Source organism: Pongo pygmaeus, chromosome 9 (genome assembly GCF_028885625.2).
Source record: "Pongo pygmaeus isolate AG05252 chromosome 9, NHGRI_mPonPyg2-v2.0_pri, whole genome shotgun sequence".
Lineage (NCBI taxonomy): Eukaryota > Metazoa > Chordata > Mammalia > Primates > Hominidae > Pongo > Pongo pygmaeus.
The window spans coordinates 9,881,998-9,944,528 of record NC_072382.2 but is presented as its reverse complement, the minus strand read 5'-3'; the positions used below and the strand labels follow the sequence as shown (position 1 = coordinate 9,944,528).

The following is a 62,531-nucleotide window of genomic DNA, read 5'->3' as shown; positions in this document are numbered from 1 at the left end:
CACAGCCCAATCGTGGCAGCCTGCTTTGGCCACACACACCTTCTTTGCATTGACCCCTATTTCCTGCAAGACTTTACTTTCCTGCCGCTGAAGGCCGGATTCCAATAGACCATCCACATCTCATAGGCAGGGCAGGCCAAGTTCATTCCATCCTTTCCCAGCTACTCTCCCCTCCTGCACCCAGCGCGCTTGCTCTCAGGAACATTTTTACTGGGAAATTTTTAACTTTCTCCAACTCCCTTTTCTGTGGCTTCTTTCAATCTTTGTCATGCCGTCACTCCCCACTGTTTCCAGGCTTTGTCCAGGGGTGACACGGCATGCCCCAGCCCAGCATGATCACATCTGGGCAGCACCATCTCATCTGTTTCCCTGCTTCCTCCGCCCCTCCTTAGTGTTGTGTGTGCAGGTTTAATGAGTCCTGAAGCACTTTTACAACCTGAACTCACTCAAGGTTGTTTATGTCTAAGTTTCTAACTAGAAACCCGGCCTCCTTCCTTGGACCAATCCTGGGTTTCTCCAGAGCCCTTGGCTGAACCTCAGTAACAGAGCCCTGAGGCTGACCTTTCCCCACTGGCATTCCTCTTGCCAGGCCTTGAGGGACAGGGGCAGTGCTGCTACAGCAGCAGAAATGAATGCGGTGAGGGGCGGTGGGGCAAGCACAGCCCTGTCACAATGTGATGGAGTAAAGGGCTTGCTTTCCCACCCCGTGTCTTAAGACAGGTGGGCAGGCCTTTCTCTCTCCGATTCTGCCACAGAGGCAAGTGCTTGCCACGGTTCAGAGGGCCAAGCCTTCCTGCTGTCTCTTCCATTTCAGGGCCTCTAGCACCTTGGAGACTGATGCCTTAGTCAGCCACTTCCTCTCCAAAACCTTAACAAAAGCTGACAGCAGGGAGCAGAGAGGGAGGGAGCACAGGAACGGAGCTGGCCTCGGGGGAGAGAAGCGGAGGAGATAGCTGAGCTGTGGTTAAGTCATTTATCGATTTTATTTCTAAAACCCACATAGCGCCACTTTGCCGCTTCCAGAGCTTCAAAGAGCTAATTAACCACCCAATGAGCCCACCAGGGAAACCAAGCTTGTGGGAGAAGCAATGAGGTGAAGCTAAGGTCAAAGAGGGTAGCCAGGCCCCAGGCCCTGCCCCCATTCTGTCACTTAAGGACAAAGGCAAAAAAGATGTCCTCCTTTTGGTGAGCCGAAGTTTAGGGCTTGGCTGGGGAAACGCACTGAGCCTGCCTTGCTTCTGATGGCTCCTCAAGCCTGGCAGACCCATAGCAAAGCACAAGCCTCCTGGATGGGGACCAGACACCCCAGTAAACAGCAGCAGCCAGCCCCAGCTCACAGCTGGAAAGCAACCCAGGCCAGTTGCTGGCCCCAGCAGCCAGGCGCTGGGGGAGCCTACTGTCTCTCAGCTGCCCTGAAGGAAGGAGAGGCAGGTGGAACCAGGGCAGCTCTAAGGCACCTCTCCCCCAGGAGAGGACCTCACCACCTGGTGGAGACTCCACATGGATTTTTCTGGAACCCTAACAGTAACTACCCACTCACCACCCAAGACATGAAAAAAAAGCAGAAGACCCTTCGAAAAGTGCTTACAAAGCACAAGATGGGGCACTTTATCCTGTCCCCCACACCCCCACCAAAGCCTACAGCGCTGGCAGGCTGCAAGTCGCCAGCAGAGAAGGAAAAAAGCCACTTGGCGGTTTTAATTTTAGCTGCTCTGTGCCTGACAGGCAGGATTAGCTGGCTTGACCTTTAGTGTTGATGCCTCCCCAGGCCCAGGGCCTTAGGTGGCAGCTTCCAGGCACAAATCACCACTGGAGCTCATCAAACGTGGAGGTCTGAGCCCCAGGAAAAGGCCTTCAAAGGACAGAGACTAGAAAGATGAGCGGTGAACAAGGAGGGGCAAAATTGGTTCTCAGCGATGTTAACTAGTCACCAATGGGGAGACTGTGGAGCCACCCACACACTGAGCTCCCACCACCAAAGCCACACACAGGAGGCATGTGGTGGGCTTCCTTAATTAACCACCCACAGTCTCACCCCCGGACCAGGTGCTGAACGAAAGTTAAGGCAACTTTGGTGCTGCTGCTGCTGCTGGTAGAAGTTTATGTGAAAAGAAAAACCGGGCAGGGCAGGCATTAAAAAGAAAATAAAGAAGCAGACCCAGAAAACCACACTGCTCTTTTATTCAATGGAACATCCCCGCTTTAGCGCAGTGTTGAATCTAACACCGAAAAAAGCCCAGAGAAATTTCTGCAGATAAACCAGTGAAGAGAACGCGCAGTATACATTATTGTCAACATAATCACTCCATGGAGAGGGAAGCGGGAGGAAAAAGGAAGAATGAACAAGGGGCTCAAACCCCTACACACTGCAAAACATTCAGACATTTGGGATTAAAATAAAACATAAAAGGAAGCCTTCCAGGAAGGAGAGGACCAAATGGAATCTGAGGCAGCTCAGGTCATCAAGGAGCACAGGAAGAACTCCAGGCTGGCAGGCGAGCCTGAGGGAGCTCAGGCTGCCCACCCACTGCTGGCAGGAGTGCCAGGACGGATGGGAATTCCGGAACCTGGAGATGAACCTACCCTCGGCAACTTTACAAGACTCCCTTGACAAGGGTGGCAGAGATTAAAAAACCCCACGCTTTAAACAAACATCTTTGGGGGTGGCTATGGCACCTTGAAAAACCCACAACCAGCTTGACACGAATGGCCAAAGCCCTTGCCCAAAACCATTTGCTCCCCTCTCCGTGGTAAGGGAAGGAAAACTGGAGAGAAGGGAAAGGAATCTAATTGCAGCAGAAGACCGGGGAGAGCATCTCCTTGGACGGAGTCTGAAGAAAGGAAGAGATAAGGAAATAACAAAGGAAAAAGAAAAAAATTAATACAAATTTCACGATATGGAGCCAGCGTGTTCCGATTCCGTCCACAAAAATAACTCAGGCTGCTTTGCCGAACCATCCTGTCCACCAGGGGCGTTGCTGAGGCTGTCTGCCTGGAAGGGTCACCAATGGGCGCGGAAAGTCCTCACTCTCATGGCTCGGGCCATCGCCGCCGCGGGGAGGGATCCTGGCGGCCCGGTTTGGGGAGAGGCAAAGGGAGTTGGGTGAGGAGAGAAAGAAGACAAAGAAGACACTCGATGCTACGGGGCGCCAGGAGAGCCCAAGCTGGCGCCCCTACTACCACCTGCCCGTTCCCAAGCGAATCCTCAGTCGCTTGGCCCAGCCCAGTGCGTGCACACACACACATGCGTGCACACACAATCACATGCGTGCGTCCCAATGTCTGGCTCCATATGGTGAGGTTCGGCGTGTTTAAACGAGACCAATTCTCTCTCTATATAATATATATTTTCTTAAAAAACAAGTCTAGTTCTGTGGTGGAGGCGGTGGGGGAGCTGGAGGCATCCCGAAGGGCGGCATGCCCGCCACCCCCATGCCCATCATGGTGACAAAGTTAGAAGGGTCCATGGGAGGCGGAGGAGGAGGGGGCGGGGCATACATCATGCCGGCGGAACCAGGCGGTGGAGGCGGCGGAGGGGGAGGGGCCCCAGGCGGCAGAGGCGGCTGGACCCCGGGGGGCAGGGGCACCATAGTGGGGTTGCCTTGCATCTGAGGGGCTCCTGGAGAAGCTGCGGCAGCCGCCTGCTGCTGTTGCCATGGCGGGATGGACCCTGTGCCAGCGCTCGTGGTGGTAGTCGTCGTATCTGGGGTGGTAAAGAAGCCCAAGGTCACACGCGCGGGGGCACACCGCGGCTGTCTGCGGCTGCTGCCTTGGGATGGGGGCGAGGGGCGCCTGCTCCTTGCTTGGCATGCGGTACGGTGGTGGGGGGCGGGCGGGCGGGGCTGGTGATGGGGAGTGGAGTGGTGGGCAGGACTACCCTGGGGTCAGCCTCGAGGTCTCTGGGCTTAACAGAGTAAGCCCTTTGTCACCAAAGCCCCTGGAAGGGCTGAGGGGAAGGTACCAGACACAAGAACAGCTCTGATGTCCCTCCGCCCAGCCGCCGCCACCACCGAACGGCACATTCAACCTCAAGGCCACAGCTGCTGTCTCCCCACTGCCCAGTCCCACTTCTGCAGTCTCTCACCCCAATCGCAGCCCTTGCCAGAGCAAGCATGCACCATCCCACTCGACCCATATGCACCAGGCTCAGTCCAGCCAGCCGCTCACTCAGCCTGCAAGGGTCTGGACTTCTGGCCCCCTACCTACAATAGCAAGCTCCTCTCCAGGCCCCCACGAACCTCTCCCCAGACACAACCACACCAAACATCAGCTCTCCTCTTCAAGATGCCCCTCCACCCCCTGGACCAGGAGGCCCTTTCTGTTTACAACCCCAGCAGAGCCCAAGGGCTCATCCCAAGACACCTGCCTGCTTGTGTGAGGCTCTATGGTTTCTGTCAGCCCCATCCCCATCCCACCCACCCCCACAAGCCCAAAATATTCTACTCACTTTGCTGCCATGGCAAGGGGGTACTGGAAGCCATACTGCTGCTGGGCGGAGGGGGCGGCGGAGGCTGCTGCTGCTGCTGTTGCCATGGGGGAAGAGGACCAGAGGGAGGGGGTGGGGGCTGCCCACTGGGAGGCGGCGGCGGCGGTGGCATCATGCCCATAGGTGGTGGCGGCATCATACCTGCGGATAGGTGGAGGCAAAGATGAGGCCTCAGGGAAAGGGGGGGGGACTTGAGCCAGAGCCCCCACTCACCCAAGCCTAGGTGAAGACCCACAGCCAGCAGACAGCCATTACCTTTTCCTTGATGCAGGCGATAGACCCCAGAGCCCACAGGCGTACTTCCCAGGTACTGATCTTGATGGAAGGAAAGAGCAGGGACTTAGCAGGACATTGGAACTGGCCAGGGAAGCCACCCCTGTGATAACCTGAGTTGCTATCCTTACACGAGTTCTGAAAACTATGCCTGTAAAAGGCAGGTCTGTGCTTACCCAACACCGAATCACTCCCTGAACCAGAATGGAGTGAGTCTTGCTCCTTCCAGAGCCATAACCCTGGTAAGTCAAGGCAGACCCAGCACATTGCCCAGCCACTTGAGAGCTGCTTCTAGCAAACAGCGACCTGACGTAACCCCTTGCTTATCCCAAAGCCCCAAGGTTTCTGGTCTGACACTTACTTACCCATTGGAGGAGGGCCATGGTGCCCAGGAGGGTGGGGGCCCTGGTTCATCGGTGGTGGTGGTGGCTGCATCCAAGGGGGTGGGGGTCCATTGGGGTTGTGCTGCATGGGATGTCCACCATGCCCACCTGTCAGGCTGGGTAATGGGTGTGGGAAGCTGTGGGGGCCACCTCCGGGCCCACCAGGACCACCTCCGTGCATGCCGTGGTAGGGCCGACTCTCTGAAGGGCCAGAATTCATCCAGGGTGGGCGGCTCTGGGTGGTAGACATGAGAGACTACGTGAGAGCATTTCCTGCCAACGTCCCTACCTGCGCCCCCTAGTGGCAACATTGTTCTTCCAGTTATGCCACAGGACCAGAACACAAGAACAAGGTTTTCCCAAAGTGAGAAGTCCCCAGACTGGCCTGAGATCCCGGAAGAACAATGTTGCCATCCACATCCATTATCTGCTCTACCCAAACTACGCGGCCATAGCTCCCAGTCTCTGCAGTAGAGAATGGGGAAGCCAGACCAAGAGAGCCAGGCCCCAGGCTCACCGGTGGAGGTGGGTTGTTGGCGGGAGCAGCAGGACGAGGTGCGCTGGCCAGGGGTGTGGTGGCAGGCCCAGAGGTGGAGCCCACAGATGCTGGGACAGGTGCTTCACCCAGTTCAGCCATGAGGGACAAATATTCTTTATCCATCCGAGCTTTATCCTGAGCTGACTGAGGATCACCAGGCCTGAAGTGGGGTGGGGGACACAAACAGAGAAAGGGGAAAAACTTGTTAAGAAGGAAGCTTTTATCCTGAGGAACCAACATACGGAAAGTTTTGAAGAATTCAATCACCAGATCATCACACATCTTTCTAACCCCTTACTGGGCATGGCTCTCAACAGTCTCATCAGATCTTCAGTTTCATGCCCAGTTCTGCATCTGGGATCACCAGAGCAGAGGGACCCTGGGCGAAGAGCACAGGAGACCCTGAGCACCGATGGAGCACAGGAGACCCTGAGCACCGATGAAGCACAGTTTCTCTCAAGTTAATTTCATCAAACTTCATTCCCAGTTTGAGAAAAGGAAAATCTATGCAAGACTGGCACAACTGCCAGAACGAACTTCCTAAACAAAACCTTGCACGTTCGCCAGCCAGTCAAAAAGTGTTGATATCGAGTGCTGACTTGCAACTGGTCAGAAATCTGTACAGAGATTGCTTAGTCTTCTTGAACCAATTCTGAACAGCAAAAGCAGTGAATTTCCTATTGAGCCCCAGTGAAAACATACCCAAAATGGAAACTTCCAGTTTTTTTGGGCTCAAGACAAACAAACAGGGGTATCTGTACACCCTATTTCTCATCATCCTGGGCTTTAAATCACACCATTACAGACCACGCTAACAGAAAGGATGTTTCTCTTGGTAAGATTAACAGCAACCAATTAATGTGCCAGAAGAGTTGTCCTGCACATCACAGGCTACCAGGAAACCACCAAGAGCCAGCCCCTCACCTTTGGAATTTACAGTCTGAAGCAATGTGGCCAGCCCCTCCACACTTGGTACACACTGTGGTGTTGGTAATGCTGCGGGTCTCTGAGCTCTGCCAGGGTCTTAAGATCCTATTAAAGGAAAAAGAGGTCAATGCAAGGGAACAATCTCTACTTCCATAGGTTCTTCAGGTCTCTATACTCTCTCCTTTAAACTGATCACATACCTGTTGTCGTCTTCCCGAAGGGTCCCATTCAAGCGAGCCAACTCCCGAAGCTGCATCTTCCGTAGATCATTCTGGTCCTCTGGGGTCTCGATACCCTGCTTCAGGATGTTTCTTATCTAGTGAAGATGCAGTGGACAGTTAAGTGCTTAGGGCCTCCACCTAGGTTTCTACCAAGAGGCTTCCTTTCTGGGCTCACTGCTCACCTGTTCCACTGCCTTTTTGACGTTCTCCATTGTATTGGCAGTGACCAGGGCATGAAGTGGCTCATCTTCTCCTGGCAACATCTGGCCATCTTTGCGCCCAACCTTCCCTTCTTTCACAGACCCTTTCCCCCGGATCATAATCTTGGCATTGCACTCCTTCTCTATGTTTTTCAGGGTGTTCCCTCTAGAGAGAGACAGAAATGACTGAGTTGATACCTGACAAGTTCACACTCAAGAGGGAACAGAGGCTGGACCAATTTGGCATTGGTGGGAAACCACAGGCGCAGAGAATTGGATTTTCCCACCAAGAGCTCCATGAACTCTACATTATGGTCAGCCACAGTAAACCTGAGGATTTGACTTCTCCGCACTAGTGGGGAAGTTAAGACACCTTCTCACAGAAAGGCATTAATTCAGCCAAAATGAAATGTCCTACCAAAAACGGGAAAAGTAAGCCAACAGTACCCAATTAGGCACAAAACGCACACATCTCACAGGCTCTAAAGGAATTCTATATCCTATAGACCAGCAGTTACTCACCTGGGCCCGATGAGCAGCCCCACAAAGTTGATTTCTGGGTACTCATCTTGTGGAATCATGACTTTATCACTCACACGTGTTGCTGGAGGTCTAAGAAAGAAAAGCCTGTGTCACTGCACATTTCTGGAGGATGATACAGCCAGCAGCTTTTCTAAAACTAAATATTGGTACCAAGTGCTAATTATGGGTGACTTGAGGCAAGAGGTGAGTAGTACCAATATTGTCCCATCCCAGGTCACCCATGATCTGCATGTGTCCTCATCCCAGATGACCAAACCCCTCTGCTTACTTGTAATCTGCAGGTGGCTTGAAATCCGGATTGAGCGCAACCATCTCTGTGATGAGGTTGTGCCGCTCCTCTTCCAGCTTTTTGCGGGTGCGGAACTCTCGGGTGTTAAGCCGCTTCCCCTCGCTATTGTAGATGGGCTCAGGGGAAGGGGACCTGTGGGAAACAGACTCCCGTTTACTATTCTGCCCCGACTTCTCTCATTCCCACACGGACTATAACAAGTCTTTCCCAGCCCCTCTGCCTCTCAGACCCTAATACAACACTCTTCGGAGGAACCGACCATAACGTGTGCTACTCAAGATCGTGTGGAATGGGGAGATGGAAGCTGGCTTAACGTTAGGGGTCTGGGGTGTGTGTGAGAAAGGAAAAAAATAAAAGATTTTGCATCTAGAAGTGATGAGAGGAAAAAATGTCTATCCTTTGGGGAAAATCTCTGGACTATAAGTGGCAAGGACCGTATCATCCCCTGGAGTCTTCTTGCCAAATACGGATTTTCTTCCATTTGAAAAAAAATTACATATCCCAACTTTATGAACCACAGAAACCCCAAGTTTAGGCAAAAGGTTAACTCTTGGAGAGCTCATGCCCTATGAGGAAAAGCTTCTGTACCCCTAACACATAGTATGTATGAGCTCTTTAACCCAATGCAACTGGGACTGAAGGCTACTGCAGCTACTTGGCCCCCACAATGGAGAGAGATGGTTCAAGGCTTCGTCTTTGCTTTTCCTTCAATGGCCTGGCTGGCTGTGTCCAAGGCCCAGGAGACAACCTGTTTTCTGGCTGTTCGAGGTTGGGGAGTCTGGGTAGAGAAAAATGTTAAAGTGCTAAAGCAGCTTCTGCGAGAGGCTGCAAATGCAGATTTGGTCATACTTGTCTAGGGTCTGAACCTGCAAACAGCAAGGGGAAAACCTATGATTCTCCACCAGAGTTTACAAGTCCAGAAAGCAGATTTTCTCTCTCTCATTTTTTTTAAGGAGTAAAATGCTGTTGCTACAAGTAAAAAAATATAATGATAAAATGGTCAGTTTACCACAGCTGGATTTTGCGGTAATAAAAAAGAGAGGTTACACTCCTAGAATTTTGAGTTAAGATTACAAAAAGGACCATAGCTTGATATTCTGAATGAAAATTTAGTAGCAGCTGCAAGAAGGGAAGAGACCATGTGGATCAGGTTATTAAAAAAACATACTGAAAGTAGTCAAGACTCCTATACCCTTGGTTTAGTTGAGAGAACCTTGCCTAGTTGGAGAGCAAGGACTGAACTCGGCTGCTCCCACTGTCTTCAGCCTAAAGGGAACCATGTCACACCACGTTACACACACGATGGAATAAAAGGTCAGGTTTGTTCATGGCTAATGACGGCTAAATGACACCTCCGTTTCTAGCATTTGTATAAACTGTTAGCACAATCCATTAAGAGTGAACAAAAGCAAACATACCCCAGCTCATTAGACTACCATCTTATACATTTAAGTCTACAAGAAAAGTTTTAAACATGTTTTTACTGTGCAAGTTAAGCAGCATCGAAATAACAATAAAGTGGCTTAATTGATATAACACCTTTTTAAGAAATTATCTTAATTAAGAAAACCCATGCATTTCCCTCCAACCTGGGCTCAAAAGCAAAACCAATCAGGCATTAGGGCCTCTTTCAAAACTGAATACAAGGGAGGAAAAACCCTGCTCTGGTTTTATTTCTAACATGCTTGACATTTCTAATTCCCACCCCACAGCTGTCTAGAATTAAGCATTCTTAGGCTAGTTACAAAAACAACTCTTACCAGCACCCAATTGGCCATGTGAAGGCCTCACAACAGTTTAACCTCCTCCCAAATTGCAGAAGTGAAAGGCAAAAGCTAGTATTCTAGAGGTTAGACTGGCCCGACTTCTTCACCTCCAATAGGCATCGGCTAGATCGACTAAATTCTAATCCCAGTTATCCAGGAAGCAAAGAAGGTTTGTTAAAAATTCAACCTTTGGAGGAATTGACTGGTGACCTGTAGACATATTATCCAAGGGAAAAAGGCCAAAAAGGCACTAAACAGTTGTGGTCTATGACCTACAATGTAAATTAAAAAAAAAAAAAAAAAATCTTCAAAAAGAAACGAAACACAACCCTACAACCAAAATCTATCTATAGGTAAAATATAGCAAATGTAGTAAGTCAAATTAAAGAGTCAATATGGAGAAACAAGGAAGTTAATGTTTCCTGGCAAAGCATGGAAGAAAGATGCATGAGTGAGTGACTTCTAAAGCCATTACATCATCTTCCTGATTTAATAAGCTATTAACTAGGTAACAAAAACCAAAAACACTACTTTTTAAAGCAAAGTCTTTTCAACTATGCTGTATGTGCTAAGAGAAAATTCAGTGAGAGGGAGAGACTTACTGCCCTTCTAATTAAATGACCAATTTTAGCTGTTCAATCAGCTAATAAAATTCCAGTTTAAAAAAGTTCATCTCCCCCACACAATTTATTTTTCTGAGGTGAGAGAAACTGCAAACTGAAATGACATGACCACAGCTGTTTGAGGCCCACGCTCCCTTTAAGGAAAAAAAAAAAAGTAATTTAGGGTTGGTTGCATGCCTTCCCAAAATAGGTGAGAATATTCTGGCCCCTCCCAACACCCCCAAGGCAATGGCCAAGGCTGAAAGTTAACTGGCAGTGAAGGAAGTTGGTTAGAAATCTCATCTGATTTTGAAACCATCTCAAAACCATGAGCAGGAAGACTGCAGCAATGAGCTGACCAGAGCTCCTGGCTTGCTCAAGTTCAGGGATGCTCAAAAATATTTTTAGTCCCTGCACCGTGTACCTGTGAGAAAAATTCTATGCCCTGGGCTTTCGGCCAAAGCAGGTACTGAAAAGGCAGGTTAACGGGCCACCTCACTGTCCCTAAGGGTGGGTAAATCAGGTGAAGATCTACATGCTTACCAATTGGAAACCAGTTGTCCATTTTCCTGTAACTTTTTATTCTCCCAACATTTTTAAGTTTTATTCCAATTTTCTAACTGTTGACTGACCATACATATTTCTAATTAAACCTTAATCCCCAGAGTGGACAGGGTACAGTCGTCATACTAGGATTTTATTGAACTGACACAATATGTTGCCACCAGTAAAACGTATTGAGAAAAAGGTAAAAGCGTTACTGTCAGCTGGTTAAAACTGTTTCCCAACCTGTCCTCAGGGTTAGGGGGGATGCCCAGGTCTCCTGTGCGCAGTTTACGAGTCAGGTCTTCTATCTGCAGTTGCACTGGAAGAAACCAGGTTAGGAAAGAAAAAAAAAGGATGGAAAAAAGACAATGTTACCAATAAACATCTCAAATCTCAACAACAAGCATGAAGAACTCGGAGACTTTGAAAGGGACGACTGATCAGTGAACACATTGAAGCAAAAACCCCCAACCACCTATCGGCAGGAGTCCTTTTACATCTATAGGTTTTTTTCACTTCAAAATGGTTATCACTTAAGGAAACAAACAGTTTGTTGGAAGAGGGGTTAGCAATAAAGACTGTTCACTAAGGCTAACATCCAAGCAATTATTAGGAGGTGTTTCACCTCTTCCTCCCCACCAAGGCTTGCTCACAATTGGTACCCAGAACCATAAACCATGTTACGTCACCAATACCCGATTCCCATCAAATTACTTGAGGGCAAGAATTGAGTTTTTTCTTCATTAAACGTAGCCCAAAATGAGACCCAATTAACATGGGACAAGGAAAAATACCAACTGACCAAAGATCATTTTCATTAATACCACATTTAAAATTCCTTAAATAAGACATTTAATAACAAAATTCAACACCTTATAGAAATTTGTACATACTCTTTCTGTACAACCAGACCTGTACTAGTAAGGGCCTCCCAATACCTGCAGCTTTTATTCAATTATATGAAATATTTATTCAAATATTAAATGACAAACCACATATCTTAATAAACCAGTAACCATAAAGTGCTAAGAATTTGTGTTCAGGCTCACTATTCCTATGGGGAGCAGGCGTGTAGAAGAATGGAATGTGTGTTCAAAGACAATGTACTTGGCCCTCGGGCCTTGACCAATGAGCCTGTGCATGAAAAAGAGAGATGAGGGTTTCACAGAAGTTGCCAGTGACTCCAGGGAAATGTTACACAGCTGATTTTCCAAGATAATGGGAACTGCAGAGCCAAAGCAGCTTTCTTCAACATGCGGAATAACCACCTGTTCCTTACCTTCGCAGCATCTGAGAATTTTGAGCAGGCATCTCCAATAAGGGCAAATGTTACTAGGTTGGGTAAAAACTGAGCTGGCTCCAAGATAGGATTAATGCGTGTCTAACCAAAGATTCCTTCTAACTTTAAATACATCCACAGGGCTATACCAAACCCACACACTGAAACCCTGAAGAAATGAAAACCCATTATTATCGAAAGAAGATACTGGCTGGGCGCAGTGGCTCACACCTGTAATCCCAGTACTTTGGGAGGCCAAGGCAGGTAGATCATGAGGACAAGAGATCAAGACCATCCTGGCCAACATGGTGAAACCCCGTCTCTACTAAAAATACAAAAAAAATTAGCTGGGCATGGTGGCGTGCGCCTGTAGTCCCAGCTACTTGGAAGGCTGAGGCGGGATAATCACTTGAACTCGGGAGACGCAGGTTGCAGTGAGCCGAGATTGCACCACTACACTCCAGCCTGGTGACACAGCAAGACTCCGTCTCTCAAAAAAAAAAAAAAAAAAAAAAGATATTGAGGGCATCCTGGACAAAGCAGTATGTACCGTGGGAGATAGAAAATTAGTAAGACACATGGTTCCCCAAACTCCTTTATGCCTAAAAACTTCTGACTTTGCAGTTGAGTATTAAGCTCAACAACTCGAGGTGAAAGTCACCTTCACTGAGGGGAGAAGGTGAGTCTTCCTAACTGACTATGGAGATATGGGGACTGATCTAAATAAAAAGGGTCATTCTCTTCTGTGGAGAACTACACCTCTCCTTTGATTCTATCTATTTTGATTATAGCTATAAATAGCCCTTAGGGCCCAGTGAACTAACTAGCCCTCCACAGAAAGACAAATGGAGAGATGTAAAGAATTTGTGCTCTTCCCATCTTCTAAGTATGCTTGTGTTCTTGGGATATCACTCCACTACGGGCATTTCACAAGGTTGTAAAGACCCAGACTGGTCTAATATGAGACACAAGGGAATGGGTGGGAGTAGACAGGAACAGTAGGGGAAAGAACAAGTATTAGTAGTACTGTGAAAGGAGACAGACAATTCCAACGTCTCAAAATTCTCAGCAGTCTAAAAAACAGGAAATTAAGACCCTCAAGAGTAGTAACATGCTGGCCTTGAAGCTTTTTGGTTGTGAAGGCCACAGCCTCGTAGGCTTAGGAGGTCTTTGCCCGAATTTCCTCCAAAGGGGATGTTTATTTGGTTAGTAGAAAATGTTTATCAAGTGAACTTTTTTGAGACAGCTGCACAGGTATATAAAGATAAAACTTGCAATTAAAAACTTTTTTTTCAAAAAAGCAATTTTAAGGTTAATTTCAATTCCACTGTGGATAGTCATTCTTAATTCTCAAAACCTTCCAGCAGATAAAACCTTTTTATCCTAGCACTTCATTCCATATCCATGCAATATCCCTTTCCCAGCAGAGTTCTTTAACAGTAAATACAAGAGCCTTTATTTTAAGACAGCTCTCCATAGACCAAACCAGAAAAGATGTTGAAGGGAAGGTTAAATTCTTAAATTCAAGAAAATAAAAAGGGGTAAATTGTAAACACACTCTCAGAACCACTTTTTGTCAGTTTTTTTTTTCTTTCAGAAAGTACCTATAAAAAGTAAAAGACCACATTTTAGGGGGAGAAATATGAAATTACGGTGAAAGGCCATGCTGTGAAAAGTACTTGGTTTACAGTACCTGCGGTGTTCTCCACTGGGGCCTGTCCAGAGAGGCAGATGACACTCACCTCATCAACTGGCAATGAACAGCAGCTGAAAAGGGTGGCTGCTGGACTGGGGACTGTTCTTACTCCTAAGTGAAACCCTACCTTCCTGATACTCATGGAGAACACTGCAGTTATGAACAGACCAAAACAAGGAGTTGCAAATGCAGAACTCACTGGGCAAAAACTGACAGATGATACCAGTCGTGAAAGTATCTCATCTCAAAAAAAAAAAACTACAATCTCAAACTTTCAAGAAATGCAGATCTTGCTCAGAATAAATCGTAACAATCTCAAAATGCATTTGGATGCAGAACGTATATTTACCTATATAAGCTCTTTCTTGTTCTCGAGTAAGTCCAGGGGGAATAACTGTAGGCATTCCTGGAATCACCGTCTTCTGTTCCATTGTGTCTTGGTTCCAGCGGCTCCTCTTCCGCTTCTTACTTGGGAAGTCTAAAGGCAGAGACAAAGTCCATCAGATGTAAATATAAATAGTTATCAACAAACCGCTAAGGTTATTTAAGGTACTACACAGAAACTCAGCAGACTGTGAAACTGAGAGCTTAACCTAAAACTTAAACAGTGAAAAAACAGAAAACAAACCTCAGAGATCAGAGATTTAAAGCTTATGGCCACTATAAGGGTATGTGGTCCTTGGTCAGGCAAGTTAACATTTCACCTTCTTTTGTCTAGAGAAACTGTCAAATATATAAACATAATAATCTTAATGCATACGGCTGCAGAGAGTGTTAAATACATACTACATCAACCATGAGTGCTCTGAAATCCCCAGGGGAGACACGAATACACTGAAGAATCACAAGTTTGCAAAGCAGTCCTGATGGGACTGGAGGCTCCACCCACCTCCACTCCCCTCACCAGTCACTTTTGTAAGAGAGGCCGGACCACAGCTAAACCTAGTTACACCCTACCAAGTGAGAAAAGCCCAATTCCTCAACAAGATCACTTTTGTCTTCATAAGTTTAGCCAAGATCAGCATTCAATTTTCCTGGCCAGTTGGACACTGAGGGTCTGAACTCTTAAAAGGATCTATCAAAAATTCAACAAACAACAACCTGTACAATAGCAGCCAAGTTCTCCTTTCCCCATACATAGGCAGAAACTCCCTACATTTGCCACAAAAGAGTCCTCCTATTTCCCAAGGGGTACAGGATCAGAGGTAAAAACTTTTTAAAACAAAGTGACAGGGCAGCCAATCAGACTGAGATCTAAACATACTGAACGGAGATTTAAAAAAACAAAGTAGAGTTCTCTCCCCAAAAGAGACCAAGAAAGATCAGACCCAACCATCATCTGAAGCATGCCAACCTCTCCCGGATGAAAACCCTGCCTTGCTGTAGAAGCAGAGGAGCTATCCTTGGTACGGTTCCCATTCTGGTTCCTCAAGACCAGAAGGGAGTCGGGAGTCGCCGCATGTCATCAGGTGAGGCTTTCACGCCCTGCTGGCATTCACAGCCAGCACCCCGTCCAGCGCTGAACACCCGCCACCCCTCTTCCCGACACCAGCAGACTGGAGGGCAATAGGGGGCCCCCAGTCTATAGAGTTGCGCCGCACAGCCCGGCCACCTCACTGCGTCTGCGCACAGAGCGCCTCCCACCCGCCCAGCCCTCCCCCAACAGCGCGCGTGCGCACTCCAGGCCCTAGAACCAGGCCGCGCGCACCCTGGGGCGCCTCCGCCCGGGCCTGCCCGTGCGCGCGCGCGCGCGCCCCTGCCGCGTGCAGCCGCCGTTGCCGCCGCCGCGCGCCCCTCAGGCGGCCGGGCCCGTCCGCGCGACGCCTCTCGCGCTCTCTCGGCCCGACTCACCTCCTCCGCCGCCGGCCGGGCCCGGCTGCTGGTCCTTACGCGGCGGCTGGGGTGGCGGCGGCTGCGGCGGCGACACGCGCTGGTAGAGCGGCGGCGGAGGGGGCGGCTGCGGCGGCGGCGGGTACGAGGCGCCGGGGGACGGTGGCGGTGGAGGCGGCGGCGGCTGCTGGGGAGGCGGAGGGGGCGGCGGCGGAGGCGGCGGAGGCAGCGCCGCGAAGGGGAAGGCCGCGGTCAGGGCCCCCATCGAGCCCACGGGCGGGGGCGGCGGCGGCCCGGGAGCCAGCAGCCCCGCCCCAGGCCCGGGTGCAGGCGGAGGGCCCGGCTCGAAGCCTCCTTTGGGCCCGGGAAGCGGGGGCAGCCCGGGGGGGCCCAGCTTACCCAACGGTGTGGCGTTCGCTCCGGTCGCCATGGCGCCCCCGGGGACAGGCACCGGCACCTGCTTTTCCTCTGCAGCGGCTTCTCCTTCGCAAGCCTCCCGGGGGGAGGGGACCCGACTGCGCTGCCGGAGCGCGCGGAGCCCGTCCTCTCACGCGGCGGGCGGCGGCGGCGCGAGACGCACAAAGAGGGAGGAGAGAGGGCGCCGTGGGGGCGGGCCGGGGGCGGCGGGGCCGGGGCCTGGATTGGGCCGGGCCGAGGCGAAGGGTCGAAATCGGCGGCCTCCGATTGGCGGAGCCTCAGTCCTTCTTGATGCGCGCTGGGATTGGCCGAACCGTTAAGCCAGGCGAGGAAATGGCGGCGGAGTCCGGTGGGCTGGGAGGTGTCGCAGCGCGCACTTCATTTGTTACTGCGTGAACTGAGCTCCGAGTCCAGAAAGGAGGGGATGGGGTGGGGCGAACTCTGTGACGGAGCGGCGACGAGCTCTCTCATTGGCTGCGGTGGTGGACTCAATCAATCTCGCCTGCCTTGTAGTGTCGCGGGATTGGCTGTCGCTGGTTCCAGCCTTTTTCTACTCCCCTCCCCCAGGGGGCAATTTCTCCGGGATTAAGCGAGAAGTCGCGGCGGAAAAGGCCCAGCCGGAACGAGATTTATGGCGGGGGAATCCTGGAGCAGGAAGTGCGCATGCGTAGATGGAGCAAAACCGCTTCTCCACCCGTCTCCCTTCACCATCGACCCTCGGGTGCAGCAAGGAAGCCCTGAGTGACGTCAACCTTTGTTCCCATGGTAACGCGGAACCTTGGGGCGGGAGCAGGGGAGGGGCTGGCGCGCGCCGGAAAACCGGCTCAGTTGGCGCCGCAGGTAAAAAGGGACTTCCTGTTTTTTTGGAAAAAAAAAAAAAAAAAAGTGACCCAAAAAGCTACGAATAGAGAAGACTTATAGAAGGATTTAAAACAGTATTTGAACTGATGCAACAGCATATTAGATGAAAGGTAACATAAGCTTGTCAATTCAAAAATTACAAATACTTCTATTGGAATCTCAACGGAGTTCAGAGGATTTAATTAAATGATCTTAAAATCGTATAAAACAATAACTACGGCCGGGCGCGGTGGCTCACGCCTGTAATCCCAGCACTTTGACAGGCCGAGGCGGGCGGATCACAAGGTCATAAGGTCGAGACCAGCCTGACCAACATGGTGAAACCCCCGTCTCTACGAAAAATACAAAAATTAGCTGGGCGTAGTGGTGCGCTCCTGCAATCCCAGCTTCCCGGGAGGATGAGGCAAGAGAATCGCTTGAACCCGGGAGGCGGAGGTTGCAGTGAGCCGAGATTGGGCCACTGCACTTCAGCCTGGGTGACAGAGCGAGACTGTCAAAAATAAAATAACTACTACAGTAGTGGAAAAACTACAAGACGGAGCAGGAGCTTGCCTTTCCAGATGACAAACATAGTATATAAAACACAATAGGCCAGTGCCAAGGCACTGGGAGGCCAAGGCGGGGGGATCACCTGAGGTCAGGAGTTCGAGACCAACCTGACCAACACGGTGAAACCCTCGTCTCTACTAAAAGTACAAAAATTAGCCGAGCGTGGTGGCAGACGCCTATAATCCCAGCTTCTCAGGAGGCTGAGGCAGGAGAATTGTTTGAACCCAGGAGGCGGAGGTGCAGTGAGCTGAGATCGCACCACTGTGCTCCAGCCTGGGCAACAGAATGAGACTCCGTCTCAAAAACAAAAAACCACAATAATAAAACAATATGATATTGTTGGTAGGAAAGACACATTAGTGCAACAGAATCCGGAAATACCACAAAGGTGGTATTTTATTTCAATCAGGAAAAGATGATTTAGTTGATAAATGGCGTAGAGTCTAAATTTAAACAATAAAACATTTAGAATATAATTTAGGAGACTATAAGGGTATTCTAGGGGTTGAGAGACTGCAAAGACAGGAACCTCAAACTGTAAAAAAAATACTTGATTACCCCGAAAATTAACACTGATAAAAGTCAGACAATGATAGATGAGGAAAAATATTTGCCGTACGTGATAAAGAGCCAATACCTGTGATATACAAATACATCTTAAAAACGAATTAGAAAAAAGGCAAAAACAATAGAAAGTGAGCAAAAAATAGGAATGTACATGTCTCAGAAGAACAAATCCAAATAGCCAAGAAACATGAAAGCGTGCACAACACGTCTGCTGTGGTTTTTAAAAATAAATAGAAAAGATGTTGGAACCCCCACAACACTTGAAACCTGGAGAGAGAGGTGACTGTGATCTCAGCCACGTATGGTTATAATTTTTTCTGAGATAATAAATTAGACCTGGTTGTTTTTCTTGTTCTGTACAATTATTGGAGAGAATTAAACAAGGGACAAAAACCTGCTATCTTCTTAATGACCCTCCTTATAGATTAACTTCCCTTTTGTTGTCCTGCTTTACTTAGACCAGATGACAGCAAACCCATGACTATTACACCCTCTGTAAAAAATGTTAAATGTATGCCTCCCTAAAAGAAACACTGCTTACAACCAAATTATTATTATTATTATTATTTCAATTTGAGACAGAGTCTGGCTCTGTCGCCCAGGCTGGAGTGCAATGGCACAATCTCAGCTCACCGCAACCTCTGCCTTCCAGGTTCAAGCGATTCTCCCACCTCAGCCTCCTGAGTAGCTGGGATTACAGCCACCTGCCATCATGCCCAGCTAATTGTTACATTTTTGTAGAGATGGAATTTCACCATGTTGGCCAGGCTGGTCTTGAACTCCTGACCTCAGGTGATCTACCCACCTCGGCCTCCCAAAGTGCTGGGATTACAGGCGTGGGCCACTGCACTCGGCCTATAACCAAATTACTGTAAGTATGCACTGGCCATATATGAAGAATGTAATCCTAAAACTCCTCTGCCTCTGCATGTGTAAATGAAATCTTAACTTCTCTACTTCGAAACACTGACCCCATTCATTTGGAGTCGGTGTTTCCAGGTAGTCCACTCTCATGTTTTGTGCTTGAATAAACTATTAAAATTAGATTCTGACCCTTTTGATTACTTTAGGTGGACAGGTTTGAATGTGTCCCCCAAAGCTCATGTGTTAGAAACTTAATCTCCAGCCAGGCGTGGTGGCTCCAACATTTTGGGAGGCCGAGGTGGGTGGATCACCTGAGGTCAGGAGTTTGAGACCAGCCTGGCCAACATGATTCTCCTGCCTCAGCCTCCCAAGTATTTGGGATTACAGGTGCCACTACTATGCCTGGCTAATTTTTTGTATTTTTAAGAGACAGGGTTTCACCATGTTGGCCAGGCTGGTCTCAAACTCCTAACCTCAGGTGATCCACCCACCTTGGCCTCCCAGACTGCTGGGATTACAGGTGTGAGCCACCATGCCCAGCCAGAAATCTCTATTCTTTATAAATTACCCAGACTGGGTGTGGTGGCTAATGCCTGTAATCCCAGCACTTTGAGAGTCTGAGGTGGGAGGCATTTCTCAATGCCTTGATCTCAGAAGTTTGTGACCAGCCTGGGCAACATCTACTAAAAAAATAAAAAATAAAAAAAAATACTGGTCATGGTGGTCCATGTCTATAGTCCCAGCTACACGAGAGGCTGAAGCAGGAGGATTACTTGAGCCCAGGAGATCAAGGCTGCAATGAGCTATGATCACACCACTGCAATCCAGCCTGAGCAACAGAGCAAGACCCTGTCTCAAATAAATAAATTACCCAGTCTCAGGGATTCTGTTATAGCAGTACCACCTTAGACTGTGCTGAGTTTGTGCGACTGTTACAGAATCCTTGAGACTAGCTAATTTATTTACCACTATTTAGACACTGCCATAAGGGAAATACAAATTAAGGTGATAATGAGGAATCTCAAAATAAATGAAAATAGCAGAACATAAATGTGCTAACACCTACTATCGTTAATCTTTTAGAAAGCATTCTGTTGTCTATTAAAATTGTTCCCCCTTTCAAAAAAATAAAAAAAATGCATCTGTACTCACAGCTACTTGTGAAGCTGAGGTGGGAGGATCCCTTGAGCCCAGGAGGTAGAGGCAGAAGTGAGCTGTGATTGGGCGACAGAGTGAGACTCTGTCTCAAAAGAAAGAAAACAAACCCTTCCGATCCAATATCCCACTCCTGGGAATCTGCCCACAAACAAGCCATGTGATTATATAATGTTTTCAAAGTCTTCTGCATTTACTGCAGCATTGTTTGTAGTGGTAAAAATGGGCAAACAAAGTGAATTTCCATCAATATTATGAATGATTGAATTGGAAAACCCATAACCTAGAATATTAGGCAGCTTTGAAAAGCTGTTAATTCATACCAACCGACCTAAAGTAACTTCTGTTCTGTGTTAACAAAGAAATATATATGACATGGCCTTGTTTTTGTAACACAAACCCATACAGATGTGTGCATGTTTGCATATGATTATCTGAGCGTAACAAAGGCTACAGAAGGATACACAGCACATGCCCTCCTATTGCAGAGTGAAATGGGCGACTGGAAGTTGCCCAATACATCTTAAACATCCAACTTTTTTTTTTTTCTTATGAGATGGAGTCTTGCTCTGTCACTCAGACCAGAGTGCAGTGGCATGATCTTGGCTCACTGCAGCCTCCTCCTCCTGGGTTCAAGTGATTCTCATGACTCAGCCTCCAGAGTAGCTGGGATTACAGGCATGCGCCACCATGCCTGGCTAATTTTTGTATTTTTAGTAGAGACGGGGTTTCACCATGTTGGCCAGGCTGGCCTCAAACTCCTGATCTCAAGTGATTCGCCCGCCTCAGCCTCCCAAAGTGCTGGGATTACAGGCGTGAGCCACCACACCCAGCCTAAAAATGCTAACATTAAAAAAAAAATGCTTCATATGTTTAAAAAATGTATTCCGTGATTCCATTTATGCAACATTATATAACTGTATAGGCATTGAGAAATGCACCAAGGGCTGGGTGCGGTGGCTCACACTTGTAATCTCAGCACTTTGGGAAGGCAAGGCAGGAGGATTGCTTGAGGCGAGGACTTTGAAACCAGCCTGGGCAACATAGGGAGACTGTCTCTACAGAAACAAAAATAATAATAATCAGCTGAGCGTGATATGTGCCTGTAGTTCCAGCTACTTGGGAGGCTGAGGCAGGAGGATTGTTTGACCCCAAAGAGTTTGAGGCTGCAATAAGCTGTCATCACACCACTGCACTGAAGCCTGAGTGACAGAGGGAGACCATCTCAAAAAAAAAAAGAAAGGCTGGGTGCAGTGGCTCATGCCTGTAATCCCAGCACTTTGGGAGGCCGAGGCAGGCAGATCATGAGGTCAGGAGATTGAGACCATCCTGGCTAACACGGTGAAACCCCAAAACCCCATCTCTACTAAAAATACAAAAAAAAATTAGTTGGGTGTGGTGGCAGGCGCCTGTAGTCCCAGCTACTCGGGAGGCTGAGGCAGGAGAATGGCATGAACCCGGGAGGCGGAGCTTGCAGTGAGCTGAGATCGCACCACTGCACTCCAGCCTGGGTGACAGAGCGAGACTCCGTCTCAAAAATAAAAAATAAAAAATGCGTTGAGGTGGTTCACATCTGTAATCCCAACTGCTTAGAAGGGTGAAGTGGGATCACTCAAGGCCAGGAATTCAAGACCAGCCTGGGCAACATGGGTAGACCCCTGTCTCTACAAAAGATAAAAAATTAGTTGGGTGTGGTAGTGTGAGCCTGTAGTCTCAGCTACTCATGAGGACTGAGGTGGGAGGATGGCTTGAGCCCCAGAGGCAGGGGTGGCAGTGAGTGGAGGTGACACCACTGCACTCCAGCCTGGGTGACAGAATGAGACCCCATCTCAAAAAACAAAAGAAGGCTGGGTACGGTAGCTCACACCTGTAATCGCAACACTTTTGGTGGCCAAGGCAGGCAGATCACTTGAGACCAGGAGTTCAAAACCAGCCTGTCCAACGTGGAGAAACCCCATCTCTACTAAAAAGACAAAAATTAGCCGGGTGTACCGGTGCACACCTGAAGTCCTAGGTACTCAGGAGGCTGAGGCAGGAGAATCACCTGAACCCGGGAGGCAGAGGTTGCAGTGAGCCGAGATCACATCACTGCATTCCAGTCAGGGCAACAGAGCAAGACTCCCATCTCAAAAAAAAAAACAGAAAAAGATGCGGCCGGGCACAGTGGCTTACACCTGTAATCCCAGCACTTTGGGAGGCCGAGGCAGGCAGATCACCTGAGGTCAGGAGTTCAAGACCAGTCTGCCCAGCGTGGCGAAACTCCATCTCTACTCAAAATACAAAAATTAGCCAGGCATGCCTGTAATCCCAGCTACTCAGGCGGCTGAGGCAGGAGAATCACTTGAACCCAGGAGGCGGAGGTTGTAGTGAGCCAAGATCAGGCCACTGCACTCCAGCCTAGGTGACAGAGTGAGACTCCGCCTCAAAAAAAAAAAACAAAAAACACTTATCTATGACTCAGCCCTTCCACTCCAAAGTGTTTACCCACAAGAAATGATAGAATATATTCCACAAAGACAGGTACATGAATGTTCATAGCAGCTTTATTTGTAATAGTTCAAAACTAAACATGGTCCAAATGTCCATCAACAGGTGAACAGCGAAACAAACTGGTGCATCCAAACAATGGAATACTACTTGGCAATAAAAAGGAATAAACTAGTAATGCATGCAACAGGGATGACTCGCAAATCCTCGTGCTCAGCTAAGCAAGAAGCCAGACAAAACACAAGTACATACTGTGTGATTCTATTTACATACATTCTAGAAAGTGTAGATTAACCTGTATGACAGAAAGCGCAGATTAACCTGTATGACAGAAAGCAGCACAGTTGTTACTTGGGGATGGGAGGCAAGGAGAAGCAGGAGGGTGGGTTTACCAAGAGCATGGGAAACTTCCCAGAGTGAAGGGGATGGTGGTTATCTTGATTGTGGAAATGGCTTCACGGGTGTACACGTATGTCAAAAGTCATCACGTACACATTTTTATATGCAGCTTATTGTATGCCAATTATGCCTCAATAAAACTGTCTTTCAACAATACACACTAAAAGGCAGCAACTGCAAGGCGGCAATTCCAGAGTTCTGTGCAGGACACTGCAGTGATTCCTCTCCACTTGCTTTCATCATCTAGGGAAACGTCCTCTTTGTTTTTGGTCTTGTCTTTCAAGCGAGTTCTATTTTTTCAGTGATTACTTTTAAATATTTTTTTTAATTTTTTTTCCTTTTTTTTTTTTTTTTTTCTTTTTGAGACAGGGTCTCACTCTGTCACCCAGGCTGGAGTGCAGTGGCAAGTTCATAGCTCACTGCAGCCTTGAACTCCTAGGCTCAAGCAATCCTCCCACCTTAGCCTCCAGAGTAGCTGGGACTGCAGGCGAGTGCCACCATGTCCAGCTAATTTTTGTATTTTTTGTAGAGACAGGGTTTCATCATGTTGCCTAGGCTGGTCTAGAACTCCTGGGCTCAAGTGATCTGCCTGCCTCAGTTTCCCAAAGTGCTGGGATTACAGACATGAACCACCATGCCCAAACTAAAATTTTATGACATAATATTTGATACATATAAAAGGATGTGTGGCACCTTATGTGAGTTAGGAACTGAGTTATAACTTAAATACCCATGAACCTACCACCAAACCTGAGAGCTAAGATACTACCAATACCTTTAAAAATTCCTGGGCTCCTTCCTTATCCCATCCCACACTCCTCTCAGGGAACACCATCTCAGATTTTGTGCTTTTCCTTCCCTTGATTTTTTAATAGGGTTGTATCTTGGGCATGTATTGCTAAACAATAGATGGTTTCAGTTTGTTTCTGAGCTTTATAATATGCTATCGTATTGTGCATAAAGTGCTGTTTTAATTTACCTCTAAGATTCATCTGTGTTATTGCATTATGTCTGTTACAGTATTTCTGATCCTCCTGACAGCCCTGCAGTTGGCTTTGGATATGGTAAACCTAAGGAAAGTAAAGCTCAGCGAGGTGGGGTCGCTCACCCAGTCCAAGGGCAGATTGCAGGGACTCCTCTTCACCACATCTTGTCCATTCCCTTACTCATGAGGGTCTCCTGAGCACTGGCAGTGAGCAGGTGCTGGACATGCCACAGGGAACACGGCAGATCCTCCGCCGTCCTGAAGCACACATCATGGCACTCCCCTTGACTTTCACCAGGATGACTCCGGGTACGGGCCAGTTACCTGAACATCCTGGGGGGCCCACGTCCCTTCTACTTGTCCTGAAGAATGACTTAAAGAGTCATTCTTTAAGTTTCTGCCCATGGAGGGGCAACTGGACAGCAGCTATCACCACGACAAACGCAGCCCCCCCTGACTCATTAATGCTGCTTCCAGGAACTTATCTTCTAGAAATGCTTGAATATGTACAGAGGGGCACTGGCCTCAGAATATTTATTGCAGCATTGTTTGTAATATAAAAGTAGTAAAAACAACTCAAATTTCCACCAATAGGGATCTCACTGCAGGTCATTAACATTTGTTATGGGAAACATACACAATGGAATACCACTAGCTGTAAAAAAAATTTTTTTTTAAATGGGAGATCTTTAACGCAAAACTCTCGAGGATATATACATATCTTTTCAGGATGCATGTGATAATTTAAAACATTCATATTCTCCAGGATATATATATTTTTTTCTCTTTTTTTTTTTTTTTTTTTGAGATGGAGTCTTGCACTGTCGCCCGGGCTGGAGTGCAGTGGCATGTTCCAGGCTCACTGCAACCTCCGCCTCCCAGGTTCAAGTGATTCTCCTGCCTCAGCCTCCCGAGTAGCTGGGATTACAGGCACCCGCCACCATGCCCCGCTAATTTTTTGTATTTTTAGTAGAGACGGGGTTTCACCATGTTGGCCAGGCTGGTCTCAAACTCCTGACCTCGTGATTCGCCCGCCTCGGCCTCCCAAAGTGCTGGGATTACAGGTGTGAGCCACCACACCTGGCCCCCCAGGGTATATTTTTAAAGGGCAAGGTCGGTACAGTATGTGGAATATGTTAATACGTATAAAAAAATCGCCAAGAATAAAATATACCAAATTGCTTAAACACGCAAAATACTTCTAGAAGGGTTCATAAGTAACTGGGACCAGGGGTGGCTGGAGACAGGGGTAAGAGGGAGACTGTTCATTATATCTCTGCTGTATTTTAAAAAATATGTACCATGGGCAAAGGTTACCCATTTAAAAATACATAAATAAAATTTAAAGTGTTAGTCTCTCAACACATATTCCCTGGTTTCTCGGCCTTTATTTGCTCTTGGCCTGCCTTTGCTGGCAGTAAGCATTTTATGGGAGGCCCCCCACTTTGGCAGTTTACACTCTGCAGTCCAAACCCCCTTTCCAGACTGAATCTGAGGTCCGGGAAGATCCGCCACAAGGAGGCACTGTCTGCTGCTGGCTGCTTGGTGGACGGAAAGCCAGTCCTCCCCAGGGTGCCTTTGGTCAGGGCCTTTGCTGAGCAGGAGCTCACCTCCCTGTCCCCACTTACCCCACCCTGGTCCCAACATTCCTCCAAGAAATCTGGAAAATTGGAAGTTAGGAATTCACTTTGTATCCCTGTTACCACCGACCCCAATTTGGAAGGTGCCCCTCACCCTCCTTGGGGCTCACGGGAACATGGGTGTGAATGCCTGGTGTGAAGAGATGTGTTCCCTCCCCTGGGCTGGCTCCCCATTCCAGCCAAGAAACCCTCCCAGTCACTGGACAGAGTCAGAACAGTTGAAACTCTGCTGTTGAGTGGCTGAGGGGACAGTGTGACACCCTGGGAGCCACTGAGCCTACTCGCATGGCTGCCATCCACCTACCACGTCACTCCGCAAGTCTTTCTTGCCACCCGCCAGGTGCAAAGGTCTTCCTCCAACACCTGCCCTGAATGTCAGGGGTGACAATGGGGCCTTTGCTCCAGCTGTTCCCCCTACCCTGCCCCCACCTTCCCAGCCCCCCAACTGTGGGCCCTCAAGGCAGCTCCCATCCTGCCTCCTGGGCTGCAGCTGCCCAAAGGCTCTGGTCAAGAGCGGCTGATCAGTGCCTGGGGCAAGAGGGGCCCTGGCATTCAGAGCTGAGCAGACAGACCCTCGAAGAATGACAGCGTAAGCACAAGCTACAGGAGGATGGCCATGCCCTCAAGATGCAGGCTCCAGCAAGGAGGACGCCCTCCCTGGGGGCTGGTCCGTTTCTGGTAGTGACCCCAGGGCCTGGCACTGAGGCAGCCCTTGGGAGTCTGGTAGACGGACACAGGCTAGCCTTCCCATCCAATCTGATGATCGTGCTGTCATCTGATGTTCCTGGCCTAACACCTAGGCAGTAGGTGGAGGGCAGGGGATACAGGTCACACAGGCTACCTCCATGGGCAGCAGCGTCCCTGGGAATGGAGGGAACAGCCCTCTGGGGGCTCCTCCTGGGCCCTTCCAGGGGCCACCCAGTGAGATCCTAGGTGGGGCAAGGGTGCCCTGGATGAGAGTCCCTTTGTTGAGGCCCCCCATCTGCATGAGTCCTTGGGGTGCTAAACTATAGCAGAGCCCTCAAACTGCAAAGCTGAGGGTCAGTTCTGAGCAAGGGTACAGGGGAAGGCACAGTGCCCCGGAAGGCTGCTGGGGGCCATGGCCTCCTGTCACCTCTACCTGGCTTCTCCAAAATCCTGGGGGCCCTGCCCTTCTGTGGTGCCCACAGAAAGGTATGTTGGAGGGAAGGAGGCGGGAGATGAGGTGGGTTCACTCCCCCCACCCAGAGGGACCAGAGGACTAAAACAAACCAGCTTTAATACCAATATAGTTTTCTCTTAAATACCGTGTTTCCCAGGACAAATGCAGGGGCAGGCTCTTGGCAGAAAGAGTAGAAAGGAAATGTGGAACAAAATGGAATGGATGGCCCAGGCCCAGGGTCCCTGCCTTGGGCACTAGGGACTGGGCTGCCTCGGGGATGGGGGAGTGACTGCAGCTCCCCCTGGTCCAATTATTGCAGAGGCGTGGGGGGCTCCCCTCCCTCCCCAGGCCTGAAACATTTCTCAGGATTACTTCTGACCTTCAGCCCCAGCAGGGCCAGGGCCTGGGCTCCTCTGGTCTAGGATGGGCCCCTTTGCCCAAAAGGGCCTGCCGCTAAGGCATGGGGTGGGGTGGGGAGCCCCTGGACAGGCCCACCACTCTTAGTAGGTGCTCTGGTGGCCCGTGAGGATGTAGAGGTTGCTGTGTGCCTCTGGGTTGTCAGTGGGAATGCTCTCCAGGATGATGTCTCTGGGGGAGAGAGGAGTAGGGGGCAGGGCGGGAGACACTTGGCACATCAGCCCCTTCTCTGGCCTCAGAGTCATCTGAAGGGGAGGCTGGGGTGCCACCGCCTACCTGTGGGCCCCAAGCACTCGGAAGATCCTTGTTTCATCTGTGATCTCCTGGGTCACCTGGGAAGACAGGTGGGAAGCACTGAGGCCACTCCAGTAGGTCCTTTCCAAAGAGGTAAGGACCACAAGGCAGGGGACAGCAAGGTCCCTGGGCCCCACTCACCTCGTTGGTATCCAGGCTTCGGCCTTGCATCCCATGGCTCCAGAAGGCCAGCACGCTGTCCTGCAGGCACACTACGGGCCAGGCCCCCATCAGCCCTGCACCCGTCCTGGCGCCCTCAGCCACGCCTGAGCCTGGGTCTGGGCCACAGGGGTCCTCACTGACCTCAGGTGACCAGGATGGCTCAGGAGAGGGGCTGGGGGATCTGCTTTCTCATCCTACTGCCAGCCCCAGGCCCCCGAGCCACAACGTGCTCCAGGCCAGGGAAAGGCCTGCACCCCACCTCTGGCTCACTCACCCACAGTCTCGATGGGGAAATCAAAGGTCAACTCAGGTGCCAGTGTGGCCGTGGGCTCGCCCTGCATGTTGACAATCCTCACACAGCCTGCACAGGGAGGGGACTGGTGGGTGGGGACGGGGAGGCTCCCTTCTGGGAAGGCAGACCCACGTGGTCCCCTCACCCCCATACTCCCCTGCCTAAGCCCTGCCCCCAGGGCACTCACGTTCAAAGCTGACTAGGATTGTGTCCCTGTCCACCTGGATCACCTGCTGGGCCGAGCCTGGGATCCCCTCTGCAGGCAGAGAAGAGAGACATGGCCTGGCTGAGCCACCAATCCCCCAACCCCAAGAGGATATGGGGGCCAGGCTACAGACAGCCCTTGGCCATGAGGGCACGTCAGCCTCACAACAGCCCTGTGGGGCTGGGAAACCTCATCTCCCTCCAGGGCTGGGAACTGAGGCTCTGAGAGGATGAGTGACCCGTCCTGGGGCTCATGGGGAGTGGAGGAGGAGTCACGGGGTGCCACGGGAGGGCTCCAGATTTAAGGGGACCAGGCCTCGTGACCCAGTCACTGTGTGACCTGGTACAAATCACTTTACCTCTCAGAGCCTCTGTTTCCTCATAACACAGACAAGATGGCACTGCCTTGAGAGGCTATCATGAGGATCAAGAATAAAATCCTGGGCTGGGCGCAGTGGCTCATGCCTGTAATCCCAGCACTGTGGGAGGCCGAAGCGGGTGGATCACCTGAGATCAGGCGTTCGAGACCAGCCTGGCCAACATGGCGAAACCCCATTTCTACTAATAATACAAAAAGTAGCCGGATGTGGTGGCACATGCTTGTAATCCCAGCTACTTGGGAGGCTGAGGCAAGAGAATAGCTTGAACCCAGGAGGCGGAGGTTGCAGTGAGTGAGCCGAGATCATGCCGTTGCACTCCAGCCTGGGCGACAGAGCAAGACTCTGTCTCAAAAAATAAAAAAAAATAAAGAATAAAATCCTGTGTGTGAGACCCCTGGCTCAGGGCCTGGCACCAGGTGCCTTAACCACATGCGCCCTCCCTTCTCCCTTATCCATCGCTGCTCATTATCACCCCAAGCTGCCACAACACTTGGAGTCCTGCTTCCTGACTGAGAATGGGGCCTCTAGGCCCTGCCTTGCCAGATCTGCCTCTTCCCTGCAGCCCAGAGAAATGTTGACCAGTTTTTTTGTTTTTGTTTTTTGTTTTGAGATAGGGTCTCACTCTGTCACCCAGGCTGGAGTGCAGTGGCGCGAACATGGTTCACAACTGCCTCTGTCTCGCAGGCTCAAGTGATCCTCCCACCTCAGCCCAAGTAGCTGGGACTACACACGTGCACCAACATGCCCAGCTAATTTTTTGTAGAGTCAGGGTCTCGCCATGTTGTTCAGGCTGGTCTCAAACTCATGAGCTCAAGCCCCTCTCTCTCCTTGGCCTCCCAAAATGCTGGGATTACAGGCGTGAGCCACCGTGCCCAGCCTGGCCAGGATTTTCTTAGCTGCCAAGCTAAGGTTCATTTGGTCTAATGAACCCTTTATGGAAGCCCAGGTGAAGCTCGTTGAAGGGAGGCTGTGGGCCCCAGACCCCACATGGCAGCCCTCAAGGTCTCTGTGGAGTCACCGGCTGTGGGGAGCCTAGTTTGGGAGCCTCGGCCCTCCCTGCCTCCCTCCCTCGGTCTCTCCTGCACACACACCCACTCCCAGCAGCCTGGCCCTTCTGCTCACCAGGTGGGATGAGGATGTCGGGCGTCAGGCCAGCCTCCAGGGGCAGGACATGGAACAGGACGCGGCAGCCGGGCCCCTCAGGCCCCTCAGCCCCCACACACACCTGCGGCAGCTCCTTCCCATCCAGCACCAGCGGCTCCAGCATCCCAGCTGGGCTGGGCAGAGGGCTGGAGAAGTTCTAGGGGGCAGCAGGGATGCTCAGGTCTCCATTTCTCCCCCCAGAGCTCTGAGGGTGCCCTGGGCCTCCCCCCACCGCCCCTCACCTTCAGCAGCAGGAACTTCTGCAGCGGCTCGTACCACTGCAGCAGGAGCAGGCTGGTGGGCAGGGCAGCCAGCAGGAAGGTGGCACCCGTGTAGGGGTTCCGCACTGGCAGGGGAGCAGGGCAGTGGGCACTGGGCTGGGCCTGCGCTGCCCCCCACCAGGCCCCGCCCCACCCCGCCCAGCCCATTTCTTACCCACACGACACTGCAAGCAGCCTTTGGTGTCAGGAATCTTGGTGGACAGAGCAAAGCGCCTGTAGGGGTGACAACCAGGGCCTGTGTCCAGGATGCCATCCATGGGCAAGGCCCCTGCAGAGCCCTATGAGGTGGGTACTATCAGCTTCCCTCTTTACAAGTAAGGGACTGAGACTCAGAGACACAAAGTAACCTGCCCCAAGAACAGCTGGGAAAGGTGGAGGATCTGAAGCCAGTCTCCCAGCCCTGCAGCCAGGAGGGAGTGTCTCCATCCAGGCCAGGGGTTTGGGTCTCAGGATTGCTTCTAGCTCTGTGTGACTCCGGGCAAGCCACTTAATCTCTCCATGCCTCAGTTTCATCCTCTGTAGATTGGGGATAATGGCGGGCCCCACCCCAGAGGGGCACAGTGAAGGCTTCATGAGCTCATACAGGGGAGGTGCTCTCGGCAGTGCTGGGAATCGTGTGTGCTCACAGAGGGCCAGCTCCTGTCATCCCATATTAGGACTTTCCACCTATTTTGAGTCACTGAAATTCCTTGTCAGGTAAAGGCAGGGTATAAAGAAAGAAATGATGCCAGGCGCAGTGGCTCACGCCTGTAATCCCAGCACTTTGGGAGGTCGAGGTAGGCAGATCACCTGAGGTCAGGAGTTCGAGACCAGCCTGACCAACATGGAGAAACCCTGTCTCTACTAAAAATACAAAATTAGCCAGGCATGGTGGTGCACGCCTGTAATCCCAGCTACTTGGGAGGCTGAGGCAGGAGAATTGCTTAACTCCAGGAGGTGGAGGTTGCAGTGAGCCAAGATTGTGCCATCGGACTCCAGCCCGGGCAACGAGAGTGAAACTCAGTCTCAAAAAAAAGAAGAAAAAGAAAAAAGAAATGAATGAAGAAATGAGAGCATGGAGGGGCCTGGGAGGATGCAGGCTCCAGCCCCACCAGGTTGCACAGAGTGCGCACGGCCCATTTCACAGGTGGGAAAACAGGCCCGGGGCAGTGAATGAACTTCAAAAGGCAAATGGCCTGCCCTCTGCTTCTCCAGCTGAGGCAACAGCCCTGTGGGGCCAGGGGGTGGCTTGCCTTACTGTCGGGGGAGAAGTAGTGAGGGACAGTCATCAGAGGGGCCCTTGCCTTGGCCACTGGGTGTCCCCTAACCCTCCAGGGGACCCTCTGAGCCTGTTTCTTCCTCTGGGGAATGGGGCTTCCTGTCAGCAGCCCTGCCACCTCCACCCAGTGGCCCGTGTCCTGTTTGTACCTTCTGCCAGGACATGGAGGAAGCCAATGTCTGTCTCTCACTGTCCCTGGTCCTCGTCCCTCCCTCTCCCCACATTCTTCCCACTCTCCTCCCCAACTGGTCTTTGGATGGGACAAAGGCATATATTTTGTATTTGTTTTTTCTCCAAACAACTCCAGTTCTCTGTTCTTTGCATTCAAAGTGCTCACTGTGCCTCTGCCATTTCCCGAACACAAGCTCAAAGCTGCCTGTGACCTGTTGGGGCTCTGATGGGCCTGTTTCCTGTAGGTCCTGCGCCAAAGCAGACTCACTTGGGGACTGAGCTCAGGAAGCCCCAAGGCCACAGGGCTCCAGAGGTGGTCCTGGAGTGAGCACGTTGCAGGAAGGGCCCTCCCGAGCTCCCCAGCTGTTGCAGCCACTGGCCTGGCCTCCCCTACCCTCTGCACTCAGTCCACTGATTCCCACACCACCCACCTGGTCATGACAATGTCAGGGCCCATAGCCCAGGGCCCCTCCCTTCAGAGCCCAGCCCCACCCAGCCATGGATTGACGCAGGTCCCACTTGCACATCTAATAAGCATCTTTATGCAACAAAATTGAATTCAGCTCCCCCTGAAACTGCTCCACCTTCAGCTGATGACAGCTGCATCCTTCCTGATACCCAGGCCAAAAACCTTGGAGCCATCCTTGACTCCTCTTTCTCTTTCATCAGGAAATCCTACTGGCTCAACTTTCAAAAGAGAATCAGAATCTGACTGTTTTTTCTCTTCTGTTTTTCTTTTTTTTGAGACGGAGTCTTGCTCTGTTGCCCAGGCTGGAGTGCAATGGTGCGATCTCGGCTCACTGCAACCTCCGCCTCCCAGGTTCAAGAGATTCTCCTGCCTCAGCCTCCCGAGTAGCTAGGATTACAGCCGCCCGCCACCATGCCCAGCTAATTTTTGTATTTTTAGTAGGGACGGGGTTTCGCCATGTTGACCAGGCTGGTCTCGAACTCCTGACTCAGTTGATCCACTCGCCAAAGCCTCCCAAAGTGCTGGGATTACAGGCGTGAGCCACTGTGCCTGGCCCCCAGGCAAACTCCTACAGCTCCCCAGCTCACCAGGCTGCTCTGCCCCAACACATACTAACACATACTTGCTCTTCCCCCTGCCTGGAGTGCCATTCCCTACCTCATCTGCCTGGAAACGCTGACACACTTTCGAACCTCCCAAGCTTGCCCGGTCTCTGAGGCCTCTCCACCCCTCCCAGCTCTCCCTCTAACTGGACCTCAGTACCGGGTGCTAACCGTCCTCATTTCCCTTTTTCTTTTTTTTGAGACAAGGTCTTGCTCTGTTGCCCAGGCTTCAGTGCAGTGGTACGATCGCGATCACAGTTCACTTCAACCTCAACCTCCTGGGTTCAAGCAATCCTCCCACCTCAGCCTCCTGAGTGGCTGGGACCACCAACACACAACGCCATGCCTATGCCACCATGCTCAGCTAATTTTTTGATTTTTTTTTGAGACGGAGTCTCACTCTGTCGCCCTGGATGGAGTGCAGTGGCGCGATCTCCACTCACTGCAACCTCTGCCTCTAGGGTTCAAGCGATTCTTCTGCCTCAGCCTCCCGAGTAGCTGGGACTACAGATGCGCACCACTACGCCCAGCTAATTTTTGTATTTTCAGTAGAGACGGGGTTTCACCATATTGGCCAGGCTGGTCTCAAACTCCTGACCTCGTGATCCGCCCACCTCGGCCTCTCAAAGTGCTAGGATTATAGGCGTGAGCCACTGCGCCCGGCCCCATTTTTTGATTTTTTGGGTTTTTTTTTTCTTTCTTTTTTGAGACAGAGTCTCGCTGTCGGCCAGGCTGGAGTGCAGGGGCGTGATCATGGCTCACTGCAACCTCCACCTCTCAGGTTCAAGCAATTCTCCTGTCTCAGCCGCCTGAGTAGCTGGGACTACAGGCACGTGCCACCACGCCTGGCTAATTTTTTTTGTATTTTTAGTAGAGACGGGGTTTCACCATGTTAGCCAGGATAGTCTCCATCTCCTGACCTCGTGATCCACCCGCCTCAGCCTCCCAAAGTGCTGGGATTACAGGCATGAGCCACCCCGCCCAGCCTTTTTTGATTTTTTGTAGAGACAAGGTCTCCCTGTGTTTTCAGGCTGATTTCAAACACATGGCCTCAAACAATCCTTCTGCCTCGGATTGCAGGATTGGGATTATACGCATGAGCACCACACCCAGCCCCGCTGTTTCTTGAAAGCGAGGACTCATGGGATTCTCCATGTCCCGAAGCCCAGCATAGGGGCCAACATAGCATAAGTGCTCAGTAAACGTTTGCTTAACTGTCAAGCCCCACATCCGAACAACCACAGCTCCTACAACTTGGAAAGCACTTTCACATCCACTATCTCCTTCTTGCCTCCCAACAAGCCGGCGGGAGGGGGTGGGAAGGCCAATTGTATTGACAGAGGAGGAAACGGGCGCTCAGAGAGGCAAAGTAACATGTCTAAGATTGCTGCAATCCCAGGAACTGGCAAGGCCATGTTCCAGCCCCTCCCTGCCCCTCTGCCTCCCGCTCCCTGCACACCCAAGATCCCTGACCTGGGGATGATGCGCTGGGTGAGGCGGTTGGTGGGGATGGAGAGGGGAACCTGTTGCTGTAGCCTCCGCTGCTCAAACAGGCCTGGGAGGTCATGGGCCCAGATGTGCGTGGATTTCCCTGCAGAAATGGGGAGAGGCCGGGCCTGGGGTGTTGGTGGGCAGGATGCTGAGGCGCTGGAGCCCCTGCGGGCCCCGCCTCCTTGCCCGTCCCACCTTGTACCTGAGAGTGACAGCAGCACGTTGTTCACGCAGTAGAGCCAGGAGCAGCGATGTGAAATCAGCTGGAGGCCACAGAGGGACAGGTGGTCAGCACCCCAGGCCCCCCAAGGCCTCTGCCCCCCACAGCCAGCCGGGCCTCACCTTCTCCAGCGTATCCTCATGCAGTTCATGCAGGTTGAGTGTGTAGATGCCTTCCTCAGCCCCTACCACCAGGAACTGGTCTGCCAGTTTGGGCATGGGGTCAGAGGTCAGACATGGCCCCTGGCCCAAGCTGAGGAATTCCTTGGGCTCCTGCTTCCTCCCTGCCCCCACCTACCCCGAGTAACAGGGTGAATCCAGGTGACAGCAGCGTGGATCCGCAGGGGGCAGCCATTGAAGACCTTGGAGAAGCAGGCGCCCATCTGCGGAGAGGCAAGAGGCTGGCGAGGGAGTGCAGGGGTGGTGGGTGGCAGGGCTGTGGGACTGCAGGGCTTGGGGCAAACACTTACATGCACCTTGGGAGTTGGGGGGAGCCCGTGGCAGGACGACCTCTGGGAGGGAGGGAAGGAGTCAGGGCTGATATGACAGCTGTAGCCGCCCGTCTCCCCACCCCCTTGTAGCACCCTCTCACCTCAGGATCCTCCCGCTGCTTCATGGTGGCCCAGGCCGTGGGCAGCCGTGGGGAGCTATTGGGGCCTGAAGGAGGTGGGGGCACGGTTCCTGCAGGCACAGGCGTGCTGTAATTTCCTGCAGCAGCCCCCACCCTGGGGCTGCCTCCCGGCCTCCCAAGCCTGAGACTCACCTGGGGGACTGGACAGAGGCTCCTCTGCTGGAGGCTCAGGGGGGAGTGGCCCTAGGAACGGGGCCCGCTTGATGGTTCCCATGGTATCATCTGGGGAGTCCAGCTCCTGGTAGGAGGGGCAGGGCCCAGCCCAGCCGTTACCAGGTTGCCCTGTAACCGTATCCCACTCCAATCGTACCCTCTGCAGTGGCCTGGATCCCAGCTCCAGCCTCCTTCTGTGTGGCACCTGGAATTCTGAGGCTGACCGAATGGTCAGACTCCTGTGGGAGGCAGATGAGGCATGAGGCATGACGTGTGACTGGCACCAAGGCCGCCCGCCCCTTGCCCCTCCCCAAGGCCCACACCCCTCACCTTTCCTCCAAGGCCTCCTGGACCGACTGCAGCAGGCTCCTGGGCAGTGGGGAAAAGGGGTTACAGGTCAGCCCTTTTTTTTTTTTTTTTTTAAGACAGAGTTTCACTCTTGTCACTCAGGCTGGAGTGCAATGGCAAGATCTCGGCTCACTGCAACCTCTGCCTCCCAGATTCTCCTGCCTCAGCCTCCCAAGTAGCTGGGATTACAGGCGTGGGCCACCATGCCCAGCTAACTTATGTTTGTTTGTTTATTTATTTGAGATGGAGTCTCGCTCTGTTGCCCAGGCTGGAGTGCAGTGGTGCAGTCTCAGCTCACTGCAACCTCCGCCTCCCGGGTTCAAGAGATTCTCCTGCCTTAGCCTCCTGAGTAGCTGGGATTACAGGCACCTGCCACCACACCAGATAATTTTTTGTATTTTTACTAGAGACGGGCTTTCACCATGTTGGCCAGGCTGGTCTCAAACTCCTGACCTTGGGATCCGCCTGCCTCGGCCTCCCAAAGTGCTGGGATTACAGGCGTAAGCCACCGCAGCCAGCCTAATTCTTGTATTTTAAGTAGAGATGGGGTTTCACCATGTTGGCAAAGCTGGTCTCGAACTCCTGACCTCAGGTGATCCACCCACCTTAGCCTCCCAAAGTGCTGGGATTACAGGCATGAGCCACTGTGCCCAGCCTAATTTTTGTATTTTAAGTAGAGATGGGGTTTCACCATGTTGGCAAAGCTGGTCTCGAACTCCTGACCTCAGGTGATCCACCCACCTCAGCCTCCTAAAGTGCTGGGATTACAGGCATGAGCCACCGTGCCCGGTCAGAGGTCAGCCTTTCTGCCGCCACTACCATCCCCTGCAGCTTCCCCATCCCTCACTTACCCACTCAGCTCTTCCTTTCCCAGTAGTGTCCACTCTTCCTCCCACTGGGGGAAACCAAGGCAGAGACCAGGGAAGAAGCAGAGACAGATGCAACGTGAGAGGGCGGTGAAGAGATTCAGGAGAGGAAAGACAGACAGACAGACAGACAGGAAAGGTGAGATGGAAACACACAGGAGATGAGAGAGACAGACAGTGGGAGGCAGAGCTGAAGACTATGAAAGAAAGGGTAACAGACAGCGAGGGAGGAAGAGACAGGCTGGGGGGTGAGGAGAGACCAGTGACAGAGCCGGTGAGGGCAGAGATAGAGAGTCAGACCACTGGGGACACACAGGTGGGAAAATGAGGCTGAGCAGGGTAGGGCTGGGGCTCGGGCACATGACGGCCTCCTTTTGGGAAAGGCACGGTCTCTGTGCTACTTTCCAGCCACCCACCTAAAAGAACTTGGCCCAGGAAGGAGCCCCTAACCCTCCAGGTCCCTGGGTAAGACAGGCTTGCTTGGACAGTCCAAGGCCCAAGGCCCGAGGCCACCCAGCTTCAAATCTCCCTTGATTTGAGCTGCTCAGCCTCCATCCGACCTCCCTGCTCCACCTCTGGGCACCACCTTCCCCTCAAGGCCTGCCCGCTCACCGGCTCATTCAGCGGGTCAGTTTCCTTCCTGCGTGGGGCGCCAAATTTCACCTGGTGAACTGGGGGGCCCAGAGTACAGGGGTGAAGGAGCTGGAGTCTCAGGATGGACCCCTATTCACACCAAATCCATGTGCACACAGGCCCCCCCAAAATCTGCACACACACAGTCCCTGCTGCAAACTCACACTGGATCTCCGAGGGGGTCCTCTCGGCTGGGCCGTGCTGCCCCCGGGAGTGAATGGTGTCTGGAAACATGTCATAGGTCTAAGGAAAACCAGAAACAGTGTGGACACACCTGATGCGCCTCATGCCAGGGCTGCTCTAGGAGCTTCACACGCACCAGCGCGTTTTGCTTTCATGACAGCCCTCTGGGACTATTGTAAAATAAAATGGAACCCCGCTTCACAGATGAGAGAACCTACACAGAGCGGTGCCAAAGATCACACAGAAAACCAGAAAATGGCACAGTCATGGTCATGGTCAGCTTGGACTCAAGGGCAGGGACCTATCAAGGGGGTGGTACAGGAAACAAAACTCAGCATGGCAGAGACTCCTAATGGGAGGGCTCAGCTGAGGCCAGCTCCCCAAGCTGGAATGGTGCCAGTTAAAGGACGTCCACCAACATCACCCTTGCGCTCTTTCTAAGCAGACCAGCCCAAGACTCACTTTCCAGCCCCCCTCACCTACCTCCAGCTCACAGTCCTCAGGGGAGGGGGTCCCCAGATGAGGGTCACTGGCTTTGTCCAGCAGCTGTGTGAGGAGGGCCCGAGGGAGCTGCTGAGTTGTGAACGGGTGCTGGAAAGTGGGGGAGGGAGGTGATCAGGCTGACCCCTGATCCAGGGCCCCGCTTTTGAGTACTGGGCCTTTCTCCTGGCCCCTGCCTCCCACCTGCAGGAGCTTCTCTGCTGTCGGCCTCTTCTTAGGATTCTTGGTCAGGGCCAGTTTGAGAAAGTGGTGGAAATTCTGGGTCCTAGAAGGCACAAAAGCCCCCCAGCCCCAGATCCAGGTTAGCCCTCCTGCAGGGTGTCCTGCCAGCTGCCCTACCACCCCTCCAGAGGCATCTGCTGGGCCCGCCCAGGAAGGAGCCAGCCGAGGCCGAGGGCCACCGGCCGAGCAACGCTGCCTTGCAACACAGCAGCTCCTCCACCAACCCTCTGCCCATCTTTCCTGACCACGCTGGGTCTTCAACCCACAGAAGGACCAGGCCCCTGACTCAGATGGTCTGTAGTGGCCCAGAGAGGACAGGGCTCTTGGGGTTGCCCCCCGGGAGTTGGCAGAGGCTCTTTGTCCACTATGGGGCTGACAGAAAAGGGGGTCCCGGCAGGAGGGTGTGGCCCTTACCAACGAGTCTTATCTCTCAGTTTGGGTGGTTGGAAGCTGCTCTTCGACATGAGCATCAGGGCCCTGTGGAGGGCGCGAGGTCAGGGGCCACGGGCCGCAGGTCAAGGGTCAGGTGAGGGGCAAGTGTTGGGCTGACCTCATGGGGTGCAGGTGGAACAGAGGGGGCTGCAGCTCGCCCAGCTCAATGGCAGTGATGCCCAGGGCCCAGACGTCACATAGCTCATTGTAGCCACCTTTGCGCTCCACAGCAGCCACCTCGGGAGCCATCCTAGAGGTGGGGTCACAGATGGGATGGCCGGGTGCCCCCCTCTGTGGCCCCTACCCCTCTGCCCCAGGCGCAGCCTCACCAGTAGGGAGTCCCAATGAAAGACCTCCTCTTGGCCACAGACGCTGTCAGCTCGCCTGACACCCCAAAGTCAGCTGTGGGGAGAAACAGCCACTCTCACCAGCCCTCTGGCTGCCACTCACCCTCCCACGCCCAGGGCTCTGGCTCGGGCTGCACCTGGCAGGGCTCAGATGCGCAGGTGGCCCTGCTTGGTCACAGCTGCCGCAGGCCCTAGGCAAGGCCAGGTCCCTCTCCTGAGAGGAGTCAACCACCCTCTATCCCTGATGAAGTGCCTGGTCCCATGTCAACTCCGTGCAGACCCAACCTCCTTCATTTTCCAGCAGGGAGGGAGTACCGTTCCATCTTCTAAGCAGGGAAACTGAGACTCAAGTGGCAAAGTGACTCGCCCAGTGACACCCAACCCTTGAGTCCAGGGTAGCCAGGGAGGGTCCACAGAACCCTCACCCTGATCGTGTCCCCAGGGTACTGACCCAGTTTGACATCTCCCTGGAGAGTGAGGAGAAGGTTGGCTCCCTGTGGGAATGGAGGAGAGAGAATCCCATCTGGTGCCCCTGAGGGCCTCCTCCTCCCTCCCAGGAATGCCCCCAGCCAGGCGCCTACCTTGATGTCTCTGTGGATCTTCCCCTGAGAATGCAGGTGGTGGAGCCCCTGGGGACAAAGAGGAGTCCCTGAGAGCAGCCACCCAGCACTGTCCCACCTCCCCTGAACCCCCTCTCAGGACTGGGGCCCCCCACTCAGGCTGCTTCTTCCTCCCCTCTCCCCAAACAGGAAGTGACTGAGCCAAGAGGGAAATGGACTGCTTCCGGCAACAGGGCTGGGGCCCCTTTTCCCCAGGACCTACAGCCCCTCGGGCCAGCCCCACCCGAGGCACTCCACCCGCCTCCCTGCTGGTCATCTGGGCTCCCGGCCCACAGCTTCTGGAGACCAGAGGTGTGGGCACCTCACAGGCCCAGCTACCTTCAGTGCCTCTCGGCAGACGTAGGCAATCTGCCGCTCCTCCAGGGGCCCAGTGGCTGAAAGGAAAAGGGAGAGGCTGGCTTGGGGGCCCGGGGGTCATGCCCACCCTCCCAGGCTACCGTGTGTGGGAAAAGCAGCAGGCACTGTTAAATGAAAGCGGTGTCGGCCACGTCCCCTCCCAGTTTAGTCTAGGATACTGAACCCAGAGATGGACAGTATTTCTCTCAAGGTCACACAGCCAGGCAGGAGTGGAGAGGAGCCCAAGTCCAGGGCCCAGAGTCCCCTCCGGTACCCCAGTGGGGTGGGGGTGGGGGAAGGCTGAGGCCTGCTGGGGCCTGGAGCCCTGGCCTCACCATGGTAAATCTCCTGCAGGGAGCCCCCTCCGCAGAACTCCATGCAGATCCACAAGCGGTCATTCCTAGGGACAAATTGCTGGGGTGGGCACAAAGCAGGTCACATGGGGGCTGCCTGGGGCCAGGAAGATAAGGCAGCCTCACCTGAGGTAGCTGCCAATGTAGGCCACCACATTGGGGTGGCGGCACTCACGCAGGATGGTGATTTCCTGCTGGAGGGAGCTGATGTCGTCCCCTGGGAAGCACAAAGCATCATGGGGGGGGCGCGCTGAGGTTGCCCTGACTCAGTGCCCCCATCTGCAAAATGGGCAGAGTGCCTCCCTCCGGGCCAGGCAGGTGCCAGGTGGCAGCACCTCCTGGGGCACGCCTCTCAGGGGTCTCGGAAACGTCAACCCTCCGCCCGCACCCCGCGCCCGCGGGCGCTCTGCCCTCCCTCTGGCGCAGAGGCCCGACCCGGGCCCTCACCTGGGTCTAGCTTGACTATCTTCACGGCGGCCAGTTCGGACGTGACCGTGTCGCGGGCCTGCAGGGGCGGAGGGTGAAGCGGGATGGGGGGCGGGGCCGGGGGCTAGATCCCGCCGCGGGGTGCGGGGCTGGCACCCTCCTCCCGGCTCTCCCGCCCGTCCCGTCGCCCGGCGCACCTTGTAGACGTCGCCATAGGTCCCGGCCCCCACGCGCTGCAGCAGCTCGAAGCGGTCCCGCGGGTCCTGCAGCGACACATCCCGCAGCAGCGCCATGGCCCGGCGCCGGGCGGGCCGGCAGGCGGGCGGGCGCGAGCTGCGGAGCCGGCGCGGGGCAGCGCGGGGCGGGGCGGGGCGGGCGCCCGTGGCTCTGAGGCCGCGGGGGCGGGGCTGGGGCCCGGGGGCGGGGCTGCGCCGGGGATGCCCCACCGCCCGGCCGGGAGGAGGCGCCCGCGGGACGGGCCCTCGGCGGCGCGGGGAAACCCCGAGGCCGGGGCGGAGCCTACGTCCTTCCGCCGCCACTGTCGCTCGCGCTCCACAGGTAGGGAGCGCAAAGTCCTGGAAGCCAGAACACAGAGGGAAGAGGGGGCGCTCCACTCCCCGCCCCATCCCCAATTTCCCAGATGAAACATGGACTTGCGCTTTGTATTTTTTTTTAACAAAATGTATTCATCTTTCTTGGAACTGAAAAATAAATCTATGTACAAAACAGGAAGAGATCAGTCTCCTGTCACCCACTCCTAACCCTCTGCAGATTTCCTCTGGGATGCTCCGAGATGGGCTGGACCTCTGGGAGGTTCCCAAAGGGTCGGAAGGGAGGTCCTGCTCTGATCCGGGGCCAGTTTCGTCAGGAAGAGGGCGGGGCTCAGGATGCTTATAGGCTGGGGGCGGAGTTTTGTGTCCCAGACTCGGGATAGGAAGGAAACTAGGATTTCCAAATTCTGGAGCTGGACTGAAGTTATTTGGGGCAGGGGGCTTGGATTCGCAAGATACGGAATTCTGAAGTGCAGAAATATACTCCTAGGGGCTGAGTGGTCCTAGGCTCCCGGGCTGGAGGTGGGACCTGTGCTCCTTGGGTTAGGGGTGAAACCTCAGCTCCTACAAGCTGGGAGCAGCCCTGAGTAAAGTTGGTCTGGCTCTAGGTGAGCGGTTCCGAGGAGGAGCTTGGGTTTCTAGGGTCTGGGCCTTTAAAGATTGGTAATTAGGACCCAGCGTGAGGTTTCCATTGGCCGGCTGGGATTCTGGGAGAAGAGACCTATATTCTAACGACTGGGGCAGAGCCCTGGGTTCTGAGCTGGAGAAAATCGTGGGTGGGTTTGATACAGACTGTACTCGGGACCTGGAACCTAGAGTTTGGGTAGGGGTGAGGCCTGTCCCCTTTGGGCTTGGGGCAGAGCATGGGCTCAGAGTTGGGGGACTAAGGGCAGAGCCTGGGTCCCCACAAGCGGTCCGAAGTCCCCAGTAGTTCAGAGGCCTTTGCGCTGCCGCTTGAGGAAAGACAGAGTGTAGTCACTAGGGGTGGACACTTTCTGCTTCTTCATCTGCACTTGGGACTGTGCCGTGAGTTGCAGCTTGATGGCGCTCGAGTTGATCTTGGTGGCCACCAGCAGCTCCTTCATGCCCTTCATCTTCTCACTCTGGAAAGTGAGCACTGGACCCTCTGGCGGTGGTGATGCTGCGGGCGCTGGCACCTGAGCCGTGCTGCCACCTTCGGGGCCTCGGGCTGTGCCAGCGACCGTCCCAGGAGGCTTCCGGGGGGGTCCTGACACTGCACCCTGGCCGGTGCCCAGGCCCTTGTCCAGTGCTGGCTTCTTGGGTGGCGGGGGCTCCTCTGGCTTGGACTCCCGCCGTGGGCCCCGCCGCCGGCCTTCCCGGGCTTCCTCGCCCCACGGCTCCTCAGCCTCGGCCGCCTCGGCCTCTCGGCTCACTATGCGCACCTTCTGCCGCACCTGGGCCAGTGGGGAGAGCAAGGTGAGAGCAAGGTTGCCAGCCACTGGCTGGAACTCCAGGACCCTGCTCTGGCCATCCCATCCCACCCAGGGGGTCTCAGTCTCATCGGCACCAAGGGGATGGGCAGATGCTGCCCCTGGGCCAGAAAAGTCTGACAAGCCCGTGGCTGCTGTCACCACCTGTAGTGCCCAGACCTCTGTACAGGTGTTCCTCACCTGTCCCTCGAAACGGCCTAGAGACTGCACAAGAAAGGTGGCCCAGCCCACGTGCAGCACAGGCGTAGGACTGCCCTCCTCCCATTTGCAGATGCCGTCGTAGAATCGCAGCAGATGGGCGAAGCACTCAGGGTCCTGGAGGGCAGAACCTTGGCTCTGGGTGCCCTGGACGAGGGGGAAGGGAGGGCACAGGTCAGTCTCTTACTCACCCCTTAGCAGAGGGCACAGGCCAGGCCCCCCACCTAGGCAAAGACCCCTGGCTCCAGAAAAGGTAAGCATAGGTTGGGAACATTCTTAGAACCTCTTTCCTTTTATAAAGCCAATCCGTAGCCAGGAGGTACCATCCCTTACCTCCACCCTTCAGCTGAGGGAGGGAGTCTGGCCATGAAACTGAAGGCACAGGGTAGAAACCTCTAAAATACCTTCAGTCCCGTCCAACATGGGGCCAGGACCTCAGTTATAGCAAAAGGGAACATAGGTGTCTGCTCAGGGCCACCTTCCTCCTGCCATCCCTAGTCCCGTACACGCAGCCCCCATGGGCTGTGGCAGGGAGCCCTGCCCAGGTGGGAGGCTGGACACAGGCTGGAGCTCCAGCCTTTCACCTGGCTCTGCTCCCCCGGCCGCTCCTCGCCAGCCTCCAGCAAGCTGGCTGCCTCCTTCAGCAGGTTGGGGATGACATCATTGGCTACTTCAAAGAACTCCTTGTAGATCTCCTCGTCTTCCCGGCAGTAGTTGTAGCTGTGAAAGCAGTGGGGTCTCTGTAGGGTCTGAAGGGGTCTCACTATGAGGGGTAGCCCCAGGGACCTGGTGGGGGATGGAGCCCCCAGGGGCTGGGGGAGTAGGTGGGGTCCTCACTGCAAAATGATGCTGTCTGGGTAAGCCCAGAGCAAGAAAGCAAGAATAAGGAGGGGGCAAGGGGTCGAGGGTGGAAATCCCACTGCTGGATGATGGTGGTTAAACACTGGGAGGAGATTTGAGACTGTTCTGAGAAAAAAAAAATTAGGAGGAGAGATGAGAGAGGGAAAGATGTGACACCTTAATCAGGGTCCCTACGTCCTGGGTGATGGTGGCCTTGCTGCCTAGGGACTGGATGGAAAGGGGATGGGGCATGGGAGCCAGGCCTCAGTCCTGGACGAGGGTGGTTGAAAACGGATGGAGGGGAAGAAAGGACAGTCTGCAGCCCCTAGTAGGAGGATCCTCACTCCTGGATGACAGTGGCCGTGTCCGCCCAGGCCTGCAGGGCTTCGCGCACATTGCGGTTGCGACAGTGGTAGCCAGCCAGGTACATGTAGGGGTAGATGTGTTCATCCCGATAGTAGGTCTTGGCTGAGGCAATGCCCTGGAGGTGAGGCAGAGGATCCTCAGGGAGGCAGCCCCAGCTGCCCTGCTGGCACAAATGCCCCACCAGGGCACACGCAGAAGAGGCCACAGAAAGATCCCAGGGAGTCCTCTTGGTCTCCACTCCCACCTCCACTGGCTGCCAGCCCTTCTACCTGGTCTCCTCCCTGGGTCTACAGGGCTGCTGGCTGAAGCCTGGGGCAGACTGCAGGGGTGGGGCCTGCCCTCCGAGCTCAGGGCCCTTCTCTTTCCCAGACACTCTTCTACACACACACCAAAGACTTCCAAGCCCAGCCCAATGGCCATCCTCCCCACCTACACCCACCAAGTGAACACCCCCTTTTCAGTGCTCCAGGAAGGACAGTAAGCAGTGGCAGAAAAGGCAGGGCTGAGGGGACAAATGCAGGCCCTGCCACTCCCAGGCTGGGGAACCCTGGACACCCCTCAGAGAGCCCTGACTGAACTGATTCTGCACACAGTTGACACAAAGTGAGACTGGATGGGCGATACCCCCCAACGCACAAAGTTCTCATCTGCCCAGATGAGGGCCCCTGCCTCAGCCACTGTTAGGGTCTCCCTTCTGCACCCTCCTTAGATGCCCCCACCTTGTGGTAGAGGGTGAGTGGGTCTGGCCGGCCAGGGGTGGGCTCCAGCTCCTCCAGATCTGCCAGGTTCCCTAAGGCCATGGGGTACCTAGGAAAGGATGGTAATTCAGGCTGCCACCCAGCCCCCTGGCCTCACAAGGCCCAGCCTGGCCACTTCCCTCTACTGACCTTTCCAGATGTCCCAGGTCATAGAGCAGCCAGAGCAGCTTCTAGGAGCCGAAGGAGAGAGTTATGAGCTACAGAACAGGGAGGAGAACGGGTCCTTAGCCTATCGGGCAGAGGTGGGGGTCAGAACCAACAGGGACCACCCACCATGTAGAAGGGCCAAAATTCTGGGACCAGCCCTTTAACGGAGTCAAAGCAATTTCACATCTCAATTCTACTCTCCCAAGAGCCCTGGGAAAGGCCAGGCCAGGAATTACTAACCCATTTTCCAGCGGGGGAAGCTGAAGCTCAGGAAGGGAAAGTGCCCCTGCCCAGGGTCCCACAGCAAGTCAAGTCTAGCCTAGCCCAGTCCTGCCCCATTGGCTCAGCCCTCACCTGCTGCAGCTGCAGCAGCTCCAGGGAGTCGGTGTGCAGGTCAATGGAAGGGTTGATGGCACACACCATGAACGCCACCTCCATCTTGCGGTCACAGCGCATGTATGATCCTTTCAGGTACAGCCAGCTCTTGGGAGGGGACAAGACCATTATGTCTCATAGCGGCCCACCCTGTGCCTGCTTCAGGGAATGACAGCCAGGAAAAGGGGCTCTTCTGTCTTCCCTTCCTATGTGGGTGGTGATGGGAAGAAAGGGGTGTGGCCCAACAAAATGGAGTCCCTTGGGTGGCTTGGGCTACCAGAGTATGAAGGGGACAAGGCTTGGGGGAGGGAACAATACCCGCTCAGCCACACCGGCGTTGACCGTCTGGCCCCTGCGGTCCTCGTTGCCCTTGCCATGCCAGGTGACCTCAGCTGTCTGCTCCCCATTGGGCCCAAACACTACCCAGGCATGATCCTCAGACAGGGCGAGGTGGACATCCCGGAGACCCAGGGCCTGGCAGGCCCCAACCACAGCAAAGGCCACACCGGAGCTGTCCAATTTGGTGCCTGTGGAAGGGGGAGGTAATGAAAGAGGGTCCTCCGTGCTTTAACGTGGGGGAAGGGGGCCAGGTAGTGATGGGCCACACTCCCTCCCACTCCTTTTCCAAGCCTGTGCTCCAACCTCAGATTCTCCTGTCCACCATCCCTCCATCCCTTCCCTCCCACGTGTTCAAAGACTCTCTCCCTTTTACACCCTCTATGTCCAACAAGATACCTTTCTGGATCTCCTGTAGCTGACCCAGCCTTTGGCCCTATCTCGTCTTTCTCTGCAACTCTATTATATATTCTATGGATTTAAGGATTCCATTTTACTGCACTTACTAGGTTAAAACAGGAATGGCAAAAACAGGACACTGGCCAACTCTCCCTTGCTATACACCCACCAACAGATAACCTTCATTTATCTCTGCACTCTTTTCCTGCTAAGCTGAGAAGCAGCCTCTGATTCCTTCACAATATGGCACACCAGGAGGGGACAGCCAGTCAATCGGGCTTGCTGCAAAGAAGCTCTTTGCAAGCCCTGAGTCTTAAACCTTTTGAGGTCAAGCCCCTTCTCTGTCTCAAACATTTTTGGCCGGGCGCGGTGGCTCACGCCTGTAATCCCAGCACTTTGGCGGGCAGATCACCAGGTCAGGAGATCGAGACCATCCTGGCTAACATGGTGAAACCTTGTCTCTACTAAAAATCCAAAAATTAGCCAGGCATGGTGGCAGGCGCCTGTAGTCCCAGCTACTCAGGAGGCTGAGGCAGGAGGCAGGAGAGTGGCGCGAACACAGGAGGCAGAGCTTGCAGTGAGCTGAGATTGCGCCACTGCACTCCAGCCTGGGTGACAGAGTGAGACTCCGTCTGGAAAAAAAAAAAAATTTCATAGGCCACCCGTTGTGGTGGCTCACACCCGTAATCCCAGCATTTGGGAGGCTGAGGCGGTCAGATCACTTGAGCCCAAGAGTTCAAGACCAGTCTGGGCCACATAGTGAGACACCGTCTCTACAAAAAATACAAAAATTTAACCAGCACCGCGGTGCATGCCTGTACTCTCAGCTACTCAGGAGGCTGAGGTAGGAGGCTCTCTGAGCCCAGGGAGTCGTTGAGGCTGCAGTGAGCCATGATCACACCACTGCGCTCCAGCCTGTGGGACAGAGTGAGACCCTGTCTCAAAAAAAAAAAAAACACAAAAAACATCTTCATAGCTATTATTTTGTTTAACTGCCTCAAATGCAGCCCAATTTCATCTTCTTGCCCCCTAAATCTGCTGCCGCCCTCTGTGTCTCATGCTTAGAACTCCTGTAGCTGTTCAATGGCAAGGGCGGGGGTGCTGAGGGGGCAGAGGTGAGGTTGATGATTTGGAGCCAAGTGATCAGGCTTCACTTTCAGCCCTGCCATGCCGTGTGTGACTTTGGCATATCATTTCCCCTCTCTGGGCTTCAGTTTCCCAACTGCAAAGAGGAAAATAACACCTGCCCAACCTCACAAGGCTTACAGTTCTCAAAAGGGTTCCGTAAACCATGGAGGGTTTTGAAGAAGTGGGTCATGGATAAGATTCCCACCTACTGGGCTCCAACCTGTGATGAAGCTGAAGAGGGACTGGATGTGGGCCCGATCCTTGAAGTAGGAGCGGCTGAGGCTGTTCCATATGACATCGGAGACCTTCTTCACCAGCTCACGGCTGGAGACACCCCCTTCTCGAGGATAGAGGGACAGGTCGACGGCGCCTCGGATCTGGGCGGTGAAGCGGGCATAGAGGGCGGCGATGATAGACAGGTCGGCCACGGGAAAGTAGGTGAGGCCGCCAGGCGGGTCGGGGGCGGGGCTGGGCTGGAAGGTGAGCTCGGGAACGTTGGTAGGGATGACGCGGTTGACAGCCAGAAAATGCTCCACGAAGCCCAGCACCAAGGAAAGGAGCACCAGGTCTGGCTCCTCTCGGCCCAGCTCGGCAGCAAACAGGCGCACCACGTCGTCGATGGAGCGCAGCGGGAACAGCGTCTTCTGGGCGGCCTTCAACCCCATGGCGGCGGGCGGTGGGCGGCGGCCTGCAGGCAAGCCGGGGGAGGGAGGGTCGGGCAGGTTCGGCCGGGGACCCCCCTCCCAGGGTCCGCTAAGGTTCCACCCCCCACGACACACGCACAGCTCCCCTGCTTCCCCACCCTCTTCAGCCTCTGCTCACCGGCTTCCCCTCTTTTGTCGGTGAGACCCCTCAGCCGAGACTGCAGAGCCTTTTTGTCCCCCACAATTCCGGGACGCCGGGTACCCGATGGGGTGCGCCCCAAGGACCCCAATGAGGAGCCCCAATGGCCGCCCCCCCCCTCTACGACTGTGCCCCCCGGGGCCGTAAAGTCTGTCCAGAAAGCGCACCCAGGTCAAGCCCCCAAACCCCAAGGAGAGTCCTGGCCTCGATCCCCCTCGCCCACCTCTGCGCTTACATCCCACACAAGGCACCGCGGCGCACGCCGCCCGGAGCCTGCTGGGACATGAAGTCCCGCCCCTAGGGTCGCACTACCCGCCGGGAAGTGGAGTCTGGGCCCACCCCTGCCCCCGCTGAGCCTGGAAATAGTGGCGGGCCGGGCCGCTGCGCGGTGGCTTCTGGGATCTCTAGGTCCGCGGCTCCGGGCGCCTCCTTCCCGAGATACTCAGGAATTGGTCCTTCCCTTCAGGCCGACCAGGCAGGAAGCGCGTCCGCAGTACCTTCTGGGAAATGTAGTCCGGGGGCACTACCTGCAGACTCGGGGTGGGAGGTCGCCGAGCTTCTGCCGGTTTTGCTGTCACGGGTCGGTCGGCAAGTTATGAGGAAAAAGATCAGGTTGCTTGATCCAGAAAAAATTAAAATAAAACGATGTGAGGAAAACAGATACTTTTAAACACTGCAAGAGAGTAAATGTGTTCAGCCGCTTTAGCTGGGTATCAGTGTCTGTTAACATATAAAGATGCCTACTCTGTGTCCAGCACTCCTTTCCCACTTCCTCCCGCGAGATACTCTAACACGTGCCAAGAGTAGCTTTTGTTTGTTTGTTTGATTTGAGACACGGTCTTTCTCTTTCGCCCGGGCTGGAGTGCAGTGGCTCGATCTGGGCTCACTGCAGCCTCGACTTCACGGGCTCAAGCAATTCTCGTGCCTCAGCCTTCCGAGTAGCTGGGACCACAGGCGTGCGCCACCACTCCCGCCTAATTTTGTGTGTATGTGCATATACACAAATATATATACATATAACACACACACACACGCATATATATATATATATATATATATATATATATTTTTTTTTTTTTTTTTGCAGAGACATGGATTCCCAGCTACTTGGGAGGCTGAGGCGCGGGGAATCCCTTGAACCTGGGAGGCGGAGGTTTCAGTGAGCCAAAATCTTGCCACTGCACTCCAGCCTGGGCAACAGAGTGAGACTCCGTCTTAAAAAAAAGTCCCGAGTAGCTGGGATTACAGGCGTCCGCCACCACACCCAGATAATTTTTTGTATTTTAAGTAGAGATGGGGTTTCACCATGTTGGCCAGACTGGTCTCGAACCCCTAATCTCAAGTGATCTGCCCGCCTCAGCCTCCCAAAGTGCTAAAATTACAGGCGTGAACCATCGTACCCGGCCAAAGAGTAGTTATTTGTTTGTTTATTTGTTTTGAGACAGAGTCTCGCTCTGTCACCCAGGCTGGAGTGCAGTGGCGTGATCTCGGCTCACTGCAACCTCTGCCTCCCAGATTCAAGTGATTCTTCTGCCTCAGCTTCCCAAGTAGCCAGGATTACAGGCGCCTGCCACCACACTCGGCTAATTTTTGCATTTTACTTAGTAGAGAGAGGGGTGTCACCATGTTGGTCAGGCTGGTCTCGAACTCCTGACCTCAAGTGATCCTCCTACCTCGGCCTCCCAAAGTGCTGGGATTACAGGTGTGAGCCACTGTGCCCGGCCTGTATCAACAACGCTTTGAAACTTTGAAATAATACTAAATTTCCACGGTCACTCATTTATTTGCTTATTCATTCAAAAAAAACAGATTTTTTGGTACTTACCATGGGCCAAGTTCCAGACACTGGGTATATAGCAGTAAATAAAACAGATTAAATTCCTGCCCTACTTCACCTCTTCACCTCTCTGGATTTTCCTCAAAATTTATAACCCTCCTCTAATCATGAGAAACCATCTGGCAAAACAGAGTTGAGGGACATTCTACAAAATACCTGACCAGTATATCTCAATAGTGTCAAGTTCATGCCAGGCTCATGCCTGTAATTACAACACTTTGGGAAGCTGAAGCAGGAGGATTGCCTGGGGCCAGGAGTTCAAGACCAGCCCGGGCAACATAGGGAGACCCGGACTCTACAAAAACAAAAAACTGACCAGGTGTGGTGGTGCTCACCTGTAGCCCCAGCTACTCAGAAGGCTGAGGCAGGAGGATCATGTGAGCTCAGGAGGTCAGGACTGCAGTGAGCCGTGGTCACGCCAGTGCACTCCAGCGTGGGCAACACAGTGAGACCCCGCCTTAGAAATAAAAAACAAAACAAAAGAGCCAAGGTCATGAAAGATAAGGAAAGACCCACAAATTATTGCAGATGAGAGAGTAAGGAGACAGAACAACTAAATGCAATGTGGTGTTCTGGATCAAATCCTGGAACAGAAAAAGGACATCAGTAGAAAAACTAGTAAACAGGGTAACCAGCCTTCCAAGCTGGCGCAGAACTGAGGCGACTCGGGAGTATGCGACTTTGTGTTTTACTTAATTTAATTAATTAATTTATTTATTTATTTTTGAGACAGAGTCGCTCTGTCGCCCAGGCTGGAGTGCAATGGCACGATCTTGGCTCACTGCAACCTCTGCCTCCCAGGTTTAAGTGATTCTCTTGTCTCAGCCTCCCGAGTAGCTGGGATTACAGGCACCCGCCACCACACATGGCTAGTTTTTGTATTTTTAGTAGAGATAGGGTTTCACCATGTTGGCCAGGCTGGTCTTGAACACCTGGCCTTAGGCGATCTACCTGCCTCGGTCTCCCAGAAGTGGTGGCATTACAGGCCTTAGCCACTTTGTGTTTCAAAAACAGTCAAAGCTAAGCTCAGTGGCTCACACCTGTAATCCCAGGGCTTTGACATGCCAAGGCAGGAAGAGTGCTTGAGGCTGAAAGTTCCAGACCAGCCTGAGCAACAAAGCAAGACCCTGTCTCTACAAAAAAAGAAAAAAAAAATTATTTTAAATTAGCCAGGCACAGTGGTGTGCACCATGTAGTCCCAGCTACTCAGGAAGCTCAGGCAGGAGTTCGAGGCTGCAGTGAGCTGTGATCACACCGCTGCATTCCAGCCTGAGTAACACAGTGAGATCCTGTCCCTAAAAACAATAACAAAAAAAACAAAAACCAGACTGGGCGCGGTGGCTCACGCCTGTAATCCCAGCACTTTGGGAGGCTGAGGTGGGCGGATTACTTGAGGTCAGGAGTTTGAGACCAGCCTGGCCAACATGGTGACACCCCATGTCTACTAAAAAATACAAAAATTAGCTGGATGTGGTGGCAGGCGCCTGTAATCCCAGTTATTTGGGAGGCTGAGGCAGGAGAATTGCTTGAACCTGGGAGGTGGAGGTTGCAGTGAACCGAGATTATGCCACTGCACTTCAGCCTAGGCAACAGAGCAAGAAAAAAAAAAGTATTTTAGCTGGGTGTGGTGGTTTGTGCCTGTGGTCCTAGCTACTCCGGAGGCAGAAGTGGAAGGATCTCTTGAGCTCAGGAGTTTGAGACCAGCCTGGGTAACATAGAGAGACCTCGTTTCCACAAAAAAATAAAATTATCTGGGCATGTTAACATATGCCTGTAGTCCCAGATACTCAGGAGGCTGAGGTGAGAGGATCAATTCAGCCTGGGAGGCAGAGTTTGCAATGAGCCAACATCATGCTACTGCACACCAGGCTGGGTGACAAAGCAAGACCCTGTCTCAAAATAAATAATATTTAAGGTTTTTTTAAAAAGGCCACTGCCTGAATTGAGAGCAAAGTTATATTTAATGGAGTAGACAGACAGACAAGATGTACATGAAATAAGTGTAATGTGTAATATATTAGGAAATAGTCATTGTTTTATTTTTTAAATTTTTGTAGAGAGGGCGATCTTGCTATATTGCCCAGGCTAGTCTGGAGCTCCTGGCCTCAAGTGATCCTCCTGCCCCAGCCTCCCAAAGTGTTGGGATTACAGGCATGAGCCACCATGCCCAGCATGAAAGTAATCATTGATAAGGAAAAAAAAGATAAAGCAAAGAAAAGGGATAGGAGTGCCGAGGAAGTGGCCAGGCGCGGTGGCTCATGCCTGTAATCCCAGCACTTTGGGAGGCTGAGGTGGGCGGACCACGAGGTGAGGAGTTTGAGACCAGACTGACCAACATGGCAAAACCCCATCTCTACTAAAAATACAAAAATTAGCCAGGTGTGGTGGCACGTGCCTGTAATCCTAGCTATTCAGGAGGCTGAGGCAGGAGAATCGCTTGAACCCGGGAGGTGGAGGTTGGAGTGAGCCGAGATCATGCCACTGCACTCCAGCCTGGGTGACAGAGCGAGACCCTGTCTCAAATAAAAAAAAAATTAAAAAGTAAAAAGCACTTTGGGAGCAAAAGTCTTGTAGGTTTGGGCTCAGGACCAATGTGAGGAAAGAAATTGGAGACAGTGATAATACAGAAGTCTTTTGGGATCTTTGCAGCAAAGGGAAGGAGGAAAATGAGAGCGCATTAAATAGCTGGAGAAGAGGGGGGTCAAAAAGATTATTGCTGGTTAATAAGAGAATTGAGGGAGTGATGGCCTCGGACAGAGAGTGGGAATGCATTCCTGAGTGGCAGGTTTGGCCTTGGCTAGGAGCACAGATGGCCTCAGACAGAGAGTGGGAATGCATTCCTGAGTGGCAGGTTTGGCCTTGGCTAGGAGCACAGGCAGTTTATCCACAAGGACTGGAAAGAAGGCCTACTACCTGGGCATATGTGGTGGGTAATTAGATTTTCTCAGTGAAATAGGAAGCCCAGTGGGTTACCATCTCCTCTCCCGATGTCTATTGGGTTCCCCACCTTCACAATATTGCTCGAACGTCACCTCAAAAAGGCTGACACAGACCTGACCATTCTATTTCAAATCACACCCTCCACTCGAAATTCCTCTATCCATCCCTCAACCCTGCTTTACGTTTTTTTTTTTTTTTTTCTTTTTGTTTTGTTTTTCTGAAACAGAGTCTCACTCTGTCGCACAGGCTGGAGTGCAGTGGCTCGACCTTGGCTCACTGCAACCTCTGCCTCCCAGGTTCAAGCAATTCTCCTGCCTCGGCCTCTTCAGGTGCACTTTAGGTGCACGCCACCACACCTGGCTAATTTTTGTGTTTTTAGGAGAGATGGGGTATTGCCATGTTGGCCAGGCTGGTCTCAAACTCCTGACCTCAGGTGATCCGCCCACTTCAGCCTCCCAAAATGCTGGGATTACAGGCATGAGCCACCGCGGCCAGCCCGCTCTACATTTTTGTTGTTGTTGTTGTTGTTGTTTGTTTGTTTGTTTTGTTAGCATTAACACCTTCTAGACAGGGACTCTCGAAGGAGGCACTGTTGACACTTGAGGCCGGGTAATTCTCTGTGACTGGGGCTGTCCTGTGCATTGTAGGATGACGAGCAGCATCTGTGGTTTCTACCCACTGGATGCCACCAGTTCAGCTCCCGCAGTGGGGACAACTAAAGATGTCTCCAGACATTGTCAAATGTCCCCTGGGATGCCAAAATAGCCCCAGCTTGAGAACCACTATTCTAACATATGATATGACCACTTTGTTTCTCTGTTTTGAGACAGGTCTCGCTCTGTTGCCCAGGCTGGTGTGCAGTAGTGCAATCATGGCTCACTGAAGCTTTGACCTCCTGGGCTCAAGGCAGTCCTCCCACCTCAGCCTCCCAAGTGCTGGGATTACAGGAATGAGTCACCGTGCCTGGCCTGATTTATTCATTGTTTGTCCCCTACCACCAGAAGATAAGCTCTACAGGACAGGAAATGTGTCTGCCGTGTTCACTGATGTGTCCCCTGGGCCTAGAATAGTGTCTGGCACATAATAGGTGTTCAACAAATATTTGCTAAAGAAATACATGCATGCATGCAAAGCAGTAGGGTTTTTGTTTGTTTTTATTTTTTTAATTTTTTTTATTTTTATTTTATTTTATTTTTTGAGATGGAGTCTCCCTCTGTCTCCCAGGCTACAGTGCAGTGGCACAATCTCGGCTCACTGCAACCTCCACCTCCCAGATTCATGCGATTCTCCTGCCTCAGCCTCCCGAGTATCTGGAATTACAGGTGCCAGCCACCATGCCCGGCTAATTTTTGTATTTTTAGTGAGACAGGGCTTTGCCATGTTGGCCAGGGTGGTCTCAAACTCCTGACTTCAGGTGATCCATCTGCCTCAGCCTCCCAAAGTGTTGGGATTACAGGCATGAGCCATTGCACCTGGCCAAAGCAGTCATGATTCATGATTGACCTGGAATGTAGGCTGTGTGAGGAGGCATGTAAGGACAAGAGAAGGGTGACAGACAGCAAATGTGTAGTAATATCAATGGATTGCAGGTTTCTGTGGGGTCAACCGTCAATTGGAGTTGGGGTGCTAGAGTGGGCTGGAAAGAGAGTGGTGTTGGTTAGAGAGTAGGATGCTTGGCTAGGAGCAGTGGCTCACACCTGTATTCCCAGCAGTTAACCAAGGCGGTTGAAAAATTAGCCGGGGGTGGTGGTGGGCGCCTGTAATTCCAGCTACTCGGGAAGCTGAGGCAGGAGAATCGCTTGAACCCGGGAGGCAGAGGTTGCAGTGAGCTGAGATCGTTCCACTGCACTCCAGCCTGGGTGACAGAACGAGACTCCGTCTCAAAAAAAAAAAAAGAGAGAGAGAGAGAGTAGGATGCTTGAGATTAAGATTACAGGGAGGGAGTTGTCATTATTGGCAAAGAAAAGATCTAGAGCAGAGCTTTCAACAGAAATATAACATGAGCCACGATAGGATTTTGGCATTTCTAGCAGCTACTTTTTTTTTTTTTGAGACACAGTCTTACTCTGTCGCCCAGGCTGGAGTGCAGTGGCGCGATCTTGGCTCACTGCAACCTCCGCCTCGTGGGTTCAAGCAATTCTGCCTCAGCCGCCTGAGTAGCTGGGATCATAGGTGTGTGCCACCACACCCAGCTGATTTAAGTAGCTACATTTTTAAAAGTAAGAAGCCGGGCACAGTGGCTCATGCCTGTAATCCCAGCACTTTGGGAAGCTGAGGCAAGAGGATCGCTTGAGTCCCGGAGTTCAAGACCAGGCTGGGCAATATAGTGAAACCCTGTTTCTAACAACCCCAGAAGTTAGCCAAGTGCTCACACCTGTGGTCCCAATTACTCAGGTCAGGAGGCTGAGACTGGAGGACCACTTGAGCCCAGGAGCTGGAGGCTGCAGTGATGCAGTGAGCCATGATCACGCCACTGCACTGAAGCCTGGGCAACAGCGTGAGACCCTGTCTTCAAAAAGAAAAAAATAAAAATGAAAGAAGACAGAGGTGGAATTAATTTTAATCCTATATCTTGTTTAACCCAATATATCCGAAAATGCGATTTCAATTTGTAATAAATATAAAAATTATTGGGCCAGGCGCAGTGGCTCCTGCCTGTAATCCCAGCACTTTGGGAGGCTGAGGCGGGTGGATCACGAGGTCAGGAGATCGAGACCATCCTGGCTAGCATGGTGAAACCCCGTCTCTACTAAAAATATAAAAAATTAGCTGGGTGTGGTGGTGGGCTCCTGTAGTCCCAGCTACTCAGGAGGCTGAGGCAGAAGAATTGCTTGAACCCGGGAGGTGAAGCTTGCAGTGAGCCGAGATCGCGCCACTACACTCCAGCCTGGGCTACAGAGCCAGACTCCATCTAAAAAAAAAAAAAATTATTGTCAGGCGCAGTGGCTCATGCCTGTAATCCCAACACTTTGGGAGGGTGAGGCTCGTGGATCACCTGAAGTCAGGAGTTCAAGACCAGCCTCACCAACATGGTGAAACCCCATCTCTACTAAAAATACAAAAAAATTAGCCAGGTGTGGTGGCATACGCCTGTAATCCCAGCTACTCAGGAGGCTGAGGCATCAGAATCGCTTCAACCGGGAGGCGGAGGTTGCAGTGAGCCAAGATCATGCCACTGCACTCCAGCCTAGGTGACAGAGCCAGACCCCATCTCAAAATATATAAATAAATAAAATAATAAAAATTATTAATGATAATTTACAATTCTTTCACACAGACTGTTTGAAATTTAGTATGTGTTTTGCACTCACAGCATATCTCAATTCGGGAGAGATGCAGTGCTCCGTGGCCATGTGTGGCTGGGCTCCTGTATAGGACAGTGTGGCTCTCCAGGATGATTGTGGGAGTGAGTGGCTGAGGTAGGACAGACGACAAGATCCGGTGGGAAGAGGGCTTCAAGGAACTGGGAGGCCCAGCATAGATATCAACATGTCTAAGAATTAAGACAGAAGTAGGTTGGAGTGATGGCAAGCCAGGAACTAAAATGATCTAGAACTGGGCCGTCATGGGTTGGGAGATGTCAGAAACCAAGTGGGTGGCGTCAGCTGATAATTGGAGTTCAAACCTGAGTGTTTGAAAGGAGGAGGTGAAGTACTATCTTGGGCAGAAAAAAAATAAAAAAGAAAGCAAAAGAGGAGGGAGCAGAATGTCTATAAGTGATGAGGGATTATGGAGGATGCCTACCCCAACTCTTCCAGGCCCATCGCAGGAGGGGTGTGGGAAAGCCTGTGGGGGGTTGTGGGGGAGACGGGAGTGGTGGTGACCTCAGGAGTCCAAGGTTTCTGCTAGAGCAGGAGGGATAGGAACTGTTTGGAGAAGGTAGCGAAGACCAGGAGATTTTGCTAACGATGGACCATCACCCCCAGAGGGGACAGAGGACATCTGCCAGGAGCTGGGGAGGGGTGGAGATGGAGTCAGAAAAGGGGATGGCCAGAGCTGTCCCTGAAACATCTGAGCCTCCTGTGGTGAAATGACACACAGCAATAAAGGGCAAGACCACTTCTGAGGGTCTCGAGGTTGGCTGGGGGTTGGGGGGCCCAGCTGTGAGTGTGAGGACAGGGGATGGAAGGGTCTGAAGCTCCAGTGGGATTTCCACTGCTAAAGACAAGGAGGCCCTGGGAGGGCGGTCCCTCTGGACATCGCCAATACGGGTAAGCATGGAACAAGCTAAGAGAAAGTAATCTCATGGGTGGAAGGGAGGGAGTCAAAGGGGAATTCAGCCCCTAATTTCTTTTCCAAAAAATTTTGTGTATTGTTGTAATTAAAATTAATTTAAAATAACACCAGCTAGGTATATTCTGTTTTTTTTTGTTTTTGTTTTTTTGTTTTTGAGATGGAGTCTCACTCTGTTCGCCAGGCTGGAGTGAAATGGCACGATCTCGGCTCACTGCAAGCTCCGCCTCCTGGGTTCAAGCGATTCTCCTGCCTCAGCCTCCCGAGTAGCTGGGACTACAGGCACACGCCACCATGCCCAGCTAATTTTTGTATTTTTAATAGAGATTGGGTTTCACCATGTTGGCCAGGATGGTCTCAATTTCCTGACCTTGTGATCTGCCCGCCTTAGCCTCCCAAAGTGCTGGGATTACAGGCGTGAGCCACCGCGCCCAGCTAGGTAATATTCTTGACTTAAAAAGTTTAACCTAGGGGGCAATGGAAAAATAAATAAATAAAAACAAAGTTTAATCTAGATCAGGTGCAGTGGCCCACCCCTGCAGTCCCAGCACTTTTGGGAGGCCAAGGCTGGAGAGTCACTTGAGGTCAGGAGTTCAAGATCAACCTGGGCAACATAATAAGACCTTGTCTCTCCAAAAAAAAAAAAAAAAAAAAAAAAAAACCACCAGGCATGGGCCTGTAATCCCAGCTAGTTGGGAGGCTGAGGCAGGAGGATCACTTGAGCCCAGTAATTCAAGACTACAATGAACTATGATTGCACCACTGCACTCCAGCCTGGGTGACAGGGCCATGTTAGGCAACAAGGTCATGCCATGTTGTGCAGGCTGGTCTCAAATTCCTGGCCTTAAGTGATCCTCCCACCTTGGCCTCCCAAAGTGCTGAGATTACAGGCGTGAGCTACGGTACCCTGCCAAATAACATTTTTGACACAACTATACCACAAAGTAGGTGACTTAAACAACATAAATTAATTGTCGTGGCCAATTTTTTATTTTTTTGTAGAGACAGAGTCTCGCTATATTGCCTAGGCTGGTCTCGAACTCTGGGCTCAAGCAATCCTCCCGCCTCAGCCTCTCAAAGTGTTTTGATTACAGGTGTGAGTCACTGTACCAGGCCTGGCTTCTTATTCTTAAGACATAATTGCTGAAATATTTAGATGTGAGGTTCAAGATGTCTGCAACTTACTTTCAATGGTTTAGCAAAATACATGCTATATAGCTAGGAAGCAGAAGCAGCAAAATGTTTATTGGTGGATCTAGGGGAAGAGTATATGGAGTTCTTTTTTTTTTTTTTTTTTTTTTGAGACGGAGTCTCACTCTGTCGCCCAGGCTGGAGTGCAGTGGCGTGATCTCGGCTCACTGCAAGCTCCACCTCCCGGGTTCACGCCATTCTCCTGCCTCAGCCTCCCTAGTAGCTGGGACTACAGGCGCCTGCCACCACACCCGGCTAATTTTTTGTATTTTTAGTAGAGACGGGGTTTCACCATGTTAGCCAGGATGGTCTCGATCTCCTGACCTCGTGATTTGCCCACCTCGGCCTCCCAAAGTGCTGGGATTACAGGCATGAGCCACCGCACCTGGCCTTTTTTTTTTTTTTTTTTTTTTAAGATGGAGTCTCACTCTGTTGCCCAGGCTGCAGTGCAGTAGCGAGATTTCAGCTCACTGCAACCTCCGCCTCCCAGGTTCAAGTGATTCCCCTGTCTCAGCCTCCCAAGTAGGTGGGATTACAGGCGCCCGCCACCACCCCTGGCTAATTTTTTTTTTTTTTTTTTTTTTTTTGTATTTTTAGTGGAGACAGGGTTTCACCATGCTGGCTAGGCTAGTCTTGAACTCCTGACCTCAGGTGATCCACCCATCTCAGCCTCCCAAAGTGCTAGGATTACAGGTGTGAGCCACCACGTCCCGCCTTTTTAAATTTTTATTTATTTATTTAGAGACGGAGTCTTGCTCTGTCGCCCAGGCTGGAGTGCAGTGGCACGATCTCAGCTCACTGCAGCCTCCACCTCCCTGGTTCAAGTGATTATCCTGCCTCAGCTTCCTGAGTAGCTGGGATTACAGGTGCGCACCACCATGCTCAGCTAATTTTTGTATTTTTAGCAGAGATGAGGTTTCAAAATGTTGGCCAGGCCGATGTTGAACTCCCAACCTCAGGTGATCTGCCTGCCTCAGCCTCCCAAAGTGCTGGAATTACAGGCGTGAGCCAGTGCCTGGCCAGAGTTCATATTCTTTCCATCTTTCTGCAGGTTTGAAATTTAACATAGGCTGGGCACGGTGGCTCACGCCTGTAATCCCAGCACTTTGGGAGGCCGAGGCGGGCAGATCATAAGGTCTGGAGATCAAGACCATTCTGGCTAACACGGTGAAACCCCATCTCTACTAAAAATACAAAAAAATAGCCAGGCGCGGTGGCAGGTGCCTGTAGTCCCAGCTACTTGGGAGGCTGAGGCAGTAGAATGGCATGAACCCAGGAGGTGGAGCCTGCAGTGAGCCGAGATCACGCCACTGCACTCCAGCCTGGGCAACAGAGTGAGACTCTGTCTCAAAAAAAAAAAAAAAGAAAAAGAAAGAAAGAAATTTAACATAAAATATTGGGAGAAAATTAATTATTTAGAAGTGTAAAAATTTGTAAATCTGAAAGTCTTTTGGCTGAATTATTGCTGGGCACTGGGAAGCAGCCATTTCTCCAGTTTAGTGAGGGATGGCTCCAGGTCTCAGCTTGCCACAGGCCTGAGTATCTCTGCACAGGGCTCTCTCTTTGAGTCTCTGCATCTCAGTAGGCCGAAGAATATTTCCTGAGTGGGCCGAAGGCATTTTCCACCATGATCTCACCAGTCTCACCAGAACCTCCCATGAGATAGTTTTTTTGTTTTGTTTTGTTGTTTGTTGTTTGTTTGTTTGAGGCAGGGTCTTTCTCTGTTGCCCAGGCTGGAGTGCAGTGGTGCAAACATAGCTCACTGCAGCCTCAAACTCCTGGCCTCAAGAGATCCTCCCACCTCAGCCTCCCAAAGTGCTAAGATTATAGGTGTGAGCCACTTCGCCCAGCCTGTGATAAGTTTTATTTTATTTTATTTTGAGACAGAGTCTTGCTCTACCACCCAGGCTGGAGTGCAGTGGCATGATCTCAGCTCACCACAACCTCTGCCTCCTGGGTTTAAGCCATTCTCCTGCCTCAGCCTCCTGAGTAGCTGGGATTACAGGTGCACGCCACCACATCCGGCTAATTTTTGTATTTTTAGTAGAGATGGGGTTTCACCATGTTGGCCAGGCTAGTCTTGAACTCATCCGCCCACCTCAGCCTCCCAAAGTGCTGGGATTATAGGCGTGAGCCACCGTGCCAGCCCTGAGATAGGTTTTATGATTCCCATTTATAGATGCGGAAACTGAGGCCAGGTAACTTGCCTGTGGCTGCATAGCTAGACCAGAATCCAGGCTGCCTGACTCTCATGCCTGGGCCCCTAACCAGGCCCTAGGATTCCAGACACCCTCCAATCCCCATTCCCAACCACGTAGTGGCCCCCAGTCTCTTTTCAGTACTTTCCCCTAGCTTTAGGGCCTGCCATAAGCCTCAGAGCATAGCCATCGGCTGCCCCAGGCGTGCCCTGACCCTAGGGCACACTCCTTCCCCTCCTTCCCCATTCAGCCCAGCCTTGAGGCCTGGGTCCTGCTAAGTCTTGGACACCCCAGCCAAGAATAAGTGAAACCCCTCCCAGACCTTCCCCTGCTCCCTCTTCATCAGCCTCACCTGGGTGGGCAGCAGGGCACTGGATACCCATGGTGTGCCCTTTGGATCCACTTCCCCCTTCTCCACCCTGCTCTGTGCCAAGACTGCCCACTACAACCTACAGTTACTGAGTTTTTTTTTTTTTTTCTTTTTTGAGACAGAGTTTCACTCTTGTTGCCCAGGCTGGAGTGCAATGGCATGATCTCGGCTCACTGCAACCTCTGCCTCCTGGGTTCAAGTGATTCTCTTGCCTCAGCCTCCCAAGTAGCTGGGATTACAGGTGCTCGCCACGATGCCCGGCTAATTTTTGTATTTTTAGTAGAGATGGGGTGTCACCATGTTGGCCAGGCTGGTCTCGAACTCCCGACCTCAGGTGATCCACCTGCCTAGGCCTCCCAAAGAACTGGGATTACAGGCGTGAGCCACCAAGCCAGGACTTTTTTTTTTCTTTTTTTTGAGACGGAGTCTTGCTCTGTCGCTCAGGCTGGAGTGCAGTGGCGCAATCCGCCCGCTTTGGCCTTCCAAAGTGCTGGGATTACAGGCTTGAGCCACCGTGCCCAGCCAGTTCACTGAAATCTTGGAGCCTCTGGCTGCTGGTTGAATTTGGACAAAGGGAGGCAGAAGATGGGAGGGAGTGAGGCGGAGGAATTTATTTCCTAGGCTGCCTTTCAGCTCAGCCATGGTCAAGTTTTACCAAAAGCTAGAGCTCCTGTCGGGTAGCACCACTGCCTCTTCCTGACTGGGTGGCCTGGGGGTCCTAACAGCTCCTCTCTGCTGCCTGGGCCCTGAGACACTGCCATTCATTGGTGTGTTCCCTTAGCACTGTGCATGCTTCTGTAAACTGCCCTTAGTTAGTAAAGTCCCTTCATTTACCCCATTTGAATGTCACCTGATTCCTGAAAATGCAGGGAAGACAATCTGGCCTTTAACTGTCTGGGACACCCCCACTGTTCCCACCATTCCTAATCCCCCACCTTCTGAACCCCAAGAGGACAGATCCAGGCAAGGAGGCCAGCAGCTTACAAAGCTGTCTTTATTGGTTTCTTTTCTTTTTTTTTTTTGAGACGGAGTCTCACTCTGTCGCCCAGGCTGGAGTGCAGTGGCGAGATCTCGGCTCACTGCAAGCTCCGCCTCCCGGGTTCACGCCATTCTCCTGCCTCAGCTTCCCGAGTAGCAGGGACTACAGGCGCCCGTCACCACGCCTGGCTAATTTTTTGTATTTTTAGTAGAGACGGGGTTTCACTGTGTTAGCCAGGATGGTCTCGATCTCCTGACCTCGTGATCCGCCCGCCTCAGCCTCCCAAAGTGCTGGGATTACAGGCGTGAGCCACTGCGCCCGGCATCTTTATTGGTTTCTTGCTGCCTCACAGAGCATCAGGGTCTGTCCCTCCTGGGAATGTGGCATTTGAGGAGATAAATACTTATTTTGGCCCCCGCATTTCAGTGGGGGGAGGTTTAATAAAAATAGTAATATAATAACAATATAATGACTGTCATCAATAGTAAAATGCGCCCTAGGTTCCCCTAATACACAACTGGTTGAAGCTTCGAGAAAAAGGACCCCCCTTTCTGGGAAGGGCCAGAGTGTGCCCGGAGACCCTCCAGTGGCCCCCACTGGGTACCCATCTCCCACCAAAAAGCCCTTATAAATACCCTCCCCATCCTGTCCCTGTCCAGGATTCTCTTCCCCGATGGGAGGATTGGCTGACAGTGTCAGCCCCGCCCACCGCACCCCTCCCCAGAGAAAGGACCCTTTGTTCTCCAGACTCCCTCTCTCCGCCATCCCTCTTTTTGTCTCCCTCCTCTTCTTCATCGCTCCTCTTTCGTCCCTCTCCCTTCTTCCTCTGCACGGCTTCTACCTCCTTCCAATTCCTATCACCTCCTCCTCCACTTCCTTCCTCCTATCCTGTCTCTCACCTCCTTCGCCTACATCCTTTCCCTCCTTCTCTACTTTCCCTTCCTCTGGATCACCGCCTGTTTTTCTCACCAAGATGCTAAGCAGAGACCAGGACATGCCCCATCTTGGCCTCAGCTGCGAGTCAGACAGTCCACAGATAAGACCTCCAACCTGTTCCCAGAGACCCAGTCCCTCTCCATCCCTCATCCCAACTCTTACAAGCCTCTGGGGGCTTGGCACTGGAAATAAGAGCTTTGGCACAATCACCCCTGGACACCAGGACAAAAGGGGCCATTCTATTCCCAATGGCTTAGAAAGGCTGGGGCTGGGAACAGAGGGGTAAGGCAGGATGAGGGCTGGGAGTCAGGATCCCCAAGTCCTGGGAACCCAGGCAAGTCTCCCAGTCATTGCCCAGCCCGGGTCCTCCCTGAGTC

General features: G+C 52.4%; 4 protein-coding genes across 38 annotated transcripts in view; all 4 read right to left on the bottom strand.

Moving 5' to 3' along the window:
- Positions 1-2,157: 2,157 nt before the first annotated feature.
- Positions 2,158-18,556, bottom strand: SF1 (splicing factor 1). Of its 20 annotated transcripts, none has more exons than XM_054441118.2 (14): positions 15,979-16,190; positions 15,601-15,763; positions 14,099-14,227; positions 11,018-11,093; positions 7,840-7,992; positions 7,551-7,640; positions 7,011-7,194; positions 6,808-6,923; positions 6,605-6,712; positions 5,660-5,840; positions 5,125-5,398; positions 4,742-4,801; positions 4,448-4,627; positions 2,158-3,066 (listed from the first exon to the last, which is right to left on the bottom strand). In XM_054441118.2, exons 3-14 carry the CDS (start codon positions 14,178-14,180, stop codon positions 3,002-3,004), a joined length of 1,569 nt encoding a protein of 522 aa, XP_054297093.1. In that variant the 5' UTR covers positions 14,181-14,227; positions 15,601-15,763; positions 15,979-16,190; the 3' UTR covers positions 2,158-3,001. The 20 variants fall into 20 exon arrangements, with proteins under 20 accessions (XP_054297093.1, XP_063527814.1, XP_054297085.1 ...); XM_063671744.1 differs by having other exon boundaries at positions 2,158-3,703; positions 5,121-5,398; positions 15,601-15,766; positions 15,979-16,177; XM_054441110.2 differs by having other exon boundaries at positions 2,158-3,703; positions 15,979-16,174.
- Positions 18,557-26,744: 8,188 nt separating this feature from the next.
- On the bottom strand, positions 26,745-40,445 carry MAP4K2 (mitogen-activated protein kinase kinase kinase kinase 2). Of its 7 annotated transcripts, none has more exons than XM_063671739.1 (32): positions 40,276-40,445; positions 40,100-40,157; positions 39,779-39,869; positions 39,635-39,699; positions 39,282-39,337; positions 38,925-38,972; positions 38,795-38,837; positions 38,326-38,398; positions 38,115-38,246; positions 37,979-38,041; positions 37,526-37,607; positions 37,325-37,432; positions 36,823-36,901; positions 36,638-36,696; positions 36,011-36,054; positions 35,142-35,180; positions 35,017-35,050; positions 34,791-34,896; positions 34,620-34,684; positions 34,498-34,539; positions 34,326-34,410; positions 34,151-34,230; positions 34,011-34,071; positions 33,791-33,908; positions 29,972-30,030; positions 29,779-29,882; positions 29,516-29,693; positions 27,997-28,065; positions 27,792-27,878; positions 27,497-27,567; positions 27,338-27,393; positions 26,745-27,232 (listed from the first exon to the last, which is right to left on the bottom strand). In XM_063671739.1, the coding sequence occupies exons 1-32, from the start codon at positions 40,369-40,371 to the stop codon at positions 27,145-27,147; spliced, it is 2,439 nt and encodes an 812-aa protein (XP_063527809.1). In that variant the 5' UTR covers positions 40,372-40,445; the 3' UTR covers positions 26,745-27,144. The 7 variants fall into 7 exon arrangements, with proteins under 7 accessions (XP_063527809.1, XP_054297074.1, XP_063527807.1 ...); XM_054441099.2 differs by having other exon boundaries at positions 34,620-34,708; positions 40,276-40,444; XM_063671737.1 differs by having other exon boundaries at positions 34,791-35,050; positions 40,276-40,442.
- A 324-nt stretch (positions 40,446-40,769) lies between these two features.
- On the bottom strand, positions 40,770-47,868 carry MEN1 (menin 1). 9 transcript variants are annotated; one of them, XM_063670837.1, is made up of 10 exons: positions 47,810-47,868; positions 46,833-47,315; positions 45,083-45,291; positions 44,744-44,872; positions 44,372-44,412; positions 44,204-44,291; positions 43,463-43,599; positions 42,863-42,998; positions 42,261-42,425; positions 40,770-42,044 (listed from the first exon to the last, which is right to left on the bottom strand). In XM_063670837.1, exons 2-10 carry the CDS (start codon positions 47,290-47,292, stop codon positions 41,562-41,564), a joined length of 1,848 nt encoding a protein of 615 aa, XP_063526907.1. In that variant the 5' UTR covers positions 47,293-47,315; positions 47,810-47,868; the 3' UTR covers positions 40,770-41,561. The 9 variants fall into 9 exon arrangements, with proteins under 9 accessions (XP_063526907.1, XP_054296302.1, XP_063526906.1 ...); XM_054440327.2 differs by having other exon boundaries at positions 46,848-47,315; XM_063670836.1 differs by having other exon boundaries at positions 47,706-47,811.
- A 13,348-nt stretch (positions 47,869-61,216) lies between these two features.
- Positions 61,217-62,531, bottom strand: part of CDC42BPG (CDC42 binding protein kinase gamma) — a 21,661-nt gene continuing 20,346 nt past the window's right edge. For both annotated transcript variants that reach the window (XM_054437557.2, XM_054437556.2), the window contains one exon: positions 61,217-62,531. This exon is cut by the window's right edge and continues 160 nt beyond it. The gene's annotated coding sequence lies outside the window, so the exon portion shown is untranslated.

Coding starts and splice junctions, on each gene's coding strand:
- SF1 (XM_054441101.2), bottom strand. CDS start 16,009: ATGGCGACCGGAGCGAACGCCACACCGTTGGGTAAGCTGGGCCCCCCC. Junction 11,094..14,098: donor ACAAGAAAGAGCTTATATAG/GTAAATATACGT, acceptor GGTTTCTTCCAG/TGCAACTGCAGATAGAAGAC. Junction 3,704..4,447: donor CCCCTTGCCATGGCAGCAAA/GTGAGTAGAATA, acceptor TTACCACCCCAG/ATACGACGACTACCACCACG.
- MAP4K2 (XM_054441097.2), bottom strand. CDS start 40,371: ATGGCGCTGCTGCGGGATGTGTCGCTGCAGGACCCGCGGGACCGCTTC. Junction 38,973..39,281: donor TCTGCCGAGAGGCACTGAAG/GTAGCTGGGCCT, acceptor CTTTGTCCCCAG/GGGCTCCACCACCTGCATTC. Junction 37,433..37,525: donor CAGCAGAGAAGCTCCTGCAG/GTGGGAGGCAGG, acceptor CCCACTTTCCAG/CACCCGTTCACAACTCAGCA.
- MEN1 (XM_063670837.1), bottom strand. CDS start 47,292: ATGGGGTTGAAGGCCGCCCAGAAGACGCTGTTCCCGCTGCGCTCCATC. Junction 45,292..46,832: donor CACAGGTTGGAGCCCAGTAG/GTGGGAATCTTA, acceptor CCCCTTCCACAG/GCACCAAATTGGACAGCTCC. Junction 44,413..44,743: donor AGCTGCTGCAGCTGCAGCAG/GTGAGGGCTGAG, acceptor TTCGGCTCCTAG/AAGCTGCTCTGGCTGCTCTA.